Raw genomic sequence first — 60,948 nt, 5'->3', positions numbered from 1 at the left:
CCCGCATAACGCAGTACAGGTCAGTCCTCGGATGGAATAATCATATTTATCAGTCATGTCTTGGAATTGCCGACGAAATCATCATGTTAAATTGGCCCATGGTGTATTTATTCCCATTGATTAAATGCCATAATTGTTCACAACTCAGACGTGACGTAAATAATTTCAAACAGTATTATCGATGCAAAAGTACAGTACTGGGCTCCACAAGACAATTGCAATTTACAATTATCTCCGTGGCCGTGAAAACATCCATTTCACTCGCAGTTTAATCACACTTTGCCGTGGGTGTGTTGGGTATTCATCGCGGACTCTTGATAACAATGCGACGTAATAGGTTACCTCATATTGAGAGGCAGTTAAATTGCGGAATTTCTATACAAGCCTCGGAAACAAAGATAATTGTATATTGTGTGATTTTACTTTTATTGCAAAACAAGATTCTATCATAATGACAAGTGAATAAATTATAGAGTTTCTGAAAACTACATATATATAAAGATAACACGCTGTTACGGGATATGTAGTAGAGTTGATAACAAAAACATACCTTCACGTCATTCATTCATTCCAAATGTACGTACATCCTTTCCATCAAACTATATTATGTACACTATAACTGACTTGCCAGAAGGCCTAACCGTTCCACGTGCAGCAAGTCACGTATCATCATTATGTTCACATTACTTGTGAGTACGTGTCGAATATAACTACTGTTTAGACGGGAAGTTTAATAGTAGACACTGAGTACAATAATGACTTCGGCAATGAACATTCCATCTATTCAGATTTTGGTATATATATGTTAGTGATTATCACCGTCGTTACTGAAGATTTGATTAATACCGGCTGCACACATCAACTAATCACAACTGCCGTTGCCATGACTACCTCCACCTGTTAATGGCAGTTTCACCCAGAATGATTAATGCTGGTTCAGGAATACTCGTGTGTCCTTTTATTTTCAGTGGATCAAGTATCACGTGTTGTGAAAGTTTGCACCGAATCGACTGAAACATACGCTCAAAATAGCACCATCGGAATGCGACAAAACACATCAAATCATTGAAAATCGTCTGTAGTAGAAAAGTTATCCTACTTCTTAATGAGAATGTCCTGGATTGAATCTACTTAAGTAACGCATCGACATCCGCAACCCCTTACTCGATTGTTTTGATTTTCTGTGAATTGGTTTCGTTCATTTGCTCCTCCTTTGACATAATATATCCAACTTTCATCTTTCCCATCATGTACTCGAACATCATTTTCCACGCATCCCTCACTTCCGACGTAAATCTGTCCTGTAGCTCCTGTTCCCAGACGTACATCATCGCTTCAGTAAATGCGTCGAAGTAATGCGATTCAAAGCCTCTAAAGTGAATATGCGATCTTCCGAGGTTTGTCAGCAACGGCGCTAGCGACGTCTCAAGATTGTCCAAATTGTCGACGGCGGCTCCAACACTCTGCATAAACCGTGATGCGTGTCCTTTGAAATTTAAATCTTTCTGCAGCTCCTCCCCGTTCAGGTCTCGACAGGGAAACAACTGTTTGACGGTTGGGTTCAGTTCAAATATTCGCAGGAAAACTTTACTCCCGATACCGGTCATGTCGTTAGCGAGTGGCCGCCACGTCTTTCGCACTATACGCCGTTGCCGCCCATTAAATAAATCTTTGCTGTCATCCAAATGAGCAAAACTTCCGCCGTTCTCCGTAGATGTTGAGGCACTGCAGCCCATGCTTCTTGTGGGGGGAAATCTTTCCTGTTAATCCCAGTACGTATGTATATTAATATTCTAGCACCCGAGGTAGCAAAGCCTGAAAACAAATTAGAAATAGCGTTGTTGAGTTAAAAACAGTATGTCTGAAAAATAATAGCTTCGAGTCTAAAGCAATATATTAACTGCGCAATTAATGTTATAATAAGTACACTGTTTGGAATTCAACTACATTACGTGGCCTTCAAGCTGCCTGAATCGGTTTCGTCGTAGGGAGTACGTTTCGTGGTAGAATGGAAGTAAATTTCCCTGCCAGCGTAATCGCTAACGGCGTTTCAAACATAATATTTGTTTCATTGCATGTACATCAATCACTAAACACATTATGACAAACAACAGTTTGATTCCGAGCCACCGAGGACGATGTGTACGTCATTGTGTGCTAGGCAATGCCGTATATCATGGAGTTAGCGATCATATATACAAAAACATAATCATAATAATGATTAGCTATTCCTGTAGTTAAATTATTACACAAAATCATATGGATTCCCCTGACCCTGAAAGTACATGCTCCGTGCCGAGACACGTTCGGCATGAATTATCATCACTGGGACAGATGGTTGACGTAAGCAATATCAAATTCAGATAACCCTGTGACATACTGATGTCTTATTTTCGAAATGAACATTTGTAAGGAACGCTGGCACGTGTGACAGTACTGAGAGAGAACACATACCACGTATTGGTTGCCCGCCGCATTCGATGACAGGTCTAAGCGTGCCCTTGGGGTTATGCAGTATTCGTCAAAGCAGCATTAAGTAGTTGTTTCCCTCGCTGAGAATAACTCTTAATGGACTCTAACATTAGTAAAATTACGAGATACGTAGAGATGGCAAAGTCACATAATGAACACAACCTACTCGTTTGTGCCATTAACCACGAGAAAGAAAGCTGAGAGAGGACGACGCGGCAGGCACTCTGATGAGGAAACGTTGATCGTCACTGATAAGAGGCGCCTTAGATTTCATAGATTGGTGGCTAACGCATGAAATGTATCCCTGACACTGTGTTTAGTTAGTGCATGTTCGTTTCTCGGCTTATACTTGTTATGTTCAACAAGTATAAATTGACCTTCGCGTCATGAAGATCTCCGCTGTATAATTAACACCATTTTTACTAACGTTAGCTATATAAAACCCTATTTATACTAGCAGCTTATTATGGTGTTCAAATTAGGTAAATGAAAAGTTTCAATTATATGTACCGCTGAATCATTTATTCATTAAAATTATTATTCACTGCGTTAAGCACATGTCCACAATTGTTTCTGATTAATAAACTAACCACGTCATTCTGATTACACCGCACTGTTACCTGATTGGTGCATTGAATGCTTGCACTAGTCATTGTTCACATGACGGGACAGCGGCGTAGAACTACGAATCTTATAAGAGTATAACAGCGATATCATAAGCGTTGTTATATCACGGGTTATTAAATAGTATACATTTTGTAAAACAAATAACGTTTATGATGTAAGTGTCAATACTGTCCATTTTGTACGCTGAGTCGACTGTTACGGTTCACGAGTGCTCAATGAGTAAAATAAGGTACACAGTATTCTCGAGACGACTAGGGCAATGATAACAAGCTATGTAAATATGGCATTGTTTAATTTACCCTGATAGAAACCAAAATAAGTTATAAACAACCCAATAAATATTTTTGAGTGCACGGTGTATGTTCAAACGTTTGAACAGCATTGCAGCCTGAGTTTACGATTCAATACATTTTCCACCGAGCCATTGAGATAAAACTGTCATCACACATTATATGAAAACGACAAAATTAATTACTCTCGCAAATTTATTTTTTTCGAATACGATCAGTCAATATAGCATTACAGGGATATAAAGCCTGGACGGTATTGCGGACTAGGAACTAAAGATATGAATGACATTGTAAAACACAACGTGTGTCAAAAATACCTGTTAAAAATAAATCAATCTATGCCACATTCATTCGTTAGACGGAGAGCGTGGTGTTTGATTCAATATCATTGCCGCACGGGTTGGGATGCTGTCGTTTACAACTGACCTTTGCTCGAACTTAGTTTTCCTATTCATTTTACAAAGTGCAGAATCTGAATATAAGATAACCTTATTTATGCTAAATCGCACTGACCTAAGACATAGCAATGTTTGTTAGGATCAAATAATGCTTGAATAGAGAAACCATGGCTTGGCAAAATGTTAGATCCGTGTGCAAAAGTCAACACTACGTGACTTCGTGGTAAATGCGCTTTTCCCGCAATCTAAGAAAGTGATGAAATTGAATATGACTATCAGATATGTATTGTAGCGTAAAATTTGAGAATATTACACACTCTGTAGGTAGAGCAATATCGTTTGCACTCTTATCTAGTATATATCTTTACTAATATTTACTAAATGCATTATTTTTAGTGTTTTAGAGGTTTCGATAACTCCACTTGAATGTAGGGACACATAACAATACAGGAATACGTGCATGTAACAACTATGTAGGGAAGTACTTTACACATTGGAATTGACACCTAACACTGAATCGAAGTGACTCCCAAAACATTCGGCCCAATATGCAAATTAACCAGGTAATATTTGACCAAATTAGGACCGAATTCCATTACCTAGTTCTCCAAAATGAATATAGGTGCCGTGTGCAAATTGTCAAACAAAAATTGCATACGAACACCTAATTACGCAAAGAACCTAGAACACTAAGCCGGGGTATTTAAAACTAAAAAATGGCATTCCAGCTCATCAGCCAATCAGCGACGGCCTAACGCTTAGTTGACAATTTCGGTTTCAAATATCCCGGCTTGGTGTTCTAGGTTCTTCGCGTAATTGTGTGTTCGTATGCAAGGGATTTTTCCACACAAAAACGACGAATTATGCCGAATTTTGTTATCGGTTGGCTTAATATAACCCCAACGGACCGTATTTCTGTGAAAGATTGGTATTTTTGTCCTGATTTGTAGGAATCTGAAAAACGCGTTTCACAACTTGTCTCTTATTTAGTTTTATGCGTCATTCAAGATGGCGGCACCCATATAGTAAATATCGTATTTATTTTATTATCACGTGTGCGCCAGCTGACTGTGCATCTAGCTATTGACATTTTAACTACAGTGTGACTATGCGTTTGACCTAGACTATGATGCTGAGACAATATACTTAATTATCCTGGAATAGCTGTAAAGATGTTTTGTGTGAAAAATGTTTTATTTAATAATTATTATTTTTTTTACAGATCGTTGGCCAAGAACATAAATCTGAAGAATATGTATAGGTACCATGACCTGAATTCATCTGTTATACGGAAAGCTATTCAAACTCCACGGGAAATAGACAAATCAATCCGACGTAACGTTTACTACATTAAATCAACTATTAGTGCATCATCTATTCTATATATTCAGTTAATGCATTATAAATAACTTCGGTGGACATTAGATGAATCAATACTTGGACAGAAAACAGTCATAGCTGGCTATAAATCGTAACGGGCGAGTAGATCATTAAATAGATATATACAAAATAGACATATAAGTAAACGACGTAATACACGTTGTATATTACACGACAGTCAATTTAAGGGAAGTTAAATCCGGTATTTCGTTTTATTAAAATGGGAGATAGGTAATGTCAGTTGCTTAATGATTGGCCGGAGAGCTCCTACTACTCGAAGGGTATCGAGTGTAATGATGACAATGTAGGCGTAGGAACAAACATCGCCCTTCAAGTTGAAGGATACACGTTTTCCGTTACAAGTCCTTTCACAGTAACAGTTAACCTATGTTGTAAGGGCGATTGACATATTTGCATGTCGAGGTTATTGGGCACGGGTGATATTAATATTGCGCGTGGTGTGCGGATATTGGAGTGTAAGAATATAATGCTCAACACAGCATAGGGTCGGGTTTCCTCGGCTACGCAATGAGTGGTCCGAAAATAATATCCGTTTTGGAAGAAACTCATTTTGAGCGCGTCAATTTGTTTATTCATTGACCATGCCTGTGTAGAGATTGATGATTGATATTTATCTGCTCTCATGTATGTTGAAAATGATGAATGTGAAAATATCTGATAATTACTCGCGGTTGACAAATGACACAGGTTTGCGGAATCCCATTAAATTGAATAAATTCCAATCACAGTATGGTAGAATAACAGCAGAGATATACCATAAATCAACGCACCTCATCATAGTTTTCATACGCCTTCCATCACATTTTGCAGAATATACGCAATCACAGTAAATCAAAACTACGATAGTAAGGTTTCATATCATATTTACATTTGTTTGATGACACAATAAGAGCCTCTGCAAAGCTAGAAAAAAATACACTTGTACACTTGAAATGATATTAATAACGCCAACAAATTTGAATTCTATTTTTTTTTTTATTTGAGCAATTGTCTAGCGATGTATTTTGCCACCAACTGTTTGATGGTATAACGTTACTGTTTAACTTGTCCCGGTATCTATTATAAAAAGGCAGCAGGTCTGATATATACTGAACACAGTATGCAAGATAAGCATGACTGGCACACACTGAATAGCCTCTGTAATTCGTTCCATCTTTGCGCTTCATAGATTTATCATTTTCTAGTAATCATGTTGCTAAGCATTTTAACTAAATTGTATAGACTACGTTAGTTAAGCATATAGATCAAGGCTTTCTTATTGAGAATAAGTACTATGTTACATGTAAAGTGCCATCTAACAGTCGCTTCGTCGGGTTACAGCAGGGAATAGAGGCAAAATAAATGATAATTCAGATGTAAAGTGAAAATTCACGTTCTTTATTGTATGAGTGCCGTCTATGCCTAATTTAAGCGTAAGGGTTTTGAGTGATATCGACTTCACTAGTATTAACTGCAATGTATTAGCTGGCGTTCTCCGCCAATTACCGTCGGTAGAAGCTTAAGGTTAGGAACATGGTGAAATTCATCACCATGCAAGTCGAGAAAATTGAGAAAAAACGTGAATTTCTAGGAATTAATTTGCAACGTTGTATCACAGTCCCTCTATCACTCTATCTATTTTTTTTTTTTAAAAAAAGCTTGATGTAAAATTAACTTTGTAAATATTGCATATTACTCCAGGTTTCTTAAATAATTGACTTGAAGGAAATTGCCATTTTTGGTTTCACCTCACTCATTTATGGAGTATACAATGCACGAGCAGTCACTGTAATTTGAAATACTTCAGTCGATTGTGATACAACGTTATTCGTTATCCGTAAATTAGAATTCTTACAATTGAAACAATAATCGCACCTTCGCAAACCGCGATGCAATTTTCTCTATTAAAAAAAAAATGCTATGCAAAAAAGCTACCCGTTTTAGTCTTAGGATGCGTTTCGTTATGTCATGAATATCAGTAACCGATTACATTGTATAATTCATGGTCGGTACCTTTGTGAGAAAATGGTCGAATGAACACTGAAGTCATTCGATGTGTCGTCTTAGACGATCGATTGTGTAAATCACAGTAAGACAGTGTGACACTCACTCTATTGAGTGCGATTTCATTCATTCCGTCACGCCTACTCAGTGATTTGCAAAAGTGGAAAAATCACGTCAAACTGCATTATATCATTATCACAGATGACAGTGGGTTATCGAAGAGTCAGTACCACTTTGAATGCGAACACGGAATCGGAATTAACTTCGCATTGTTAAATGTATGGTTAGTCACTCTCGGAGACAATACCGTAATTTCATGAGTGTAGAGAATAGGTCGCGTCCATTTCCGCTCTCCTAGCATTGAGGAATTACTATTTTAAGAAATATTTTTCATCAAGGATGAAATTAAAATTATCAATGTCACGGTGTTGTTCATCGTATCCACATTGTTGATGGTGTATTATATTGCATTACCGCGCGCAAATGAATATATAACAAATCTAGTAACTGTAGTATATTCCAACTTCCCACAATGTATGAGTAAAATTGGTGCAGAATTCGTGGCTCGTTTATCACAGTATTATATTATCACTGTATGAAATATTCAATATGTTACATACACAAAACCGTCATCTGATTTAATAAAAAAAACATAACCACTCACTGAGATTCAATAATTTAATTTCGAGTACGATTGCATGCAATACATATAGAGTCTAGCCTTCGGATATCACCGGTGCATGAATTCAAACATACTGCGTTAAGTGCATACATATGTATTTCTAGAAAGCTTCGAGTGATATCGTGATTATATACTGGGGGAGTTAGTCTATTCGCGAAATACATCAATTAAAAAATCTATGAATAATTAAAATTCAATTACTTTGCTTCATTTCATTCCGGTTTATATTTCATTTATATTTTATTGGAGAACCCACTCGCCAATACAGAGCAGCTGCTTACATACTAATGCTAGTTTCTCGAGCCATGACTTCAGGTAACGTCTGTCTCATTGCTTTTGTATGCGCATTGTGAACGCGTAAACCAGATTGTTCACGGTGTTAACGTCTTAATATAGATCTGACGTTCGTAGCTTACAAACATCAACTTACACTCTTTAATATTTGCTTGCGATATCGCAATGTGTCCTGTAACGAAGGCATCGGTAAAACCAAATCGACGCTGTCCGTGCGAAATGAAATATACATACAATTCGTGTTCACATTTCAAGCAGCTACGGTAATATATTTCACTCATACGCGTGTTGGGAATATACGCCATTAAGGGCAAATCATGAATGAAATCGCTATTTACGAATAATTCTCTCTATAACATCAAACTAATTATACAATTTAGAACAACATACCTTGATCGTAAATCTACATTCTGATCACATAACAGCTGAACTCGAGAATGCTCAGCGGAGTAAATCTATTACGACAATGTTATTCCAGTGTGTCGATGACGGTGTGTATTCATCACTATGTTTAGCGAATCTGATTAAAGTGATCATGAAAAAAACCCTTGTGATTCGTTGGAAACGCACTTATTGTATATTTACGCATGCGCTGTAACGTCACGATTTTCACACACGGATAAATATCAAATGCTGTGCGCATGTGCCATATTCGCGGGTTCTGAGTGTCGAATTCCAAGCATATTTCACGACTGCTGGAGTTCTATTCAAATATGTACGAGATTAATTTCACAGTGAGATAGCCTAACTGAATATAAACCGAATTATTTGATATTGAGCAGTTGTTATTGAATAGTCGAACACAGGCATTGTGTGATTATGCAAATAGTGGGAAGCATTAGACAGATTTACTGCAGTACTGTAGAAATAAGCAGCTACGAACACGGTAACGAGCACGACCCCCTGCAGTGTAGATACATAGAGGATATTTCATTAGTGGCCCTACAATATCAAATGTGTTTAGTGTAGTGATTGTCAGTTGACGAGGTACAAAATATTGACAATTACTACACGAGTTTAATGAATCTGAAATTGTAAGGTCACAAATTGGTCACTGTTTATCCGATATGTTCGATGTGAGCGCGTATTTAAGACGTTGTCTTGAACCATTTGCATAATTGGTCGCCATTGATGAACACCGATAACCGTTAGTTTATCATATTGCGAAAAAGAAATATAGTTATGCTTGGAGCCATACTTACGGTTACAGGGATGCATCTATTCAATTTCAATGAACGAAATTTAAAATACTTGAATTATTTGAAGAAAAAAAGAAAGAAATGATTAATTTCTATTTGTGTAGTCAATTCGAATTTTCACAATTCTTAAAAAATCTGCACGAGACATGGTTTGTACAAAATGAGATGACGTAATGTAAGTATATCAAGTAAAGATTTTAACTGACAAATGAACTATACAAATATTCAAATTTTATGAATATTCATTCTATTTTCATGGACCAATCAGATTACCGATGGTTGCATTACAAAGTATGGAAATATAAAATATTATTGTTCTTGATAGTCCTGTCATGCAATTAGATTCGCGCAGTAGCCGGCCACTTTTAATTCCATATTAACTTTTCCAGCTGTGATATCACGTCAAACTAAACCTAGAAATAGCTGCTCCCACGTCTAGGTTTATTGGTGTTTTCTCATTGGATCACGTCTAATTTGCGAATAGGTCGAACTACGATAACATTTTCTTCTCATCATTGTGTCTGGCATCACTTGCGACGAGTTATGTATTATGTGAGTACATGTAACCGAGAGATAATCATTGAGCACAGTATATCTATTGGTCGGTCCGTAGACACGTGTACGTGGCGAGCATTGGAAATTAAATAAGGATGTTTAGTGATTTTATTGATTTCATCAAGGTAATTTAGTGTACCTGTGTGTTTAGCAAGTAAATGTGGATTAAATTGTTCATTTAACGAGGATAATGGCGTGTTATTGCGTTTTATTTAGATGTGAGTGGTCCTAATGTTGCGGCTGTTTGTGTGTTTGCGCGCAAATGAAATGATATCCGACGATCGCCCGTAGTTTCATATACCTACCAAAATCAGAAATATGATAACTATTTTGGCAAGAATGCAGCGAATGTGGATATCGAAATGCAAAATTTTGAAAATTCAAATAGGGATAATAAAACAACATTGTCAATACAGATGTTGAAGGGTAGAGTCACAGTCATTTGGTGCATAAATGATAATAAAATAAATACGATATTTACTATATGGGGCCGCTATCTTGAATGCCACATAACACTAAATAAGAGACGAGTTGTGTACCGCGTTTTTCAGATTCCTACAAATCAGGAGAAAAATACCAATCTTTCACAGAAATACGATTCTTTTGGGGATACTATTAGGCCAACCGATAACAAAATTCAGCCGAATTCGTCGTTTTTGTGGGGAAAAATCTGTGTAAAATACGAACACCTAATTACACGAAGAACGTAGAACACTTTCCAGAGGTATTTGAAACCAAAAATTGTCATTCTAGCTCAGCAGCCAATCCGCGACGGCCTTACAGTTAGATGATAATTTCGATGTAAAATTTGCACTGTACTTTTGGATGCCGCTTTGAAGACCAGGAATATCTAAATCACCACACGATGTTGACAACACCCCAAATTCGAGATGACTTGTTAATATATGTTTTTGGATATATTTATTTATTAACATAAATCTTGAAATTGATATACGCTTGTTGTTTTCTGTTTGTTTTTAAATCGACATGCTGTTTATAAGTCACTGTAATATACACACTAATAGCAATTCTTGTACAATAATATAATTACATTCATATATTTCCGTCTGGTTCAACAAGTCGCATCCGCAATACACGCACACAAGCTAATGTTCGTTGAAACTGTTTGCAACTCTTTCCAAATTGCGAGTTATGTGTAATGCATTAGTGCACACAATATACATATGAATGAGATCAACCGATATTTCCGATATTACAATTATATATATTGTATATATATTGTAATTACAAAATTCAATAAGCAATACTCGTGTTCAATCTAATTACATGTACAATCTGATGTAGTGTACGGCGCGAGATATTAATTTAAATTAATTTTATTAGTAATATTAACTTTTTTTAATTAATATTACGTACAACTTATTTTGTATCATTTTATCTATGTGAGCTTTCACGATATAAAAACTTATAATACAAAAATAGATAATAAAATAGAATATAAAATGAACAAATAATTTATTAAATTAGAATCTTATTTTAATCAGATTGTACTTATATCAGTCGTCAGAAAATGTATACAATCACTGAGCTTATACAGTAATTCAACTGTTTCATTCTATCCCAAAGCGAAAACTGAAATATCACGCATGCGCATAGCCGAATGTGGATCGAAGGTAATTCCAAATTGAGGAATCGCACATTATGTTCGTATTGTTTCTCTTTTGTGTGTAATTACAGAGCGATTAATCAGCAGATCGCCCGTAAAAGTGAAATAAAAACATGCTCCAAAGTTGCATTTGACTGAATTAACGTTCATCATGTTGAGATTCTAATTGTGTTTGTAATGTCAAACACGTTGTTAAAGTTGTGATCACATCGTCCAGCTAGTAATTAACTACTGTCATTCTGTTAGCCTATTGTCCCCCCCAAAAAACGTTCACCACACTAGTAAGTAGGAAACAGGTACTTACTTTCCAAATTAAACGCGATTATTATTAACGTTCATATTATCAACCCTGGCATTTTTAAAGTTTACTAGGAAATGGACAATCTGAGAAACGTTTTTAAGACCCAGTATCGTTAGTGAGTCAACAAATTTTTATTTTTAAATTTCAGATGCTGTATTGAACATACCAAAGACGATTTGAGTCGTATAATTTCTATACATAGCAAGTTAATTCAGTCTGAATTCAAACAATGATAATATTCACCAAATCTTATTTTGTAAAGACTACGTTAACAAAACTAGTTCGTCTGTTTGAGAATATATATATATTGAATGTATGTCCAGTTCCTGATTACAATGATTATATATGTATTAATCCGTTAATTGTGAATTCGAAGTGAATGTCTACGTCATGGGAACATTCGTATTTCCATGGCAATATAATTTACATCCCAACCGACTTCAATACAACTGTAAGGTCAATCCCTTCTAGAAATGTGATAACGATTCGTCCATGATTGTTTTGACTTATGAATGAGTCATTCCGAAATTTACTGTTTCCATGGCAACTAGACCAATATTTCGCCAAATATGAATCGATTGGCGCCAATTTCTAGGATAACCCGTTCTGATTCATGACATGTTGTATTATCAATAACAAAAATCATTCCCGAAATTGCTGTGTCAATGGCAACCGGATCAACATATTTACCGAAATTTAATTGGTTGGACCCAGCTTGACATTTTATGATAATAAATCTATAATTTTTTTGTTCAGTTAGTATTGAAGAGAACAAGTTTTTCACCTAAATTGCTGTTTCTACGTAAATCTGATTACATTCCCATCAATATTTAATTGACTTGTTCCTGTGTCATGAATAGCCTTCCTTTTTTTAGAATTCATCAGTCAGACAAACGAAGAAAAGCTGGCAAAAATAGTCTCCTTAGTGGCGCTAATAACGGTCGTCGATACTAGGTTGATTCATAGTGACCATGACTTGTTTGTGTTCCGTGACGAACTTATGTACTTGGTTAGGATTAGAATGCGTTAACCCAGTGTTATTGGGCAACCAGAATCGTAATTGCATATTACAGAGTATGACATGTTGGGAGTGTGTACACATATATTCTTTGCCAGCACAGCAGTCGCTGGGTTGGTGTGGGCTTCGATTACAAACACAACGTTCAGCACCATCAGTGAGGTCAATCAAACCGTTACTTACACGAAACGTAAATTGCGATTGACCTCACTGTGATGACGCATCGGTTGTGGAAGACGGAAAAAAGGGCCCGAAGCATGTGCACTGCGCACACAATATGCTAATAACTTTAACGAGGTTATGACATAGACATATCACATGAATATTATTTGAAAGTGCAATTATCAATAGAATAGAAAGCATTTATTATGAAACGCCGGGATCTCGTATATTCGGTCTTGACCCATCTCTGTCTATTGTGTTAATTTGAAGACTGTGCACGCTTCCCATCATACTAAACTGGTCACCAAATGTAACAACTGTTTCTGGCTTTTACACTGTAGTCTGCATGACTGTAGGCAAGCCTAACTATGTTTCTATTGTATACAGCGCCACCAGTGGTTGTTCCCGGCTCCATGCGTCTAGCGAAAATCGATATTGGTCTTCATAGTTGACGTGTATGATCAGTAACCCAATCATGCTGTTTTCTAATAACTGTCAGTGGACGAACGCACTGTATAAAAGTCATTCCCTGAATACGCTTGTGTATCATCAATCATCGAACACACACGTCACCGTGACAGTATTTCTAATTATCTCCATCAAGGGTTGTGTTATACTATGTACCCAATGACTATTGCATCCACGCTATTATTTCAGGCACGTAACACTCCTCTTGGGCAATCCATTGCCAGTATTCACAAATCAAACACAATATCGGTGTGTTAACATGGCAAACACAATATCGGTGTGTTAACATAGCAAACACACTGACATACGTGCGACAAATACGCAATGGTTGCTATACGTTGGAAGCAAGTTTATAGAAACAGTTTAACGAAAAACAAAAATGTATATATTAATGTATATATTAAATATATTTAGGTAATACCGATATTTATTAAAATGAAACACCTGACGCATTTATTCGCAAAACAAACTTGAAGAATATAATCTTCTCATTTTCTAGTGTGTACGACAATTATGTGCGATCAACTACGATGTAGTTGCCAAACTAACAACATATTCACAGTCTGTGATTCAATTATGCAACTCCTAACGAGTCAACAGACTGGTAGTAATGATTAACTTTTTTTCCATCGCTCATTCGTATTACGTTTTTTTTTCTCGCACGTTCTTTTTCCCCCCTCCATTTTCGTCTTCGCTAGTCAATGCGTTATGAGGTGTGTGCTCCGGCACGCATGCATGTGCTACACGGCAGAATTTTATCGGAGCCCTGAGGCTGAAAAAAATGTCATGTGTACGCGTTCGGCACGAGCCAAGTTCGGCTCCAATGAACCCTCGGGTTAAATTCTGACCGACCGTGTAAACGCATTGGAGCCCAACGACCGAACGCCAAAATAGCGCCCTCAAACGTCTATTTCAAGTAACCTCTCATTTATGGAGGAGACAACGCCGTTTGAAATTTCGCGTAATTTTTGGCTTGACGAAGACGTATTCGCCCTAATATCGATTTGACAGAATAAACAAAATACTGGGATAGATTTATAGCTCAACGGAACACAGAAAAATTGTGAACGAAATCATGTGACAAAAAATGAAAAGACTGAACAGATCTAATGGAAATTGGAGAATTTTTTTAAATACACTGGAGATAAAAATCGTAGAAGTGGTATGTCGACGTGTTCCTACTAGGTTTAGGCATCGACAGTATAGTATACTCTACAGCATATTATACTATACTGTCAGTAGCTTAGGTTGACAATTGTTACACATATCACAACAGTTGAACGTAGACGTAAGTAGAAGATATTAAAAATGCTCACCGAAAAATTGGCCGATTTGAACAGTAACAACCGTGACCACGATCGAGAGGTTAAAACACACAAATTTCTTTTTTCATGTGCGTTTGGCACTAGAATGGCAATACGAAAACCCACGAAGCAGGTAAATGTGAGTACGCTTTGGAATCTTCGGGTTAACGTGTGTCAATAAGTTGCAAGCAAGTTCTGCCGAGGCACGCACTTTACGTGCGTAATCCCCAAACCACACTTACAACAATAGGAGTTGCTAGTCTGCCCACACTGTAAATCCGAATGTGTCCACAAAGAATGTGTATACATAAGGGCTTATCATCATTGAAAGGCATCATTCGGTCCAAGTTGTTGTTGCTTCTTTAACGAACATGCCACCTGTCCAAATACTCCCGATAGTGTAATTCAATCGCTGAATGAGCGACACCAGTTACCAGTTACTTGAAAACGCAACATATAATAGTCCATCGTGAACACCGTCGTTTACGAAGAGTGTCTCAAAATGTTTGCAAAGAAGTAGCAAACTAAATTATTGTATTAACGAAATTTTTAAATAACGGTTGTGTATTAACATAGACTTAGAGGAGCTCATTTAATTTATACGCAAATTTGCACAGCTGTGTAGTAAACACCATATTAATGAATTCAACATTGAGGCTCATCCAATAGAATAATAGCTATGAAGAAAATGCATGTTTAGAGGTGTCCCTCTGGAGGGACTGTGATCGGTCTAATCCCCGGTGAACGTTTGTCTCGGCTACGCTGGTGGATCACACTTTGTCGAATTTTGCTGAATGGCGGGTACACACATCGGGAATCCTCGGTCTCGCGTGCATTTCAATCATTCTCTGTAAGCAGTTCAGATCAGATCACCCGAAAGCGAGAGAGTTTTACGTCGAGTTGCCGAATAATATAATTTTCATCAAAAATTGACCATATTTTTGGAAAGTAACGAATATTTGAATGTATTCATGCATAATGAAGAAAGGGAAACTACTTTTACTGTAACACGGCAATTCTTTCCGATGGTTACTCGATTTCTCTAGGATAGTTCACGTCGACATATTTACAACAAAGCTGGAAATATGATACATCAGGGTAAAAAGTGTACCAGTCAACTAATCGAGGCAAAATTAATACAACGGTTTCAAAATAGTACCGACGCCATGTTTTGAATTTGTACATGTGTGTAGCAACGTCGCTTCCACCTGGTTTATTTCCACTGCTATTTAATTTGACCTGCAAATGAATTTTCTATTTTCTGTTTTATTTTTATCTCGGACCTATTTTATGAATGTCTATGGGCCAGCGCGAGTACTAGTATACTAACGTAGGGAAAATTTTAAACTTCGATCTGACCTTTTGCGTCACTTCCTGTTCTCGCGAAGTCGTGCGTTACCGCGTGACCTAGTGGACATGTTCTTATCTCCCACAGTTGTTTATAAGATTCAAACGTCATTGCTAAAGTAAACCTGAGACACACGTTATATCAAAATAAATACCCGCCTTGCTTGTCTGTTTATTAGTGGTTTGAGTCTGACACGACGAATTTAAGACCCACTTGTCAAAAAAAACCCTGATTCTAGATGTATTTGAGATGTATTTTGACAAAACAATGTAACCAATTTCCACCATGAATACAGTATATTTTACAAAAAATTAGTGAGTTTCTATAGAAATAAATTGACATTTAGAAGTAGTTATTTGGAAGATATTATAGCATGGCCATTTTGTGCACGTTTTAACGTCTGTTATTGGTTAGCTCAAGAGCAAAATCAATAGAATAAACAGCCAATGTCGAAAGAGTATCCATGGTGGTAAAAATGGATTAAAGCGGTCGTCACCTGTGCACGCGCGGAAAATGAGTCCCAAGCTTCGATAATAACACACGCTAAAACGCAAAGGCTCATAGGTGGACGCTTGTTTGTAACCAATGACACAATATGACTATCTGGCGCATGCTCAGGTGACGAGTCCCCCGCTTTAAGCACTAGCAAATCAAATTCTGCATGATATGACTCTAGTTGATTTAGTACATGATTGGACCCAGCAGCCCTCAAAACCTAATATTATATTTAATAACGTAAGTTTTCAAGTTTCCTTTTAAATGCGTGTTGGCTGTTCCCTCTCTGAACTCCCTCCCTATTTGGATGAACTGTAATACACGACACACTTTCATTCCAACGTTAGCACCAACCATCAAATGTAACGATGAAACTGGTCATTGCAATAACAAAAAAAGTGGTCGCGACACCAGCATCTATGCTCATTAACAGCTTGAACCAGATCCCTGATGACAAAATTTGTTACAGAATTCATTCTCAGCGAAAGAAATGGCACTCGTTTACAGTGAAGAATAATGCAAACATGTCTTTGACTTTGTTTTGTTTACAACAAGTTACGTGACTCGCTCGACTCATAAAGAAAATAAGTGACGTGCGAATTTTTAACTTTTGTACAAGAAATTTGTCTGTCAGAAGGAACAGTAAACAACTGAATTTTTAGAATTAGGGTTAGGAATCTTCTTTCCCAAAAAGAGAAAGGCCTCACAAATTGGAAGTTGACCTAAATGATTTTGAGGTTAATATTATAGATGATGATATTTATGACACACCTGGTTTCAAGATTCTATGTTTTGATTTAACAACAAAGAAGAAGTCCATGTCAGTGTAGACTGTTGGTGAAGCACAATCTGTGAATCTGAAGAAGTCTCCCGATGAACCTGACGCGAAAACGGTTGAGCCACTGTGTGTGGATTTTGAAACATTGCAGTCAAACACACCAGTTCCCAGTACTAGCACAGCTGTTACGAAGGACGATCATCGAACACCTGTATCGAATGAACTAGAACACTGCCATGTAGACCTGGTCAATATACAAGTTGTACTAAAGTTGAAGAAGCATTGTATGATGTTGATGTTGAAGATGATGAGAGATAGTCTAAGTAATTTTAATGATACCAACCAAAATGTAGATACCTATTTAAACCATGTATGAATTGGAAATTCCATATCCTGGAGGGTATACGTATGATTGTGGTACATAGAAGCGAAATTTTGGAAGACATGTTGAAATGATTTTCTGACCCTAGTATCCTGGCAGAAGACATTGATATAAGATTGGTATTGCCAGACAGTTCAGTCATGGTGCAGACAGTTGGCAGTGGGGCCATTTGGGGAGTGTTTCACCGTCTTTTGGACTCAGTTTTATGAACGTTGCTGAACGTGCTGATGCTATGCGTGAATTTATTTTGGAAATTGCTTACAAAGAGATTATACAAGAACCGAGGTTTGTTGCAGACTGTTGGAGAAAAATACTTCCACCAGTTTCCAGTCATTTGTGGCAATAAGATCAGCAAGTTCTATGAGATCACAAAGCCCACTGCAGTGAGAAATGAAAATCAGTTACAGTTTCCAGACCAAATGAATACAGAAGAAAGAAAAAGTGGGGAACCATTTACAGAGGTATATACGTGAAATTGATAGATAATTGTTGAAGAGCTTTCTGCTTTAATCACTTGATATGATCTGATGTCTGAGGATCCTCTAAACACATAATTTGTCAAGCTGTCTGGTATAAGCCGTCGTCCAGTAGCACTCCTGCTCAAATTTACCAGAGCTATCTTTACCATAAGACAACTATCCTGATTTTAGAGCTGAATTTAATACCACTTGAATGCTGGTGTTAGAGTGATGGACATTATTTAGAAAGAGAAAATGTTCAGTTGTATTGCACGGAAAGTTTATTCTCACTTGCTATTTTTGTGACGAAGTTGTATGTTTTTCTTTGCCTGTTTTTGTTTCACCCATATATCCAATCGTTCATATTTTGCTCATATTCATATTTTGTGGTTTAAGGTAGAGATGCAGTTTACCTGACAGGTATTTTAATAAGTTAATTAGGAAACCAAGATGACCTCCCTTGTCCACAAAACTATATATTTTCGGAAAGCTTATTGTATGAATTTTAAAGTGTTGTTAGTATTTTATTTTTATGGACACTGTAGTTTGAAATATGCACAAAAATGTGCTTTTTTGGTCAAAAGTGATTTAAAAAGAATTAGCTTCTAAACCATGCTTCTGTTTCCTGTCAAAATTGGTTTATGAGTACATCTGTTTACTATGAAGAAAGTGCCGTCTTGAAAACTGTCTACCAGTTGTCAATTTTGCAGGGCAGCAGCTCAAATTTAACTACTTCAAGTTTATGCATAAATTAACACCCAGGCTAGTTGTATATACGATTGTTGTAACACTGTTCAGCCAAAAACAATGCCCCGACGGCGTTTTGAAGATAAACACATTGTCAATCATTTGTGAAAGTTTCAAAACAAAAGGTCAAAGCGTCTAGGAGCTATTTTTTTTAAATTTCTGGGATGTGCACTAAAAAGAAGCTGAGATAATTGCTAATTTGCATAACAATTCACTCAGTAAGAAGTTTGCTAATGCTCATAATTAAAATGGCTGTAACAGTTGCAAATTTAAATGTATTATTGTTTTGTTTAAAGTTAAATATAGTGCATAATATGGAGGTCCCGTCATTTCTTTTTTTCACCATGTTTCTTTTTTATTATTTATGTACAGCCTTGCTAAATCTTGCTAAGCATTCAAAAGAGATAATGTTTGCACCTGTTATCTATATTTCAAAATCGTTTTTTGGGTATGTTCCACTATTCACAATTCTACACAATTTTAACAGTCCATAGCCAAGACTGTTTGGATAATAAAAAGCATACTATGAAAATAATACTATCAACACTAGAGCAGTTATAACAGTTACATTTCAAAATACTGTTACTTTGTGTTACATAAATCGTTTGTACTATTTTTCTATCAGTGACCATTAGCATTAAAGGGAAGGGGCATACCTTGCTGTTTTATTTATTATAAATCTTTTTTTATCTGTTAATAATATGTTGTTCGTTTCTCCTCTTGTAACAGTTGTGGTATTGAATTTCAGTGACTGTTACATCTATTCAGGTATTGGATCAGACGTTCAGTTTTAGCTGCGTTGACCACATGTAGGACTTTAGTGTTTACTTGTCACTGTATGAACGATATGTTCGTCTACGTAGCTGATGTCTTGAAGGCAGTGCTACGCCTTCGGTGTCCAAGTCTAAATGATGCTTATGACAGTCTCTTTAGTTGTACAAATCCTAGTTTGAATGCGAATAGATGCATCCAACGGTATCCATGAAGTTGACCTGATCACTTAACCGTTGTTCAATAAACAGCCGTACAACATCAGTTGTTTAAACCAAGGTTAAAATAACGGGCTATCAGCTGTTCCCTGTCCATATCAAAAATGCCAGTCAATAGTAGCCGGGTAAGTCGCGGCCATGAGATAGTAAGTCGTGACCATGAGATAGCAAGTCGTGGCCACAAAATACAAAGTCGTGGACACAAGATAGAAAGTTGTGGCGACGAGTAATAAATTATCTTTTACTTTCATGTATATTCCGTTCTTTTCTTTGTTACTATAGCGTATTATCATGTTTAACTGAAGGTCACGCTAAAGAAACTGTGATTCTTTTCATATAGACTGCTTTTCGCATGCGCCAAACCAAACGTTTTTGAAACGTTGCCATTTTAATTTCGCTTTTAGGGGACATATCAATAATATTATTTGTTATTTACATTATTTGTTGCACATTTTCATGATGACTAGTTCACCCATAGACCTCTTTTCTAAGGTATATGGTTCTCCATAGATGTAATGTTTGCACTTTTTGATAAACGAGTTGGTAACTCGCAACTCGAATAATAAAAATTTGAACCAAAATATCCCAATCAGTTATATACAATTGTAAAGATATAATTTTAAACAAAAGCCTGGTCGTCATTGATAGTTCATTGCGCCTGCTCAAGTTGGCTTACAAGAATTAATCATACGTTGGTAATTCGGTATAACATATTTAAAAACACGTCTACGAATTCTCAAGTACAGAATGTAAAAACATTGGTCAAAACTACAAGAAAAAAACAAACAAAACGATACATATTTATATTATTAATCAACTGATACTATCTGAAATACACTTGGCCGACACTTAATAATAATTACCAACTAATCGTGATGATTTCCACTTTTAACAGTAATGTAAAAAGCCAAAACTAGTTGAGCTTGTTTACGGAGCTGTCACTTTTCCGCAATTTTTTTAAATTGTGTTATTCAGGGCACAGGTTGTTTAGAAAGAAATTAAAAATCACGTAGTCAAGCAATACCCCTGTCGTAGTATCTTCATAATGAAATACTGCTATTCGCAATTCTTTTTCGAATATTTATTAAATACAATATGATTGTTTGAAACATGGAATATTTAAAACGTCTACTTTGCTAGAATGCAGCAGATATTAACAGCGTTATAATTTGAAATATATATTTAATTAATCAATCACATGTCTTAATTAAAATTTTACTTCCGGCAATGTTTTGAACATCAACAGTATGTGTAAAGGAGCACTTTTATATATTCTATGAAATGAAATCTGTGAGAAAATTTAAATAAATGCAAAATGTTGGCATTAACAAGCATGAACTTTTTGAATGAGGTATGTTTACAAGATACATACTTTGTTATTTTATATCAATGATTGTCTTCGTCATGTATTTAGTGTATTCTAATATCAGATTGTTAGTATATTAACTCTAGTCTGTATCATTATTTATTCAATTAGTTAATAATGACCGTCGAAAACAAACAAAACAAAAAAGCACTATAATTACAACTGTTAAGGTTGAAAACCTTCTTTTTAAAATGATAAGATTGACTTCTCATATACTGACGATTTCCATATCAGTTATTTTATTTAATGATGATTTACCTTTGATTATACTTTTTTTTGTCGTGCCGCTATACGTTTATACCACCCACTACCTGTGTATGCTATATCGAGGCAAAACCTTGATTTATTTTTACTTATATGTTGTATACGTGTTACGCTGGCTCTATGGGAACTTACTACTTGTTTATCAAATATTTCACACTGTTCCCTAGTCTCCTGCAAGCGATGACGAAAACGTGCCAAGTCATTTTCAAATTGTGACCCATACTGCCGGATTCGTCTCCAAAGTGTTTCATTAAAATATGTGTACAGCAGAACATCAGCTCGAGACCACTGATAAATGTTGTATCGAAATTCATCTGTAATATCATCACGATTAGTCCGTTCATTTTTTGATAAATACAATATATCATCAAAATCCCACCGAAAAATATGTTTCAATAGCACAAGAGACTCATCGAAATATTCCGTTATTAGTACAAGGTCAAATTCTTTGTCTAACTGTCGTATTTTGTTGTTGACAAGAGTTTCATTCGCTGTTTTCTTTAGAGGTAGTCCTAAGTCTCTGATCTGGTTATTGCGCGATAATGCCTTGCCGCCATTTTCGAAAATTTCAGGGTTTTCATTGAAGGAGGAAATATTGCACATTACTGTTTCTTTAATATTAAAAAAGTTCATATGTGACTCTATTTGCTTAGCTGGTTCTCGTAAAATAGTAATGTATTTAGCATTGAATTTCATAAATGAATGAATTTGACGTCTTTTATAAATCACATGACCAGAAAGAATATTGTATTTATGTGACCTTTTACCCGACGTATTCCCAAGTGGCGGTAAGAATGTTGACGGACGGAGAGACGATTTTCTAATGTAACCATTTACGGGGTTGTTTTTCGAGAATACAAATGATAGACTTCGCTCGTAACCATAGCGACAAATTATACAGTGCAAAGAAGTACTCCCCGTTTTGTGCGTTTTGATATAAACAACATTTGCGACTGGAGATGCGTCAAACGATCGACGGGCGGCAAACAGTGAAAGTTTCGCTCTGTGGGACTGTGGCGCATAAACGTTTTTCTCCATCTCCAGAATGTACCATGTTACTGTAGTTATGGTGCACAATGTTAACACCTGAAATACAAAAAAATTACAAATTAATTTGCAAAAGAAATACGGCAAAGCAATGTTGGGTATTTGGTTATCTCGTAGTTAATCACATGACATTTTAACAAACCCAATGAATTTGTTTAATGTTGTCATTATTTAGTTGTAAACTTTTATGTATTTTTTAAATAGTTTCTATTAGACTTCAGTTTATAGCAATCTACGGTGTGTTATTTCCACTTTGCACAACCGGATACATCTTCTTGGTAAAATGAAGAATTTGATATATTTTATCCGCCTAGTACATCTAGAGTCAAATGTTCAGACGTATAGTAAAACATGTAATTATTTGAACCATAATTTATCATACCAAACGTCTGTGAATCGGATATGGTAGTATCAAAACAAACACACATAGAACACATCCCAAATATAACAATGCAGAGTATATAAAACAATCTTACACAAATGGTAATGGAATTCTTAGATTGCGCAATCTAATTGACCGATTCCTGCCGAGTACGAGGTTACAACAATATAAACTTAGTTATAGCAATATGAACTTACTATGAAAAGTGCTGCCTTCTTTGTAACATTATGCCCGTACATCGTACACCAAATTTATTGCACAAATAACCACGCTTTCTGAAAGATAACCACAATTCAATAACATGTGTTAAAAGTCGTTTTACACATTGTGAATCGAATATTTATTATGTGATATAGTCATAATATGTATATATAGGGATTTATATATTTATTTCTTTACTTCAAATTTCTCCACGCCATTAATGTGTGTTTCTACTGTTACTGTAATGAATAGTTCTTATAACAAAGTAAATCCCGGCCGTTGTCCTACTGTTACCCCTTAATCCATCGGACCATAGCAGAGAAGCCACTGCGGACGATTTATTCATCAATAAATAGTACTGTGTGTAAGTATACTATGTTGGTATTAGCGAAACAAAATGTATGCAGATTTTATTATATAACCTAAAGAATGAAAATGTACAACCAATCAGTTCAAATTACAAATATATGAAGAAAAACCTATTTGCATGAAAAAACACATAAAACACAGTTCAAATTGAATACAAACTAATTTTTATTCCACATGAAAAAAAACATATCCACGTTGAATAGAGCAGCGTAAACACACAAATTAGCATAACTAAGGATGACCTTTCTGACCTTTTACTGACTCACAACGCGATTTGAAATACAGGGTCGTGTACAGTTTGGATCATTTAAACAACGGATTTTCCACGTTTTCATTCCGGTTTTTGTACAATTTGGACTGTAATTTGCCCATTGAAAGTACTGTTGTGAAATAAACCGGTTTTGTGACTCATCATACTACTTGTAACTGTGGATATTTGACGTTCAGCGGTACGCGGCGGGACGCGGTGTATCATGTACGGCGACCGGCACAGCGACCTCAGTTCTAACATCTGACCTGGATAACTATGGTATAACCAATGTTTTGTGACAGTATGACTGACAAGTTTTGTCGTTGTTCTGGGGTAAGTTTGATGGTGTAAGATCGGATTTTCGCATCGTTTTTGTGACACGTACATGATATGCCTTGTCTCACCCCCGGCCGAAAGACTTTGCACGCCATCGCTCTAGATCTAATACAGTGGTTGGTGTACACTCGGCACAAATCTGTAGCTTTCGAAATTACCTTCATCATCTCCTGTAATTTATTTACCCATAGTGAAGAATTGCAATACCATATATCGTCGTCGAATCCTGCGTTGTCCCGTGTTTTTTTGAAACAGATGGCAATTACCCGGGTGCACTGCAATTTTGTCAGCTGCCGCTACCGAACACCGGTTGTTATTGGTGGCATACATTTTTGTCTGTGACTCATAGTTTTTTGCATTTTTATGTCATTAAATCCCTCAATTATATCTTGTACTTAAAGATCATGTTTTCTTTGTTGGAAGTTCGCAATCCATCTCAAAGTAACAACCCTGAGAACATAGCGTTCTGGCGTTCGTGTAGGCACCTCACGGTGTTAAGGGACGGTGGTTTAGGTTTGTGTGGCGAACGACAATCACCCAACGACCGACGCTCACAACTTGGATCCCACCATTAACAAAAAGCAATATTATAGTTATATAACTTTTCAGATGTTTTTAATTCAGTATTTTTTTCAATATTCTTCTAAAATTCAACCACTATATTTCCCTAAAAATCAAATAATACCGGTTTTATGTATTTCCGTATTAAACCTGTAGTCAATTCATGTTCCAGGGCCACTTGGTTTAGCCGTGCATTATCAGCCAATATAACATGGATTGCATATGCAAATTTTGTGTTTGGACCAATCAAATCAATGGATTAACACCATCAATATACTGGCATAATATAATTAAATATATACATTATCTGACCAAGCCTTTACATTTACATATGTTTAAATAATACTAGTGCTGTGTGGTATCTGTCCGTATCGACAGTTACGATTTTGTGTACAAACGGCCAAATAATTTAAGAATGTAGTAGAAGTTAGTGCTATTGCAATTGCATAGCACATTTCTGAAGTAACATATTCTTTGAATCCCATCAAGTTATATGTTTTAGAAAGCTTATTTTTCAAATAATATTCAAATAATATGAAATAAATATTCCAACAAACAAATGAAACCGTGTAATCAGTGACCACTGTGCAAATAGAGAGGTGATATTTTCGAAGTAACCGAAATAAGTCCACACTGCAGAAATTATGTTCACAGGACTTAGAAATACTATAATAGGTTTGAATTCAATTTTGCAGTTCAGTAGGTCTACTGTTGCGTAACCTAGATTTTTACCTCATAACACTTTTTAAAAACATTGTCAACGTTGCTTTGAAACATGATATCCCGTGTCAGAGTTGAGAAAAGAGAAAGTTGTGTCATATTTTCTAAAGTGAAAGTGGTAGACAAACTATCTTTGTCAAAGTTCATCACCAGCTTTCAAAAAATACCTATGCCAAAAATCACCGTCGTGGACCAGCTGGGAGTCGAGATCAACTCTTTACACTAACCCTAAGTATCGATGCTTTTTATGCACGAAAAATCACAAAAAATATAAAACACACAGTATCTCTGATTTACTCAAAATGTATTTCACCCTTAAACCATCTCTATAATTGTTTTTCTCTAGTTGAATGCATGCTTTATATATTCTTATAAGAGAATGTGGAAACAAAATGATATTTTTAAAGGAAAAAAACCTCTTACTACTACATCCTTCATTTCACATTCAGATATATTGATGATGTATAATATATTACAATAATAGATCCAGCTGAACATGAATACCCATAATTTGATTAATTGTTGATAGCGTACATCTGGCATATTTTCACTATATAGAATTTATTAGAAAATATCAGCATATTTTAACACGTCCACGATTAACACACGTGTGTAGTGATTACGTATTACGTATTCATTACATCTCCAGGGATTTTACGGCATTTGCATTTGAAAAGTTGGACGTTAGTGAAAGTTCGTGCAGCGTTTTTGTTGAGAGAACTCGCTAATTGCAGTAACAGGTAGAATACATCCCCCCAACCTCAGTCGGCCTTTTATCTCGAAGTCATTTTTATGCCCCGTTGAGCCCTTGTATTCAGGGTTTATCCTATATCTAAAGCAGGAATGCATGACATAATACAAATAAGGGGCTTTATAGACATGCCGTATGTACGCCCTCGCAATCTATTGCAGTATCGCTATTATTAACCTTTACACCCATTCAAAATATCTCTAATGGCATACTATTGTGGAACATTGAAGCGTTATTACGGACATTTCACTTTTAATGTTCAAGCCAAAAAGATCAAGGGCGAGCCGCGCAATTTGGGCATGTTGAAACGTTAACGTTGCATGGTAGTCAAGTAAAACATAAAATAGTTGATTTGTCCTCGTGATGGGAAATGCTAGGAGGGTAGAGAAGTATCTCCGTTTGCCTGAGAAGGTTTATAAACAAAATTCCATTCCCTGGAGTTGAACACATTGTTGACGAATTTGGTAAAAAAATATATTTACAATTGTTCTAGTAGCTTTTGCGGTAAGTGGGTTTCGCGGGGAGTAGGGATTTATCGCAGTAACTGGTCCTTTCATCGTTGTTGAGAATTAAAGTTTAATATTATTAACACATTTCATATTCACAGTAGGAAAGGCTATTGTTGTGGTCTTCATAGTTGTGTGGGAATACATGGCAATAATATCAAATAATCAACCAAGTTACCTGAAAGATAGAAGGAAGTTATTAAAAATACTTATAAGTCGTTTCTCCATATAATGGATCAAATTATAAAATATTTGATATGCTCATAATTACCAAACGCTTCAGCGTGGTATTGAGAGTTTGTTTTCAGGGGTAGGTGATACCAAGGTGGAAAATGATTGCACATATGGAGGTAATTTCTGGAATTGCAATAGAGAGGGTTCAGGCCGAAATACAATATATAGTGTTTCGTGTTTCTGTGGTATTCTGTTGCTTTAAATAATGCAAGATATTGTGTCTTGTGCGCACTCCATGGTTATTCGCTTTTTGCTGAAAACACCCATATTTCTTAATGGCAGAGTCGAACCAGTGTCACTCCCACTGGGAAATCTGCATTGTCGCTTGATTGAGAGCTAATTAAACACATTTTCCAGACCGTAAGACCGTAACCGTAGTATATAACAGCCAATTTAACAGCATATCACGTGATTTTACTCAGAATGTCTCATGGAAAGAGGCTATTCCATTTTACGCAGGAATAATTGGAAGTAGAATATGTGAGGGATTGTATCAACACAGATGAGTATACTGAAAAGTAATATATATCCTTCTTTTGCATCGCTAAGCACTTCTCTTTCAGTATACTGGTTTGAAAATGTAGAATTTGCATGATTTGCGATGTTTTTTTTACTGAAACGCCCCTTATAGTTGAATCCCGGGCTTGAAGGAGAATGTAACGGCGCACCACGTGATTCGTTTGAATACAATAGTGAAGGATTGGCATGATAGGGCGCTGTCTGATCTCGGTGGAACGTTTCGCAGTCAGTCATACCACGGTTCTTTTTTAGTAAGTAGTTTTGTTAAATAATAAGTATAATTTTCTCATTAATGAAAAAAATATACCAAACAATCAAATAGTAACTTTGTGCCCACACTCCGAGTAGAATGAGCTATGTCTGATGTGTTCTATCCTAAATTTATAGGAGATACATTTGGCCATTTGGAGATGCATTTGCAAATTAGTTTTACTCAAAATAAGCGACTGCCTAAAAGTACCATTACTACTGTTCGAATTTCATTTCACTCGGCAAGTAGATTCATGTACACCAAGGGTAAAATATCGTACTTCTAAATATTGTTTATTTCTGCTTTGTTTCGAAAAACGATACTCCTGAACGGACTGCTGTGTTTGCTCTCAGACCTCATTTGCATATGGGGTGTGGAAATACCGATTTTGATTTCAGGGACGAATCAAAATAAACTGCAGTACATATGTAATAATGTGGCATACTTCATTTTCATTGAAAACATTTTTCCGCTAAAATAAATTCCAATGAAAATGACATTCCCCTCATACTCTATTGCCTACACCAGTGACTTCAAAGTCTATGTTTCAATCTCAGGAATTTCACTTGCTATCAATTGCATGGGAGTGCCAGTCTTTTATTTTCTATTGTAATGTAATGCTTGAACTATGCATGTGAAGCCAGCTAAGAGGCATATTCAATCCTATAGATTTCTCATTGTTTGGTAACTATTTGTTGAAAATGCAACAAAAATCAATATAAAAATATTACCCAAACAGCATTCTACAGGTTACTTGTATTATATACGGTTTGTCTAATCTCGCTTGTTGACTTCGGCGACTTACTGAGTACATGCGACATCGTTAGTACGGGACCCATGACTCTTCTATGTAAATGCTACACAAAATGATAACGATAACCCGATGATATAACAACGTGAACGTAATTTCAATGGCATTAACTACTATAATAGTTGTATGTTTCAGTAATTTCATTGACAAGAGTGTTTCAGCCTCATCGCTTGATGGCGTTTCAAAAGTTGTGCTGCTTTTATCATGAGCATAATATCATATCTAATCCCTTTCCAGGAACAAATTTCAAATCTAGTCATCCAGTACAAACAGTCTATATCTTATTGAAAACAACCAACTCATCAATCGACAATTCTAGTAGTATCTTAGAGTAAATCCGACGCCGAAATTCGCTGTACATATAATCGTTTGGAAAAGAGATTGATATATTTACCGTATCCATGTGTTCTATTTTGTTGTCATATATTATATGTAATCATGTACAGTGTTACGGCAGTTAACAATTATTTTTGTTCGACATATATCAAGGATGTATACAGTCAAGTTGTGTAGCGTCAACATCCTCTGCCCACAATAAATACCAGCTCATATATGGTAGTTCAAATTAGTGATCCCGCATCTAAGGGAACACAACTGGAATTGGTACATATATGTCATGCAGTGATCGGTTTAATTCAAAATATTTGATAAGCACCTCAATTAGATCAATGATTAGATTCGGAGAGTAAACATTAACTGGTTTTAGTACTTCTCTGTGTACCATGATCGCCTACAAAAACGGTGGGGAGGGGGTTAAGTTATCTTCATAATGTCACATGTTGTTCTCACTTTTCAATGGCGTGTAAAGCCATTTCACAAAAAGGCCATGTGTATTCAAGTATCCGAACGTGATACGTGTCAGTGAGAATAACTCTGCGTCAACATTCTAGCAAACACACACAGTATCAAGAGGCCAGATACCAGATTCACACATACAACTGACATCATATTAAGGAATGTACGCGTGAATATGCTTGTAAGCTACTAGTAGTAATAAAGACGTAGTCCTACCTTCGACTTCTGCAGTATGTTGCATGTCATGCGCTCGATGTGGCGGGCTTTATTCAATTATGCGATTTTTGTTGTCTCGCACAAGTTGCATATTCATTAAGTATTGAATAAAATCAAACTAACTATTTGTACAACACAACACTGACCCATTGTTTTTTTTCAGTTGACCTAGCAATGTGAAACCCTATACTAGGTCAATTATTTTGTTTTGCTCGCCATTATTACCAAACGCTTCAGCGTGGTATTAAGAGTTTGTTTTCAGGGGTGGGTGATACCAAGGTGGGAAATGGATGCACATATGGGGTTAATTCCTTGAATTGCAATATAGAGGGTTCAGGCTGAAATACAATAAATAGTGTTTTCATGTTTCGTCTGATATTTCTGTGGTATTCTGCTGCTGTAAGTAATGCACGATTTGTTCCGAAATTCAGTATGCTGTGTGCATTTCAGGGTGGTTCGTTTTTTGCTGAAAACACCCCTATTTTTTAATGGCAGAGTCGAATAGTTTCACTCCCACTGGGAAATCTGCATTGTTGCTTGAATGAGAGCTAATTAAACACATTTTCCAGACCGGCGACAGAGTATGCAACAGCCAATTTTAACAGCCTGTCACATGATTTGACTCTGAATGTCAACATGAAAAGAGGCTAGTCCATTTTACGCAGGAGTAATTGGGAGTAGAATATGTGAGGGATAGTATCAACAGAGATGTGTATAGTGAAAAGTAATATCTATCCTTCTTTTGCATCTCTGAGCATTTCTGTTTTTGTATATTGGTTTGAAAATCTTGAACTTGCATGATTTGCAATGTTTTTTTTGTACTGAAACTCCCCTATTGATCGAATCCCGGGTTTGAACGAGAACGGCACACCACGTGATTCGTTTGAATACAATGCTGAAAGCAAACATGCCGTGCTACCAGAGGGAGGCCAGGAACTATGATCAACTGTACGCACTCCCTATGAGCGGGGGGGGGAGTGGTATCGTCTCGTATCTAGTGTAAGAAATAGACAAGGGATGAAGGCTCCAGCCAGCTCACATTTTTTAAACTCGAAAAAATAGACGAAAAGAATGAAAAATAAAATCTAAAAAAATACCAGGTTGAAGAATATTAGCTGCTCTTTCGAATTTCGCCAAAGCCTTACCTACATTTTACCCATATCTGCAGAATAAATCAAGAAAACTACACAAATTTACTCCATTTAGGAATTCCTAACGGTTAGTCCGAACGCACGACACAGTTGGAGGCGTAGCCTGTTCAGCATTTGTCAACAACCAATCACCAACCAATCACAACCAAGCTGTAACCACATACCGCCTATGTGCTCTAACCAAATCCTGGTGTAAGCGCCATATGAACTATGAACAATGCATGTGAAGCCAGCTGTGGGGTATATTCAATCCTATAGATTTCTCATTGTTTGGTAACTATTTGCTGCAAATGCAAAAAAATCAATATAAAAAATATTACCCCCACAGTATTCTACAGGTTACTTGTATTATGTATATTTTCTCAATAGTTAAACACAAAGGTCATGGTACACCGCACATGGACTATGTCCATGTTTATTACACGGTAGTTCCATTGCCGCACTGCATACGGCATGGCCGCTCACACGTGAATGTGAGATACTAGTGATGTACTAGTATTTGATTAAGGGTAACTTGATATTAAATACATTAAATGGAAATGATATACATGCAAAATGTAGACTGCGCTATTTTATTTGTTTTTCTTGATCAATTTGACACATTTATTCAGATAGCTAAAATTATTATACGCAGCACAAGGAATATTGCACATCGTCACCAACGACAATACACGATTGTGCTTTTTTTCGGAAAACGCACATACGCACGACGACACACACATCGAATCATCAAAAGTGGGGCAAACCAAAAAAGAGTCAAAATACGTTATCACTTTTTACGTAATTTCATTTGGCTGCCGCAATTTTAGTAATAGCTTATCATAGCAATGTTTATATTGTTCATCTCCGGCAATATTTCTCATATATAATTATTTGTTACGCAATGTTCGCTGACAAGAGTGTTGCTGTCTAACGCTCATGGATGCAATCGGAAGATGTTTAAAATTATGAGGTAAAATAAAAAAAATACGAGCGGGTGCGTCGAATACAATACCATAGTGTACGACGCGAGAGGAAAGGTCAACACCGTAACTCGAGCTACGATAACAAATTGTATTGTAGTGCTCAGCGCCATAGGTTATAGAGATAGGCATAGAATAAGGTACATTTAGAGGACACTGTGAACCTTGAACGTAGACAACAGGCGGTCGCACCAACCTGCTACGCGCCAGTCGATATTCTCGCTGTAATGACTGTCTACACAGTTATGTAAACACGCTCGGTGCCCGTGATTCTCTCATTTCTGGTGATTTTGAATACTATATAGTGATTGGGTTTATTCATTTGCATGACTGCAACTATATATAGGCGCTACTTTTGAATGTGCGGGTAGATTTCACACACGATTCAATACGGTGACATCTCAATGAACTTATAGTTTGAATTGGACGTATGGTAACAAGGTCATAAGAGCCAACGGGTTCACAACTGATGACACACACATCACCACCCGCGTACCTCGTAGGTTGTGTACCCTTTGAGGAAGTATAGCATAAGTACTAACATTAATCAATTACAAAAGTTACTTGTACTCAATGATGTGAATCTAACTATATTGGCACAGAAAGACATTATACCGCCAGTCGACCAGGTGAAGTTTAACCATATATATAAATCATTGTTATGCCTTGTGTGTTATATGTAGTTCATTCACTCAGTAGTTAACAAAACATGTCAGGATACACAATGGCGGGAACAAGTTGTTACATGCTCGATTTGCTTTGAGAGTAGTGGGAGAACTCAATGGAAGCAATGGGACAATAACGAATGTTAATACGTGCATATGCCTGTGTATGTTTGCACAATATTTAAATTAACCCACGGCGTTAGAAATATGCGTCTACGTATATATGCGATAATTGTGTTATAGTTACGTCATAATAACTAATAAGTATTTGCTGAAATGAAACGTGCATATAATTAGCAACAACTAATAATCAATACTATTACAACCTAACGACTGAAAACGATGTTAGCGGGTCATACAAAGTAGATTTCATTATGTATATTGAATGCTGTGAACCTGACACTATCTGTACAGAAACCTTTGTTGGTCCAATCTACCAGGTGAAGTTTAATCGTATATATGTATAGTTCATTATTTATTATGTCCACGGTTTCACGTAGTGTAATTATATACTCAGCAGTTAAGACACCTCATACATGATACACAGTGACCAATCCAATTACACGCTAGGTCAAGTTTGGAAGCAGTGGGAGTATTATTGCAATGGAATAATAAGGAAAGTAATTACGTACTTATTAGAATATTTACATTAGCTCACGACATTAAGCTTGAGCGCCCCTACGTAAATATACGATACTTTTGTAATATTTTTTTAATGAATTCAGGACATTGTGAACTTTTGAAAACCAAAAAGGTCGACCCCTACCCTGGGAGAGTGTGCTACAGACTCGATGGGAAGGCCAGTTCCACTGGCAGATATTCACTCACTAGCGAATGCGACTTTGGGGGAACCTTGGTTACGGTCCGCTTGTGATTGTGTTCGACCAAGTCCAGTTGATGCCATATAGCGCATTAATGATAGAGAGATGGCCGCGCAGCCCTTTCATGTAGTCCCAAACATGACTACGGCTTCTGTGGCAAAAATGTGTCAGCGCTATCCCTTGCAATGTGCACATACAAACAAGTCAGGAGAGACAACAATGACATTCAATATACGGAACTGTCGCCTCGCACAAAAAAATTAGAAAAAACTATTGTTTTCCTGCTGAAACGCGAAACTGTGTTTGCACGTATCTCTGGTGAATTGTAATAAATATCAATACATTTTTTTTCAACCACGATTACTCGATATTTCCCAGAAGATAGAAGTTTATTTCAAAATCAAAGTTCATAGAGAAACAGTTCTGTTAATCGTTCCCATTTCATAATAGTTAAAATGCATCATACACTAAGCCTTTGGATCAGAATGATGTATAAATTTAAGGTTATTATGTGAATACGGCAAAGTATGCACTCAGACAATGGCGGTTGCATCGACCTGAAATAAATGATAATCGATCTGTAATATACCATGGATACTTTACTAAATCCTTGTAATAATCTCATATTTTTGACCGATGATGCCCAATAACAGAGCGTACACCATGTGCCTGTTATAGGCAATGTGCTTCTGCATAATGTACACACAATCGAAGTAAATCGAACATATTCCACTTTATTGATCAATGTTTTAACTATGATTTATTATTATTGACACACACATTCCGTATAGGTTAAGTAGGCTCACAATTAATGTCTTTTGTTGACTCAACCAAATGTACAGAAATATAATCTGATTAATGCACATATTAGTTTGTTTCTATACATATACATACATATATACTAAATAACAAGCTACACATTTAGCGGTCATTGCCCGAAGGCCGTTGTTATTATCCACACCACAAGTGTTTAAGCACTCAAGCAAAAAAAACATCTTACTAGAAAAGTCTTCATTTCAAAAGTTGAGTTCATATCATGAGTTTGTTGGCAAATACAGGATCTATTTCAGGCAAATTATGTTAGAAGACATCAATGTCATCTGCCTGATGCAAACATTATTTAAGGACAGCCAATGCTTATCAACTGGGTTCAAGCTCGGATTGCCTGCAGCAGCCGCAACAGCTCAAGAGATTTCCATATAATTTCATACAAAACATACTGGCGCTTAGTGATCTCATATTTACATGACATTTGTTTTAAATACTATTGAACAATTAGATTAATTTATAGCATACTTATATTTTGTCGAGCCGCTATACGCTTATACCATCCACTACCTGTGCATGCTATATTGCGACATAACGTTGATTCATTATTACTTAAATGTTGTATACGTGTTATGCTGGCTCTATGGGAACTTACTACTTCTTCATCAGATATTTCACACTGTTCCCTAGTCTCCTGCAAGCGGTGACGAAAATGTGCCAAGTCATTTTCAAATTGTGACCCATACTGCCGGATTCGTCTCCAAAGTGTTTCATTAAAATATGTGTACAGCAGAACATCAGCTCGAGACCACTGATAAATGTTGTATCGAAATTCATCTGTAATATCATCACGATTAGTCCGTTCATTTTTTGATAAATACAATATATCATCAAAATCCCACCGAAAAATATGTTTCAATAACACAAGAGACTCATCGAAATATTCCGTTATTAGTACAAGGTCAAATTCTTTGTCTAACTGTCGTATTTTGTTGTTGACAAGAGTTTCATTCGCTGTTTTCTTTAGAGGTAGTCCTAAGTCTCTGATCTGGTTATTGCGCGATAATGCCTTGCCGCCATTTTCGAAAATTTCAGGGTTTTCATTGAAGGAGGAAATATTGCACATTACTGTTTCTTTAATATTAAAAAAGTTCATATGTGACTCTATTTGCTTAGCTGGTTCTCGTAAAATAGTAATGTATTTAGCATTGAATTTCATAAATGAATGAATTTGACGTCTTTTATAAATCACATGACCAGAAAGAATATTGTATTTATGTGACCTTTTACCCGACGTATTCCCAAGTGGCGGTAAGAATGTTGACGGACGGAGAGACGATTTTCTAATGTAACCATTTACGGGGTTGTTTTTCGAGAATACAAATGATAGACTTCGCTCGTAACCATAGCGACAAATTATACAGTGCAAAGAAGTACTCCCCGTTTTGTGCGTTTTGATATAAACAACATTTGCGACTGGAGATGCGTCAAACGATCGACGGGCGGCAAACAGTGAAAGTTTCGCTCTGTGGGACTGTGGCGCATAAACGTTTTTCTCCATCTCCAGAATGTACCATGTTACTGTAGTTATGGTGCACAATGTTAACACCTGAAATACAAAAAAATTACAAATTAATTTGCAAAAGAAATACGGCAAAGCAATGTTGGGTATTTGGTTATCTCGTAGTTAATCACATGACATTTTAACAAACCCAATGAATTTGTTTAATGTTGTCATTATTTAGTTCTAAACTTTTATGTATTTTTTAAATAGTTTCTATTAGACTTCAGTTTATAACAATCTACGGTGTGTTATTTCCACTTTGCACAACCGGATACATCTTCTTGGTAAAATGAAGAATTTGATATATTTTATCCGCCTAGTACGTCAAATGAGTAGAGTCAAATGTTCAGACGTATAGTAAAACATGTAATTATTTGAACCATAATTTATCATACCAAACGTCTGTGAATCGGATATGGTAGTATCAAAACAAACACACATAGAACACATCCCAAATATAACAATGCAGAGTATATAAAACAATCTTACACAAATGGTAATGAAATTGTTAGATTGCGCAATCTAATTGACCGATTCCTGCCGAGTACGAGGTTACAACAATATAAACTTAGTTATAGCAATATGAACTTACTATGAAAAGTGCTGCCTTCTTTGTAACATTATGCCCATACATCGTGCACCAAATTTATTGCACAAATAACCACGCTTTCTGAAAGATAACCACAATTCAATAACATGTGTTAAAAGTCGTTTTATACATTGTGAATCAAATATTTATTGTGATGTACTCATAATATGTATATATAGGGATTTATATATTTATTTCTTTACTTCAAATTTCTCCACGCCATTAATGCGTGTTTCTACTGTTACTGTAATGAATAGTTCTTATAACAAAGTAAATCCCGGCCGTTGTTCTACTGTTACCCCTTAATCCACCGGACCATAGCAGAGAAGCCACTGCGGACGATTTATTCATCAATAAATAGTACTGTGTGTAAGTATACTATGTTGGTATTAGCGAAACAAAATGTATGCAGATTTTATTATATAACCTAAAGAATGAAAATGTACAACCAATCAGTATAAATTACAAATATATGAAGAAAAACCTATTTGCATGAAAAAAAAAACACATAAAATAACGCAATACTGAGTACCTGGTATAAAATACAATTATTGTCTTATATTTCAGCGGCCCTTTCATTATATATTTAAATATATACATTATCTGACCAAGCCTTTACATTTACATATGTTTAAATAATACTAGTGCTGTGTGGTATCTGTCCGTATCGACAGTTACGATTTTGTGTACAAACGGCCAAATACTTTAAGAATGTAGTAGAAGTTAGTGCAATTGCAATTGCATAGCACATTTCTGAAGTAACATATTCTTTGAATCCCATCAAGTTATATGTTTTAGAAAGCTAATTTTTCAAATAATATTCAAATAATATGAAATAAATATTGCAACAAACAAATGAAACCGTGTAATCAGTGACCACTGTGCAAATAGAGAGGTGATATTTTCGAAGTAACCGAAATAAGTCCACACTGCAGAAATTATGTTCGCAGGACTTAGAGATACTATAATAGGTTTGAATTCAATTTCCCAGTTCAGTAGGTCTACTGTTGCGTAACCTAGATTTTTACCTCATAACACTTTTTAAAAACATTGTCAACGTTGCTTTGAAATATGATATCCCGTGTCAGAGTTCTGAAAAGAGAAAGTTGTGTCATATTTTCTAAAGTGAAAGTGGTAGACAAACTATCTTTGTCAAAGTTCAACACCAGCTTTCAAAAAATACCTATGCCAAAAATCACCGTCGTGGACCAGATGGGAATCGAGATCAACTTTACACTAACCCTAAATATCGATGCTTTTTATGCACGAAAAATCACAAAAAATATAAAACACACAGTATCTCTGATTTACTCAAAATGAATTTTATTCTTAAACCATCTCTATAATCGTTTTTCTCTAGTTGAATGCATGCTTTATATATGCATGCTTCTTATAAGAGAATGTGGAAACAAAATGATATTTTCAAAGGAAAAAAAAAACAACCTCTTACTACTACATCCTTCATTTCACATTCAGATATATTGATGATGTATAATATATTACAATAATAGATCCAGCTGAACATGAATACCCATAATTTGATTAATTGTTGCTAGCGTACATCTGGCATATTTTCACTATATAGAATTTATTAGAAAATATCAGCATATTTTAACACGTCCACGATTAACACACGTGTGTAGTGATTACGTATTACGTATTCATTACATCTCCAGGGATTTTACGGCATTTGCATTTGAAAAGTTGGACGTTAGTGAAAGTTCGTGCAGCGTTTTGGTTGAGAGAACTCGCTAATTGCAGTAACAGGTAGAATACATCACCCCAACCTTAGTCGGCCTTTTATCTCGAAGTCATTTTTATGCCCCGTTGAGCCCTTGTATTCAGGGTTTATCCTATATCTAAAGCAGGAATGCATGACATAATACAAATAAGGGGCTTTATAGACATGCCGTATGTACGCCCTCGCAATCTATTGCAGTATCGCTATTATTAACCTTTACACCCATTCAAAATATCTCTAATGGCATACTATTGTGGAACATTGAAGCGTTATTACGGACATTTCACTTTTAATGTTCAAGCCAAAAATATCAAGGGCGAGCCGCGTAATTTGGGCATGTTGGAACGTTAACGTTGCATGGTAATCAAGTAAAACATAAAATAGTTGATTTGTCCTCGTGATGGGAAATGCTAGGAGGGTAGAGAAGTATCTCCGTTTGCCTGATTGCCACATTGTTGACGAATTTGGTAAAAAATATATTTACAATTGTTCTAGTAGCTTTTGCGGTAAGTGGGTTTCGTGGGGAGTAGGGATTTATCGCAGTAACTGGTCCTTTCATCGTTGTTGAGAATTAAAGTTTAATATTATTAACACATTTCATATTCACAGTAGGAAAGGCTATTGTTGTGGTCTTCATAGTTGTGTGGGAATACATGGCAATAATATCAAATAAATAACCAAGTTACCTGAAAGATAGAAGGAAGTTATTAAAAATACTTATAAGTCGTTTCTCCATATAATGGATCAAATTATAAAATATTTGATATGCTCATAATTACCAAACGCTTCAGCGTGGTATTGAGAGTTTGTTTTCAGGGGTAGGTGATACCAAGGTGGAAAATGATTGCACATATGGAGGTAATTTCTGGAATTGCAATAGAGAGGGTTCAGGCCGAAATACAATATATAGTGTTTCGTGTTTCTGTGGTATTCTGTTGCTTTAAATAATGCAAGATATTGTGTCTTGTGCGCACTCCATGGTTATTCGTTTTTTGCTGAAAACACCCATATTTCTTAATGGCAGAGTCGAACCAGTGTCACTCCCACTGGGAAATCTGCATTGTCGCTTGATTGAGAGCTAATTAAACACATTTTCCAGACCGTAAGACCGTAACCGTAGTATATAACAGCCAATTTAACAGCATATCACGTGATTTTACTCGGAATGTCTCATGGAAAGAGGCTATTCCATTTTACGCAGGAATAATTGGGAGTAGAATATGTGAGGGATTGTATCAACACTGATGAGTATACTGAAAAGTAATATATATCCTTCTTTTGCATCGCTAAGCACTTCTCTTTCAGTATACTGGTTTGAAAATGTAGAATTTGCGTGATTTGCGATGTTTTTTTTTACTGAAACGCCCCTTATAGTTGAATCCCGGGCTTGAAGGAGAATGTAACGGCGCACCACGTGATTCGTTTGAATACAATAGTGACGGATTGGCATGATAGGGCGCTGTCTGATCTCGGTGGAACGTTTCGCAGTCAGTCATACCACGGTTCTTTTTTAGTAAGTAGTTTTGTTAAATAATAAGTATAATTTTCTCATTAATGAAAAAAATATACCAAACAATCAAATAGTAACTTTGTGCCCACACTCCGAGTAGAATGAGCTATGTCTGATGTGTTCTATCCTAAATTTATAGGAGATACATTTGGCCATTTGGAGATGCATTTGCAAATTAGTTTTAGTCAAAATATGCGACTGCCTAAAAGTACCATTACTACTGTTCGAATTTCATTTCACTCGGCAAGTAGATTCATGTACTCCAAGGGTAAAATATCGTACTTCTAAATATTGTTTATTTCTGCTATGTTTCGAAAAACGATACTCCTGAACGGACTGCTTTGTTTGCTCTCAGACCTCATTTGCATATGGGGTGTGGAAATACCGATTTTGATTTCAGGGACGAATCAAAATAAACTGCAGTACATATGTAATAATGAGGCATACTTCATTTTTATTTCAAACATTTTTCCGCTAAAATAAATTCCAATGAAAATGACATTCCCCTCATACTCTATTGCCTACACCAGTGACTTCAAAGTCTATGTTTCAATCTCAGGAATTTCACTTGCTATTAATTGCATGGGAGTGCCAGTCTTTTATTTTCTTTTGTAATGTAATGCTTAAACTATGCATGTGAAGCCAGCTAAGAGGCATATTCAATCCTATAGATTTCTCATTGTTTGGTAACTATTTGTTGAAAATGCAACAACAATCAATATAAAAATATTACCCAGACAGCATTCTACAGGTTACTTGTATTATATACGGTTTGTCTAATCTCGCTTGTTGACTTCGGCGACTTACTGAGTACATGCGACATCGTTAGTACGGGACCGATGACTCTTCTACGTAAATGCTACACAAAATGACAACGATAACCCGATGATATAACAACGTGAACGTAATTTCAATGGCATTAACTACTATAATAGTTGTATGTTTCAGTAATTTCATTGACAAGAGTGTTTCAGCCTCATCGCTTGATGGCGTTTCAAAAGTTGTGCTGCTTTTATCATGAGCATAATATCATATCTAATCCCTTTCCAGGAACAAATTTCAAATCTAGTCATCAAGTACAAACAGTCTACATCTTATTGAAAACAACCAACTCAACAATCGACAATTCTAGTAGTGTCTTGGAGTAAATCCGACGCCGACATTCGCTGTATATGTAATCGTTTGGAAAAGACTGATATATTTACCGTATCCATGTGTTCTATTTTGTTTTCATATATTATATGTAAACATGTACAGTGTTACGGCAGTTAACAATTATTTTTGTTTGACATATAGCAATGATGTATACAGTCAAGTTGTGTAGCGTCAACATCCTCTGCCCACAATAAATACCAGCTCATATATGATAGTTCATCTAAGGGAACACAACTGGAATTGGTACATATATGTCATGCAGAGATCGGTTTAATTCAAAATATTTGATATGACACCTCAATTAGATCAATGATTAGATTCGGAGAGTAAACATTAACTGGTTTTAGTACTTCTCTGTGTACCATGATCGCCTACAAAAACGGTGGGGAGGGGAGGGGGTTAAGTTATCTTCATAATGTCACATGTTGTTCTCACTTTTCAATGGCGTGTAAAGCCATTTCACAAAAAGGCCATGTGTATTCAAGTATCCGAACGTGATACGTGTCAGTGAGAATAACTCTGCGTCAACATTCTAGCAAACACACACAGTATCAAGAGGTCAGATACCAGATTCACACATACAACTGACATCATATTAAGGAATGTACGCGTGATTATGCTTGTAAGCTACTACTAGTAATAAAGACGTAGTCCTACCTTCGACTTCTGCAGTATGTTGCATGTCATGCGCTCGATGTGGCGGGTTTTATTCAATTATGCGATTTTTGTTGTCTAGCACAAGTTGCATATTCATTAAGTATTGAATAAAATCAAACTAACTATTTGTACAACACAACACTGACCCATTGTTGTTTTTTTCAGTTGACCTAGCAATGTGCAACCCTATACTAGGTCAATTATTTTGTTTTAATCGCTATTATATTTTGTTTATTCTCTCAATATTTAACACAACGGTCATGGTACACCGCACATAGACTATGTCCATGTTTATTACACGGTAGTTCCATTGCCGCACTGCATACGGCATGGCCGCTCACACGTGAATGTGAGATACTAGTGTCACCTGATGTACAAGTATTTGATTAAGGGTAACTTGATATTAAATACATTAAATGGAAATGATATACATGCAAAATGTAGACTGCGCTATTTTATTTGTTTTTCTTGATCAATTTGACACATTTATTCAGATAACTAAAATTATTATACGCAGCACAAGGAATATTGCACATCGTCACCAACGACAATACACGATTGTGCTTTTTTTCGGAAAACGCACATACGCACGACGACACACACATCGAATCATCAAAAGTGGGGCAAACCAAAAATGAGTCAAAATACGTTATCACTTTTTACGTAATTTCATTTGGCTGCCGCAATTTTAGTAATAGCTTATCATAGCAATGTTTATATTGTTCATCTCCGGAAATATTTCTCATATATAATTATTTGTTACGCAATGTTCGCTGACAAGAGTGTTGCTGTCTAACGCTCATGGATGCAATCGGAAGATGTTTAAAATTATGAGGTAAAATAAAAAAATACGTCGAATACAATACCATAGCGTACGACGCAAGATAAAAGGTCAAAACCGTAACTCGAGCTAGGATAACAAATTGTATTGTAGTGCTCAGCACTATAGGTTACAGAGCTAGGCATTTAATAAGGTGCATTTAGAGGACACTGTGAACTTTTCACGCAGACAATAGGCGGTCGCACCAACCTGCTACGCGTCAGTCGATATACTTGCTGTAATGACTGTGTACACAGTTATGTAAACACGCTCGGTGCCCGTGATTCTCTCATTTCTGGTGATTTTGAATACTATGTAGTGATTGGGTTTATTAATTCGCATGAATGAAACTATTTATAGGCGCTACTTTTGAATGTGTGGGTAGATTTCACACACGGTTCAATACGATGAAATCTCAATGAACTTCGATTCACAACTCAAGTTTGTAAATGCAACTCTCCTTATAACTACTTTAGTAAAAAAAACAACGTTTATTTATCATCGAGTTATAGTTTGAATTGGACGTATGGCATCAAGGTCATAAGAGCCAACGGGTTCACAACTGGTAAAACACATCGTGACACGGGTACCACGTAGGTTAATCAATTACAAAAGTTACTCAATGATGTGAATATATTGGCGCAGAAAGACATACCGTTTCTTGGTCAGTCGACCAGGTGAAGTTTAACCATATATATAAAGCATTGTTATGTCTTGTATGTTGTATGTAGTTCATTCACTCAGTACTTACCAAACATGTCGAGTACAAATGGACGAGAACAAGTTTTTACATGCTCGATTAGCTTTGGGAGTAGTGGGAGTACTCAATGGAAGCAATGGAACAATAACAAATATTAATACTACATATACATGTGTAAGTTTACATTAACCCATGGCGTTAGACATGTGCGTCTACGTATATATGCGATAATTGTGTTTTAGTCACTTCATAACAACTAATAAGTATTTGCTTAAATGAAACGTGCACATAATTAGCAAGAACTAATAATCAATACAATTAAAATCTAACAACTGGAAACAACGTCAGCAGGTCATACAAAGTATATTTCATTGTATATCCATTGATTTGAACCTGATGCCATTTGTACAGAAATACATTAAACCTTTATTGGACCAGTCTACCAGGTGAAGTTTAACCGTATATATGTATAGTTCATTATTTATTATGTCCACGGTTTCACGTAGTGTAATTATTTACTTAGCAGTTAAGACACTTCATACATGATACACAGTGACCAATCCAATTACACGCTAGGTCAAGTTTGGAAGCAGTGGGAGTATTATTGCAATAGAAAGTTATTGCGTACTTTATACTAGCTGACGACATTAGGATTGAGCGCCCTACGTAAAATATGCGATACTTGTGTTATAATTTCTTAATGAATTCAGGACATTGTGAACTACAAAAAGGGACGACCCCTACCCCGGGTGAGTGTGCCACAGACTCAACGGGAAGGCCATTTTCACTTGCCGAGATTCATTCACCAACGAATGCGACTTTAGAGGAACCTTTTTTAAGGTCCGCGGGTGATTGTGTTCGACAAGCCGACTTGACGCCAGTATAGCGCATTCAATTGTAATTTGATAGAGAGATGGCCGCACAGCCCTAAACATGTAGTCCTGAATATGAATATGGCTTCTGTGGCAAACATGTGTCAACACTAGCACTTGCAATTTGCGCATACAAAAGAAGTCAGGAGAGACAGCAGTGACATTCAATGCACGGAACTGTCGCCAGGTACAAAAGCATTTAAAAAATATTGATTGCCGGCTAAAATGCGTGTGTCCGGTGAATTGTAATAAATATCAATACATTTTTGACCAATCACGATTTCTCGATCTTTCCCAGATGATGGACGTTTATTTCGGTAAACGAAGTCCACAGACAAGAGGTTCTATTAATTTTTCACATTTAATAATAGTTAAGGGAATCATACAAATATAAGCCTTTGGATTGCAATGATGTATAAATTTGAGATCAAATCATAGAATATTTGAGATGCTCAAAATATTATATATGAGTTGTCCTATCTCACTTGTTGACATCGGCGACCAATGACACTTCAATGTAAATGGTATACAAAATGATAACAAAAACCCGATGGTGTAACAATTTGGACGTAATTTCATTGACAAGAGTGTTTCAGTCTCATCGCTTGAGGGCGTTTTGAAAATTGTGCTGCTTTTATCATGAGCATGATATCATATTTAATCCGTATTCAGGAACAAACTTCACTTCTAATCATCAAGTACAAACAATCTACATCTTATTTAAACAACCAACTCAACAATCGACAATTCTAGTAGTGTCTTGTAGTAAATGCGACGCCGACATTCGCTGTACATGTAATGGAAAAGACTGATATATTCACCGTATTCATGTGTTCTATTTTGTTGTCATATACATTGTATGTAATCATATACAGTGTTACGGCAGTTCAAAGTTATTTTTGTTCGACATATAGTAGCAAGGTTGTATACAGTCAAGTTTTGTAGCCTCGACATCCTCTGCCCACAATAAATACCATTCAAAATATTTGATATCATACCTCAATTAGATCAATGATTAGGTTCGGGGAGTGAACATAAACTGGTTTTAGTACTTCTCTGTGTACCATGATCGCCTACGCAAACGGTGCGGGAGGGCGGGGTGGGTGGGTTAAGTTATCTTCATAATGTCACATGTCGTTCTCACTTTTCATACGAAAATGGTGTGTAAAGCCATTTCACAAAAAGGTTATGTGTATTCAAGTATCCGAACGTGATACGTGTCAGTGAGAATAACTCTGCGTCAACATTCTAGCAAACACACACAGTATCAAGAGGTCATATACCGTGATTATCCGTGTAAGATACTAGTAGTAATAAGGACGTAGTCCTACCTTCGACTTATGTAGTATGTTGCATGTCATGCGCTCTTTGTGACGGGTTTCATTCATTTGTGCGATTTTTTTGTCTCACACATGTTGCATATTCATTAAGTATTGAATAAAATCAAACTAACTATTTGTACAACACAACACAACACAACACAACACAGACGCTTTGTTTTTTTCAGTTGATCTAGCAATGTGAAATCCTATACTAGGTCAATTATTTTGTTTTGCTCGCTATTATATTTTGTTTATTCTCTCAATAGTTAACACAAAGGTCATGGTACACTGCACATAGACTATATCCATGTTTATTACACGGTAGTTCCATTAGCGCACTGCGTAAGGCATAGCCCTGCGTACAGTGCTGTGTGTACGGGCACGCGTTTGGTTGATAGATGTCCCCACCACAGCCCTGCGTACATCCATAGACAAAGTCCGGGAGCGCACCGTAATTGGTGTGCAAGTTAAAAATAACTTTTAATAAGTAGTTTCCCAGCCGAAATCGGTTGAAATGGCGATAGTTTTCCGTAACAAGCATTACAAAGTTATCTGAAACTGAAATGTCTTTAAATAACAACTAGTAAAGACGGACAAATTGTAAACCGGAGGAATTATCCACCAAACGCCGCCATTTTTAATTTCTTTCACGCGAGAGAATGCGTTTGTTTTTAGGGCAAAGGAGCCGATTTCATCCACAATTGGACTCCGAACTGGGAGTTCTGGATATATCTGGTAATCGATCTTCATTTTTGGTGTCTGGGATGTTATTTCATTAAAAAAGTTATATTTTTCAAAGTCCCGAACTTTGTCTATGAAGGTACGCAGGGCTGTGGTGGGGACATCTATCAACCAAACGCGTGCCCGTACACACAGCACTGTACGCAGGGCTACGTAAGGCATGGCCGCTCACACGTACATGTGAGATACTAGTGTCGCTTGTTGTACTAGTTGTTGTATTTAATTTCAATGTTAAATATTGCGGTTAAAAATCGAAATGCTGATTTCTATTTCCATGATGACGGACGGTTTTGAAAAACGAAATTCGCAGAAAGAATGTTTTCATCATTTTGCTCAGTTCAGTGCATCCTACACCAGGGCGTTAAGCAAAGTTTTAGACCAGTCCCCTGAGAATTACCTAAACGTGGAGTGTTATGCATGATTACTGAGTTTTTAAAATGGAAGTTAAGCATGTGGGTATACATTCTGTTTGTTCAGACCCTCCCTTCCGCAAGTTTTTACACACTTTTTATGTAAGTTAAAACATTACTAAATGAAAATACACTAAATGAAACAAAAAAGCTGGACTTTGATTTGCCAGTACTTAATTAATTGTTAACACTCTGGCTACCCTATTGCCTGTTTATTCTATTAATTTAGCATTTAATAAAGCGTTCACAGAATGGTCAAACGCGTACGTTTCATGCGGATTTAAAGAAAGAGTTGCAACTTAAAGCACAACTGTTCATGTGGTACACCCACTTTAATTGAGTTTAGCCACAATAAAACATACTTTTTACACGTTTCCTGTAAAGCAAATGCTCAACCACATTTTTGATGGATGCCCTCAGGGGAATCACTGATAAACTTTTAAAAGATTTGTAGAATATTGTAAAGGTAAGTATACCAGTTATGGGTCCAGGGTAACTTGATAATAAATACACTAAATAGAATGATATACATGCAAAATGTAGACTGCGCAATTTTGTTTATTTTATTTGTTTTTCTTTATTGATTTGACATATATCCAGATAGTTATAAGTTATCATAAGCAGCACAAGGAATAATGCACAGCGTCACCAACGACAAGAAACGAGTGTGCCTTTTTTCACGTCTTTTCGAACGTTTTCGAAAAACGCACAGACTCACGACAACACACACATCGAATCCTCAAAAGTTGCGGAAACCGCTGTATGTAAGTCAAAATATGTTACCACTTTCGTGTAATTCCATTCGGCTGCCTCAATTTTAGTAATAGCTTATCATAGCAATGTTTATATTGTCCATCTCTGGCAGTATTTCTCATATATAATTATTTGTTATGCAATGTTCGCTGACAAGAGTATTGCTGCCTAACGCTCATGGCTGCAATCGGAAGATGTTTAAAATTATGAGGTAAAATAAAAAAAATACGAGCGGGTGCGTCGAATACAATACCATAGTGTACGACGCGAGAGGAAAGGTCAACACCGTAACTCGAGCTACGATAACAAATTGTATTGTAGTGCTCAGCGCCATAGGTTATAGAGATAGGCATAGAATAAGGTACATTTAGAGGACACTGTGAACCTTGAACGTAGACAATAGACGGTCATTTTTATGCCCCGTTGAGCCCTTGTATTCAGGGTTTATCCTATATCTAAAGCAGGAATGCATAACATAATACAAATAAGGGGCTTTATAGACATGCCGAATGTACGCTCTCGCAATCTATTGCAGTATCGCTATTATTAACCTTTACACCCATTCAAAATATCTCTAATGGCATACTATTGTGGAACATTGAAGCGTTAATACGGACATTTCACTTTTAACGCGCTCATGTTCAAGCCAAAAAGATCAAGGGCGAGCCGCGTAATTTGGGCATGTTGGAACGTTAACGTTGCATGGTTGTCAAGTAAAACATAAAATAGTTGATTTGTCCTCGTGATGGGAAACGCTAGGAGGGTAGAGAAGTATCTCCGTTTGCCTGAGAAGGTTTATAAACAAAATTCCATTCCCTGGAGTGGACACATTGTTGACGAATTTGGTAAAAATATATTTACAATTAATTGTTCTAGTAGCTTTTGCGGTAAGTGGGTTTCGCGAGGAGTAGGGATTTATCGCAGTAACTGGTCCTTTCATCGTTGTTGAGAATTAAAGTTTAATATTTCTTTAACAACCGGTGCTATTCTGGGAATACCATCCTTAGAAGCTCTAAATTGCCCTTATGATTTGCGCAGTCGCTCTGACAGGAGGTCCTAAATAAGACCCATGCTCTGATAATGCCCCTAGTTTTCAAGATCAATAAACATTTGACCATTTATAATTGGGTTTTGCATCATGTATTTTTATACTGCTTATTGACAGACTGTAATTAATGATCTTTTTGGTGCTGCAAAAGATAGTTAAATATTGTGTATTGAAATTAATAATCCCCATAACAATTTTCCAATATAGCTAAATTATAGTACGAAACAAATGTATAACTCAGTCTCAACAATGAAATAAAGGAATGTATCTATATTTAAATTATTACTAATGCATTGCAATACAACTAATTAAAATTGAAAGAAAGTGCAATATAAAATATTCCATCACTAACATTTCTCGAGGGGGTATTTCACTGTCAGTGTTATTTACGAAACAATTTTACAATTTTATAACTGGCTGGACCGTTCACACACACGTTTCGGCACGTGAGGACTCGGTGCGAAGATCTCTAGTGAACGCCACTAGTATGCTCTGTATGTCCACCGCTGTTTGTATAATTATACCGAATATATCTTAAAATAAAAATTATGGAACTCAATCATGGCTATATCATCCAGGGCATCCTGCATAGAACTGAATGCGCAATACATGCTTGTAACAATCAACACAAACATACAAGTTCAAGAGCAGAGATTAAGATTTATTGAGTTTTAACATGGAAGTTTTTTTTTTTACCTTCATTGTTTTCATTTTCTGCATATATTCAGACTGACAAAGAATATTTTTTACAAACACAACCGGTGCCATCCTGTGCCCCCCTGTATACAGCTGTACGACACACACTGTTTGCGTACGGGCTTATGCCATCCCAATTTTTTTTCAGCAAATAAACAATACATCATATTTAGATATACTGTCAAAACACACAGAATACGTAACAAACTTAAAGCGAGGGAGTCGTCACCTGCGCATGCGGCATTCGGCCATAGCGTGTCATTGTTTATAAACAAGCGTCCACCCATGAGCCTTTGCGTTCTTAGCGTGTGTTGCCATCGTCGCTTAGGACTAAATTCTCGCGCGTGCGCTGGTGCCGCTCCTCCGCTTCAAACACCGCCGTGCCATCGCGCGACAAAGTCCACAACTCTCTGATTCAGTCGAGTGACGAATTGCGCAAGGGAAGATCGAATGTTTCGAAGCGCTTAACGATAGCATTGTAAATTGTAAATACTGATTGTAGATTCCAGCTGCTTGACATTCCAAATCAAGTTATTAACTAGGGTAAAATACAGTATATCTAAGGGATTGGCCATTTGAAGTCATGGGGGTGGTCAAAAGATACATGCTAAGTGTTGCAGGGAAAGGATATTGGCTCATTTAAGACAAATAACAAATGAATGTAAAGATAAGATAACAATTGCACCGGTAACACTAGCCACTCCCCTTTCAAATTTCAAATGTTAGACCCCTAACACGGTCACGCACGGGTTTATGAGGAAGGTCATTTAAGGTCGGCAAATTGCCAATTAGCATAATGAAATAGAATCTCTGCTTAGAACTAGTATTGGTGCAACACAGTGGAATGCAGTTTGAATTGTTCATTGAATAACAACTGAATAATAACGGTATATATACGGTGTTCTCGGTAAAGGCGGCGACGGCACTTCTGAACCGTTATATCCAACACTTTTACCGTGTTCGATTCGCGCTAGAAAAAGTGACTTCGAATTGAAGGGAAGCAAAAACACACTTGCATGTGAACACATGTAAGACGATGAATAAAGTCGGCGCGAACGGCCATTTTTCTCATTGTCAAAAATCTACTATTAAAAAACACCCTTTCTCTCATTTACTATTATAAAACTAGTTCAAGTACAGTCAACTAAAGAGAGAGAGAGAAGAATACAAACATGCTAACTATATATACACACATCACGTGTGCATTCTTTTCGTCGCCTAGCAACCTTTACTTCGGCCCGTTATTTCCTTCGTATAAAAGACGTTGGAAACAAACATCCGTCTGTTTTTTGATCTAGAAGGTTAAATTCACGGTTCTCTGATTTGGAAATTATTTTGTCTGACATTATTTTCCCCTGTCAATTTCTAGTCACGTACGGTCGAATGAATTAATTCACGACATTGACACTCTAATCTCCACCAGGTATAACCATCTAAAACTATTCCAATTATTTCGCGTTGCGCCTGCCTATTTGGAATGTAATATACAGGTGGTTACAACATCTAGCCGATGCCATAGCCGGTGGACATCTCACGTTCACATGCGCTATATTAGTAAACATGGTCCACTAAATTACCGAATTAACGCAAAACAGTCCGTAGTCACATCAACAGATACTACTGTTTTCATTATTTATTCGCGTCCTGTGATTGTTCGGAAATAAAAATAAAGTACGCAGCAATCGATCGAGAAGAGTGAATGTAGGCAGTGTCACATACAAAAGTATAGCAGTTCTATGACCCTACTGCATCTCGGGGTGGCTCAAAGTGTTTAGTCACCAAATTTCAACCTTCCACCAAACAGCTTAGAGAGCTGTCAGTGATCGAGACACAGATCCATCTTTGCACCATCAATCACGGTGTAAAATGACTAATTTTCACTGGGTTTAAATTTCGCTGATTTACCATTTCGTGTGTTTCGTGTGTTCTATGCTATATGCTAAATTTTACATAATCACTTGGTTTTAATTTAGCGCATTTTTCAGTCAGCGAAATAAGCAGTGAACAATTAATCCTTTTACATAATATAGAAGCAGTGTATTAAAACATGCATATACATACCTTCAGAGTTCACCAGTCTGTTACAAGCTATGGCGCTCTAGTATGTATGTTACACCCGGAATACGGAAAACTGTTCTACCCGTCGTTTGAACCCAGTTGCATATTCATTATATATCGAATGTGGTGAATTGAAGTTCCTTGTTCAACAAAACAAACACGTTGTTTGACCATGTAAGTGCGTTCAGATCTGTATGCTGTCTTATTTGAACACCCGGGGTCGAGAGTTCAAACAAATCCTGCTGGCAATGTAGTTTCAGGGGTCGAATGCGGACAACAACAAGGTGTTTTTAACGTCTTGTCATTGTTGTCTCTCTGCTACATTCAAATTCAAGGACACATTAAATCATACTGCGCTATTCAATGTATACCCCTCCCGTTATTTTATATTAAACTTGGCTACAACCTTTACTAACGTTAACGTTGCTTGGTAGTCAAGTAAAAAAGTAAAATAGTTGTTTTGTGTTCGTGATGAGAATCGCTAGGATAATGGATATTGAAGTATCTCCGTTTGCCTAGTAAGTTTTCCAAACACAATTCTATTCCGGGAGTGAAGACATTTTTGCCAAAATTATATATATAGATAATATTTACATACACAATGTTCTATTAATTTCGCTATACTTTACCCGAAAGTCAAATATGACAGTTATTTTACCCTCACAGAAACTACTGCCGTATTGCTCACCCAAACCGGTGAAACATAGCCATGAAACTTCATTGTCTAATGAAAGCGTTTATTTGTAAAAAAAAAAAAAAGTTGTATGGTTTACACGCAACTTATTGCGGGGGAATTCAGTCTTGGGACAACGTTGAATTACTGTTAGGAAATGTTTAGAGATTTATCATATATGTGTGCGTGTGGAGGGGCCGTACAATCTCAAGCCAGTAGGCTGATTGGCGATCCGCTCCGCGCGCGCAAAAAAAAAAGTTTTCGGTTGTTGCCATGGTAGAACATTAACATGAACAGAAGCTAACGTCAGTTTAAAACTAAAACAGGGCCCCGTATACGAAGTTCGCAAAGAGCATTCAGTTTTCATAAGTCACTAAACTTTATACTGGCGTTGTTTATATATATATAATTACTTTTTCAGATCATTTTGCGATTGTATTGAGTTTTTGTTCCACATTCAAAGTTGCGCTTGGACCTGCGTCGATCAGGGATCTCTCGTCGGTGCTCAAATTAACCAAAATAAAATTCATGATCATTTGAACACTGCTATTAGCACACTGGTAGAAAATAATACATTCAGGACGAAAGTATTCAAAAATCAGTTTTTTGGCTGTTGCCATGGCAACGATGGGCCATGATTTTTTTACGATTTTACCACCCAACTAGATTGACGATAAGACCTGCCAGCCAAGTGTGATCAGAAATAGAAGAGTTAAAATGCCGTTACTTGTGAAAAAAATATTCAAACATTGAGGTTAACAAGAACGAAGGTGTGGTCTGCCTGCCCAGTTTGAGCGAAATCAGGCATAGACAAAATATTCACAGAGGAATAAATACGTGAGGACACACAAAATCACTCCCTCTCACACACACAATTGATTTTATTGGCAATCCTAGCGGAACGGATCGCCAATAATCCCACTAGACATTCGTTCGTTACAGAAACACACCTTAGTCCCTGTTGCACTGTTCTATAATAATAATAATAAAATACCCACGGTTGGTTATTGACTGTCGATCATGTTAAGTGTGTGTGTGTGTGCGGGGGGGGGGGGGTCAATGAAAACGTTAATTCATCGGGAACGCATTTTCTTCCGTCGGCGTCTAATAATTTGAATGTCAACGCAGCAATGGTGACAATTTTGAGGTGTCCCCAGAAGAAGCGTGTCATCATGTCTCGGTGGTAGTGGCCATGCCTCATTCATGATGCCTCACTTTGAAGAGACCATTTTCCGTTCACTGCGAGAATCACGCGTTATGCGTGAAATCGAACATAAAAAACAGGACAAACAAAGGTCATAGCGTCGTAGTCGCGCCAAACATCGCGTGGGATTCGACAAACGCAAAAGTATTTTGGGGACAATTTCATGCTAAATAATGTGCTGTCCACATTTGATGATAGGCAATTCGGTATTCGGAAGCAATATTCCTCTGTCGAAGATCGGCCGGTCAATGTAAGCTGCGAAATAAAGAAATTCTAGTTCAAAATCAAATCGTTCGATTTTTGCGGCAGACGTTCGACGCGCGTCTTTCATGCATCTCGCGAGATCTCGCAATTGTACGGAAAATCACCTAGTAGTTACGTATAGTGCACGCTTGACATTTTGCATGGGGGAGAGTGGTCGCGCATTTTTTCAACCCCCCTTCCGGGCCCCCCCTTTCAAGTTGCAGCCGCCGATGTTTAGCCCGCCGTCAGCATTGTATTGGCTTGGTTTTCGAGTCAAATTGTTTCTCTTACTGCTGTATTCTCTGAATGTGAAGTCTCAGTAATTCCAAAAATAAGTATTTACATTTTCCGTATTTTTTATTTATCCGTCTCTCAGTTCCATTCGTTCCATTAACTTGAAACACAACTAACAGAAAGCATTGGGCTTGTTTTTCGATTCCACCCATAGACATTTCGTTTTGACCGACCATGTTTTTGCGTTTGTGTCGGTGTCATGCCCATAATGACGCGGAATGGGTGTCACGTGCTTTAATAAATATGCGTGTGAGCAACTGCGTGTTGTGACCCTGAACTGAATCCTTTTAGAACTGCGCCACCAACGTCAGAAATTGTTTTTTTCAGTGGTTTTGGCTTTTGCGGGTCAGGTGAGGTGACAAATCTGTTTGTGGCTTTCTTCTTCTAATCAGATGGTAAATCAGGACCCAGGTAAAGCTTCCGTTTGTCAAAATGGATGATTTTGGTCTTGCTTTTCAGGGTCCGATGCCGATGGCCCTGGCAAATACGATCTTTTGCCCAATGGTCTTCCAAATCCTAAGTATCTCTTCGTTCACATGTACATTTCCTGGTCTGTGCACTGAGCGAACTCAGTATAATACTCACTGAGTATTTCTAACCGCATAGTCATATGCTCTCCCACCGATATAAAATATGTCAAGTATCTCAAAGATTCATGGTTCGTCCGAGGTTGGAGAATCACTTTTCAAAGTATATAAGCGCTAGCAATTCATTCATATATCTGTATTTCTCCAGTACAGTAAAAAAAAAAAACTTTTTTATCGAACAATTCGACTAACGAACAAATAAAATAAAACATTGCACACAAATTATAAAATGTAAAGATCCTGCGATTGAAACTTTGGAAAATCAGCGTTTACATATGTGAACATTGCATAAGAATCGATAATACGATATTCATATTACATATTCATAACGTAATTTTGTTCAACTATTTAGGATGCTGTGGTTCACACCAAGACAAACATGATTGCGCTCGTGTCGTTGCATGAACGCGGTTAGCCAGCCAATTTAAGGCGTGGCAGATAGCGGCAACAATAATTAAGTGATAATCGTTACCAACATTTTCGTTTGCTTTAGAAAAATTCGAATTTTGTAAAACAAAATCATGAGTTGTTTTGGAGTCGAATTTTACACAATTAAATATACCACTGATTGCATATGCTCAGACTGTTCCACAAGTACGAACCATTTATATTTATTTTTATTTTAATACACTAAGTGGATTGAAGTATAGAAGCAAGCGAAACAAATTCATGTTCCGAATCGCTCGGTTTCGCAAGCTCAATGTAAACATACGAATCTGTTCGGAATTCCACTGATAAATCGCGTATATTGCCTCGGTAAAATGCATAGATCTGATTGGAGGCGCCTCTAAAGGTCTCATGCTACTAATCAACCAATGGCTGCAAGTAGTCTAGCAAAAACCAATGAAATTTTTTAAATATTTTTTTTCTCAGGTGCTCCCTGTTTGAGGGCGTAATCACGTGGGTCAGTGATTTTTCTTGGTGCAATCCAAATACAGTAGGTAGTTTATTGCACAGTATTACTACTCCCCACCTACAGAGATAAAGTTTATTTCATTATTTCAGTATCAAACCCCATATATACAATTAAACCTTGGTAAATTTATATTTTATAGTTTTCAAGTACGACAACTTATGCTTGGAGAGAACACTTAATTATGCAAATGTTATGTATTATGATTTTATATTTGTTTTTCTTTACTTGTTTCTGCGACCATTCCAATCTAATTTATTATGTATTTATTTGTATCTGTACATAAGGCCAATGGCCACATTACGAAATAAAGAGATATTATTATTACAGTAGGTGTGTCTTGTTTACCTGAGATTTACAAGAGTTTGAGCTGGCTAACATGTTTTTTTCATATGGTTGATTACTGGCATGTTGATTTCTCAGTTTGAGCCATATTTTCAACTTTCTTCGTCATTTTCATATAGCAATCTCGTCATATGTTAACATTGTCGTCTATGGAAATTCAATTAGTGGTATGAGCCCTAAAGCACGCGCCTAATCAGAGTCGATGTAACATGTGACAGCTGGTCATAAACAAAATGTAGCGTGTATCCGATTGCGAAGAATCGGAAATGCATTTTTGGCAGCATTTTCACAGACCCAATTTGCCGTGTTGTCTTCGGCATGTGGCACAGTACGTACTGAATACAAGCTACAGTTGGTCGAACTATTTATATAGACTATCACTTAAGTGGATTCCATGAGTAAGTTCCTTTGATCTACAGCACAAAGCCCGGCTCCGCCTCAATTATGGGTCGGTCTGTGCAAAATATTTAAATCATTGTTTTAACTCCTAAGATCTTACCACTTCACAGTTCTTACCACATAGACATACCGTAAATACAATTGCTATGTTTTGAAACGTGTGACGGTTGAAAATCTATGTTGATATTACACAATGAGCATACTGCCTGCATCATGCACACGAATATCCCCGTACATTCACGGTGAGGTTACCGAAGTTCTTAGCTGCGTTTCTTAGTGTAACATAGAAAAACACGGGGAAACAAATCAATTGATTGAATTGGTCTAATTAGTTTTGGATTTGATGCCTGAAGTAACAGATTGTAAAATGTCCGTACCAGCATACCAGGACTTTTAATTTACAGATTTACGTGGCTTCTTACGTTACTTTTTTGGGTGGAAATTTTACGAGGGGCATAAACAGGCAGTTGTGATATAAACACCATGGACATCACAAATCAACGAAAACACAAAGTGAGCTTCAGAGAAATCACGTGAACTGCAAGAATAACAACACCCTGGAGTTTTAACTCTGCATTCAGAATATTAAAGGTTCGAGTCATGTCGAGTTCTTGACTGAGCATTCCCAGCATTGTAATAACTGTATTCTAAAGTATTTCACACTAACAACGCAACTGAATTGGGGCATACCATTATGCCACAGGGAGGACAGGATATGAAGTTTTCAAATTACACTGAAACGTCACAGTGGCTATATTCTAAAACATGCGTGCATACTCATCAACACACCACGGTTCTGTGTTTTGTATATCGCGTATAATTTTACGGAACTATATGTTTTTTTTCTCTTTAAACGTCCATCACGTGATCATTAATCCGATAAACGTATCATATTATCTAATTTACATCAGAATACTATAAACTCGATCATCAAGGTGGTGGCGTACGTGTGCTGCACGACTTGGTTTTGGGTCTTAAGTTGTTTGATTTGGGAGGGGGTCAATAAATTACGTAAAATCATGGATATGTTTATACCAAAACATATACGTTCAGAAAGAATCCTTGCGTTATTTCGTTCACTTTCCCTTTGAAACAATAACATGACTCACATTAATAACAATCTTCTGCACCACGAATAGATGTGCCTTATCTGGATTCACTTTCCGTGCATCTAGAAATTACTTAATGATTTGGTAAATAGTTTATAGAAAGGGGTTATACATGAGTTATGAGTTGAATCTTCTTCCATAACGCGTATTAATAGTTTGCCTTCATGAAGCATTAGGAACATTTTAATACCTTATATTTCATCAAAATCATGCCTACGTTCATCTATTCAGTCATTTTAGTAGTACCAATATTTGAGACTTTTCCACGTTTATGACACTACCCATTTCATGCTACCAAGCGCAGTGCGACTACCAGTATACCAGTAATTTACAACTGAAGCTCAAGTTTCAGAAAAGCTTTCATTATCTGAAAAATATCAATATTTCGATTTTTATTTTCTGTGTTCGTAATTTTTGTGTCGTTATACGTGCACTTAATCAGGCATGCCTGTTATAAGCGCAACTGGCGTTTTCCGAGTTCTTTGTAAAGAAGAAATTTTATTCCGATTCCACTGTATGCGGGCGCACGTGCTTTGGTCACTTTGGTCCGGTCTATCAGCACGTACGAGACGCGATATAGCGAAACGTATTTAACAAAAGTGTAGCATTCTACAGTGAATGTTCATAATCAGACAATTTGTCAAGAGGTAATTCTCAATAAATTATTCATATTTTCTAATATATTCCACTATTTTCACTATAATTATTGGTACCTGTCAAATTAGTTTGAGATTTCTCACAGCCAACAAGCGGGAAGTTGCATCATCACAGTTCAGTTTTGTAAACAAACCAAGGTGACTCTCGCAATCTCGTAAAATACATCATCGAAGAGTAGCAATATTAGCAATTTTAACTTTGACTGGAATAATAATAATAATGCTCGTTAACACTACGGATAGTTTTCAGATGGAAAATAATGACATTCCGTGTCATATTTGTGGTATTTTTCATTCCTCAAATAATGTGCTAGTAAGTAATGGCAACGGAGAGTTAATTTAGTTAGTTCTGTGCAACATTTCCAAATGAATTATTTCAAGCGATGAAGCTGCCATTCACGTAATTCACTTACATCAATGTGTACGCTATATTGATGTTTGACTCCACCATACGTGAGCTCCGAACAGTTCGATACGCACGAATGACTTACTTGCAGCGCCATCACACGTCATAATTGGACGTTTGAGGGAATTCGGAAAAAAAATCAATTATTATTGTTTAGAGAAAATGAGTATTTTGATTGAAGAAATAAACTGCAGCATTTTATTAATTAACACTAAATACTATTAGAATTACGATGAATTATTGCGGTGTAAACTAACTCCGAATAACGTGTGTGTGTGTGTTTTCGGTAATGTACGGCCTTTCCACGAAGGGCGATATAACGGGAAAGAGATGGTGCTCAAATTTGAGACTTGTCAACATATGATTGGAGCGAGTTACAACTTTGACCTAGTTATTGCTGCGGCGGATCAATTAATCCCTCCCTGCACGTTGAACAGAATCAATTATTAACGTGTCAAACCCTGTGAGGGTTTGTACTGGCAGAATGGTGATTGTCAACCCACCCCCGCCCCCAGCGGATTCCGAATGGGAGTACCTTGGTTAAGGGTATGATAATTATTGTGTACAACAGCATAGAGTATTTATTTGACATACATATCTTGTTTTGTTCTTTAGAGGGATCACATTCCTTTAAACATAACGTTAACAATGATTAGAACTGGGACATTAATACAAGAATACAAGCACACTTCTGAATAGCGAGAAGATAAGCTCGTCTTTATATATAAGTGTTAACTTTTAAAATGTTAAATTCGAACGTACCATTAAAATACATAGATCGCCTATAGATTAGTTCATAGATTAGTAGATATAGATTAGTTCAAGTTCTAGGAACGCGTAATTAAATATTAAACAAATTAACTTAATTCTAAACTAGCTCACAAATATTTTTAAATTTTGAAAGTAAGTTTATAGGTTACACTTAAGAAAGTGAGATGTGGTACAATAAATGTAAAAAAACAAAACATAGATAAAATCGTTATAATTCTAGCGAACAGATATATTTTAGACGTATTTTGAGCCGCCACCCTATCCTGCAACTTCTTCACACAGATCCAATTTTTCCCAGGCCCCTACATATGTAAATCAGCATCTGCCGGATATTTATATTTGTCAATCAGATGCTTTAGACAACCTGTATTAACTAGAATGGTAATTAGCATGGGGAAAATCTTAACCTAATTGATACTACAGAAAAATAAATACATTAGAATAAATGTGTAGGTAAAATTGTAACCAAGATATATATAACATACTATATAACATACACAAAATAATAATCAATATTTTTACTACGTTATGTGCGGGTTCTCAGCCATTTAAACGTTACACATACTCGTCTCCGGCAATATCGGCCGACTTGTAATAGTTCGCCCCTGCAATAGTTAAGTGCTAAACGCCGCATTTACCTCACACCAACGTAGATACCCAATTAGTATGAGATGAGGGCGTTTAAGACATGCACTAAACACACCGCAGCAATGTCAGTAAACGATGCAAAAACAGAACATTCAACACTCTGCATATATATATATATATATATATATATATATATATATATATATATATATATATATATATATATATATATATATATATATATATATACATTTGTAAAATAACACATAAATAAACTAAATTCCATGAAGCATGGTATAATAACTGAAAGCCAAGGACTAACTAGTGTGTGAGTATGTGTGTGTGCCGGTACCTGAATTTCACGACGCGTGTCAAGTCGTAGCGCGTGTTAGAACAATACAACAACCAGCGGTGCTGGTCACCGAGTGAATGCCATGTAAACAGTAAAACTGTTTAGTTAATTTGGTGGTCACCCGGTGCGAGGACTACCCCCCGCTAGTCACAGACTTGAACAAGAACTTCAAGGAACACGCGGTCGAAAATTATGTACCAGCCATGACGACACACAGTCCATTGTGTCAAACGTTAATTGGTTTACAACGCCTGTACATGCTTCACCGTGATACTCTGGTGCACGTAGCACGACCTAATGCTGGACCTATGCACTTGTAGTGTTAAATACGCCTAACTATAAATCCCACTTCACCGATATTGTGCCATTCCCTCAAATAAATTTTCGTCATTAAAAGACAGTGGTTAAAGTCTCCTCATGAGCATTTGTTGTCTGTATTATTCATACCATAAAAACACAATATCAATAGACAAAGCAATCATGACGACAATAAACAGACAAATTTCACGTTCCGAAAAAAAGTGTCGAATAATCTCGCAAAGTATTATTGATACATTGATTGTTCAGTTGTAAACTTAGCTAAGAACCACGGCAGTTGTTTTGTCAGGTAGTTCTTTCCTTTTGGTTTTCTTTTTCAGTCGTCTCTCAATCTCCCTCTGCTCTAGTTTGCTTCTGTATTTTTTTCCGATGTAAATACCGATTACCAGAACAATGAAGACACTTGCCAATATTGCAGTAGATACACCTAGAATAGCAATGAGAAACCAAAGTGTAGCATAGTAATTGTTGTTCTGGATCAAATAATTCTATCATAAGTCGGGCGCCTACATGGTTAATATATATATGCCTGGAGTCTTAGGCGAGGATGTTTCCTATAGACTGGTGAAAGCAAAACAAATATCCAAGTTCCATTCACCGCTGGATGCGACATGAGAGATGTTATGAGGGATTCATTTGACGTAATATGACATGAAGATGGAGATACGCCACTTTCAACATTCTACAAGTAGTGCTGGTACAGTTTAATATAGATAAATATTTCAATGTTTGTATGATAATGCATATTGATAACATTACCTGAGCTAGCGACTTTAAAGTTGTCTGGTATTACAGGATGATTCTCATCAATATAATCAACTGTCGAGTCTAATTAAATGTAATAACTCAAGATTAGAATAAACTAAATCCATTGGTTAGAGCAAATAACATTGTGTGTAATCGACAAAGCGCCATACTCCTAAGATTTCAGAGCCTTATCATAGTAAAAATATCAAGCGTATGTGTTAAATTTGACCTCTAATTTTACACCTTTACATGTCATTTAAAGTAATGATAATAACAATAATCATTCTGAGAAATGAAAGTTAAGAAGTATGTGACTATATCAATTGTATGTTTTATTTGTTCAAGGTAATGTCTTATGCAATACCAAAAACCTAATCCAGAACAAGCTATCCTAGTGATAACATTACTTTTTTTTGTCAAATGAGATTCGAATAACATGAGGTTATTACGAGGATACTGCAAAGTATGTACGAAGACAGCACAGTGGGAGTATCGACCGACGCGCAACGGAGGTCGATATGATCGCTCACTGTCTGTCTGTCTTATTAATATACGTCTTTTCTTCCCAGGATTACATCAGCGAAATGCCGTAATCGAAAACGTTTTAAACAGGTTTAGCGAACTTCTCTGTGTGGGGTCCGGTCAACCCCTGAGGGCAGCAATGTTTGTTTTTATTATTAGAGGACGCTTATGCGCGTAAGCCTTTCCTAATATGGTAGGATGAACATACCCAGTACAGTACCGTATACATTGACTGTGAAATCACTCCAAATAAGGTAGTGGT

General features: G+C 36.5%; 1 protein-coding gene and 1 long non-coding RNA gene across 3 annotated transcripts; both read right to left on the bottom strand.

The window, feature by feature from the left end:
- Positions 1-402: 402 nt before the first annotated feature.
- LOC146736287 (neuroglobin-like) lies at positions 403-8,643 on the bottom strand. Of its 2 annotated transcripts, none has more exons than XM_085505474.1 (2): positions 8,538-8,643; positions 403-1,815 (listed from the first exon to the last, which is right to left on the bottom strand). In XM_085505474.1, the coding sequence occupies exon 2, from the start codon at positions 1,734-1,736 to the stop codon at positions 1,161-1,163; it is 576 nt and encodes a 191-aa protein (XP_085361600.1). In that variant the 5' UTR covers positions 1,737-1,815; positions 8,538-8,643; the 3' UTR covers positions 403-1,160. The 2 variants fall into 2 exon arrangements, with proteins under 2 accessions (XP_085361600.1, XP_085361601.1); XM_085505475.1 differs by lacking the exon at positions 8,538-8,643 and adding an exon at positions 1,948-2,092.
- Positions 8,644-26,776: 18,133 nt separating this feature from the next.
- LOC146736286 (uncharacterized) lies at positions 26,777-29,606 on the bottom strand. The gene is made up of 4 exons (XR_014930932.1): positions 29,557-29,606; positions 28,940-29,139; positions 28,466-28,591; positions 26,777-26,909 (listed from the first exon to the last, which is right to left on the bottom strand). It is a non-coding gene; the product is annotated as an uncharacterized LOC146736286 (long non-coding RNA).
- Positions 29,607-60,948: the final 31,342 nt, after the last annotated feature.

Source organism: Saccoglossus kowalevskii, chromosome 11, assembly GCF_978046115.1.
Source record: "Saccoglossus kowalevskii chromosome 11, keSacKowa6.1, whole genome shotgun sequence".
In the NCBI taxonomy this organism is placed as follows: domain Eukaryota; kingdom Metazoa; phylum Hemichordata; class Enteropneusta; family Harrimaniidae; genus Saccoglossus; species Saccoglossus kowalevskii.
Note: the sequence above shows the minus strand (reverse complement) of the source record. Positions and strands in the feature narration are given on the sequence as shown.

Bases quoted from the DNA above. Each gene is read 5' to 3' on its own strand.
- LOC146736287 (XM_085505474.1), bottom strand. From the start codon at position 1,736: ATGGGCTGCAGTGCCTCAACATCTACGGAGAACGGCGGAAGTTTTGCT.